Raw genomic sequence first — 72,089 nt, forward strand, 5'->3', positions numbered from 1 at the left:
CGCAAAGAGTCGGACATGACTGAGCAACTTCACTTCACTTCAGGGTTTTTTATTCATTGGACTTTTAAGTCACATGCATTTTCCCAGAAGGTATTCAAGAAAGAAACTGCCATACCCTAAATTCAGCAATTCTATTTGCAGAAAAGGAAAAATAAAAGGTAAATCTCTTATCTGCCCTTGGAGTTTTTACAGAATAAACTGTCACTTTTTTTTTTCTTTTCCTCAAGCGACAGATTATCAGGAGGCTGTTAAAAAAAACTCAGGACTTTTAAATAATATTTTCATGAAACTTCCAATAACAAAACTTGAAAATTAAAGAAAAACTGTAAGTACAAGGGATGCACATGGAATGGAATGGGTAGAGTGGGTGCTCTACAAAATGCTATCACAATAAAGGGGTTTATCATTTCTGAGATGTAGACTTCAGCTGGCTGACTTCACTTGGTATACAGTCCTGCACACAAGATTCCTCCAGTTCCAGTCAGCAGGAGCAACCCTTGCAAAGGGAAGCCTGAGCAACCTCATCTGACCAAGCAAACTGACAAAAAAGAGTTGGAAAAAAAATGTCCAATTTAAATATGTATATATTTCCCAAACCTTTTAGTTTTGAATTTTTTAAATATTTTACTGTTGTTTGAGCTACTTTCTAATACTCCCTACATATTATTAGTATCTTTTGCCAAAAAGAATTTTCTGCAAAGGTCTTTGGAAATTAATACTATTTTTGTAGATCAACGATTGGCAAACTCCAATCTAAGGCAAAATCCCTCCCCTGCCTGTTTTTTTACAGTTTGGGAGCTAATAATATTTTACATTTTTAAATGCTTACATTTTAAAAGATTATAGAAAAGCCTACATGGTATCTTCAAGTTTACTATCTGGCCCTTTACAGAAAAATGTTGTCAACCCTTGTTCTAGATCATTCTCTTTCCCATGTAAATGTTCTGAGACAATATACATAGATTCAGATAAACTCAAGGACATGGCAATGAAAAATTACGTTGCAATACACCTTTGTTTCCTTTGATTATTACTACGTCTGAAACTACTACCTGATTTGTGTAACACATAGAATGGAAAGGATATATAATTTAAAAAATAAATGATTTGGCAATGAATGAATTAATATGGAAGCCACAGATGCACAAAATGTTAGAGCTAGAAGTTGTTGAAAAAATTGTTAGTCTGCTTCAGGATCTGATATTACATAAAACCTTCCCCTCCTGTTATATCTTTTCCTTCACACAGCATGAAAAAGTATAAATTCTTGGCAAAAGAATGAGTCTTCCCTTTAATAAACCATGAAACTTATGAAAAGACATGCTAATATAGGTGCCTTATTATTAATTAATAGCTAATTAACAGGTTAATTACTTAATGAGGCTGTTAAATAGGTTAACAATGCCCATTAACAATAAATAACCAGTTAATATCAGAACCAGATTTTAGACTAGAATCCAAATCTGCCAACATTCAAGTCAGTCTTCAGGATGTTAGTAAGCTGTATACATCCTTTTCTGTAGTCACCTGTTCTGCATCTCATCTACGCATGCGTATGAGCAGGGAAAAGTACTCAGAAATGGCCACTAACACACTGATGGACAGGGACTCTGGTGCTGGAGTTTAGGATAATTATTCTTTACTCCCTTACACTTTGTAATTTTTTTTGTTTGCATTGTTTACAGTGAATATTTTTCAAAGAGTTTATACTGAAAAAAATGAGTTACGAAGGAGCACTTTTCAAACACATTCCTAATGGTTACCAAGGAATTAGGCACAGTGGGCTAGGAAGGATGCTAAAAAGAAAACACACAGTATTTGAGCAGAGAGCTCAGAGTATGCTTGGTCACTAACCTACCTAACAGACCATTATATGGTCAAATTAAGTCTTAATTGTCAAATACACTTCCATCCAAGTCTGGTTCTACGTTTTGTCTCTGTGAGTACATAGGAACTCATTTTCATTAATTAAGCATGGCTTTGGTATAAAAACACCAACCCAGTGATCAAGTTTTGTTTCTTTTTAGCTAAAAATGTCAGGGCTCCTGCATTAAGCAAAAGGATTAAATAATGATGACAATCATAGAGGCAAAACAGAGGATGAACTTGGAAATCAGACTGGTAGGGTCTAAATTTGGGCTGGGCTGCTCACTGACTCTGTGACAACAGGCTGGCTATTGAAATCTCTGAGCTTCAATTTCCTCATCTTTGAAATGACTATGACACTATACAATGCAAATACTCTCAAGAGAGTGAGCCGAAAAAGTGCTTATTTAGAAGGGCTACTGTGGGGATCCAGTGATAAGTCCACTGTGTGCTGTATGTGTGGTGAAGGTCGTTATTTCTCCCTTTTTCAGAAAAAGGTGTTGGGTGGGGGGGGCGGTGGTTTGCAATGCCAGCATTAGTGACACAAACAGAGCCAGTGAACAGACCCTGGTGTTCTCGTTCTAATGTTCTCCCGGAGGCAGCACAGACGAGTGCTTGAGAGCACAGCTCTTAAAGCTGCAGCCTAGTCAACTGGCAAATCTTTTAGCAACTTAGAGTTTCATCTACAAAATGAGGACAACTCTGTATACTTCATTTGCTCATGGTAAGAACTAAATAAAACATTATTTGAACTTCAGTTAAAATATATTAGGTATCTCTCTTCTGACACCGGCAAGTAAATAGTAAGTGCTTAACACCGAATGAGGTCTTATTACAGCTCCCGCCTTATTTTTCATACTATCTCCAAATCTTAGATGTAAGGCTGGTGATCAGGATGCATTATTTGATAAATAGTTATAAAGTGAAAAAAATGCATAAATGAATGAATGAATGATGAGAACAGGGTCCCTCTGTTATTTTCTTTGATATTAACACGACACTCTTGTCATATTCCTTTTTCTCTGCTGTCATGTTTTAAGTCATGATCACACTCATGTCTCCTTTCTTGCCTCCCCCTGACTTTGATCATAGTGAACAAGGTCTAGGTTAAACATGGTGGTTAAAAGCACAGTATCTGGAGTCTGGCCCCTCAGGGCCTATTCCCAGATCCACTGCTTAACAGCTATGCGATGTTCAATTATTCATTTTATCTCTCTAACCCTTAGTTTATCAAATATTATAGTAACTGCTTCAGGGGCTCATTGGGAGGATTAAACACAATGTTATTTTAAGGTATTTTGCATCTAACACATGTAGGTGATCAATAAATGTTAGCTATTTTTATTATCATACTTACTGTTACTTATGTCACACTAACTGTCCCAGAAGACCTGTGCCTTACATCTCATGTCCCACATCTGTGCAGAGGAAGATACAATTCTTAATAGCAAAAGGACTCTGTTGGACTTCAGTGCCATTACCAAGCACAGTTTAATGGGGGTTTCTGTCTTATTGATGGAAATGTCATCCTGCTCAGGTGTTACCTGAATTTGTGTGGTCTGGGGATCTGGCACCAGCTTGTGACTATAAGAGGGGATTGGAAGCACAAATAGGAAATGAAAACTGAGCGGTGTGTCACTTAACCCAAATAGACAGTTTCGCTGTCTTTAAAGGGAGAGAACAGCACTGGAGATATTTAAGAGTCATGTGTGTCTTGATGAGAGCAGTTAGGGAAGGGGGGAGCTAAGTCGTACTATTTATCTCATCATTTTTTCTGCCAAGTCCTCACACCATCCTTGCAAAACTGATACAAGTACTTTTATTTATAAAATTGAGACAATACCAAGTACAAGAGAGGTTAAATAACCTGCCATAGAGACCCAGCATTTAATGGCAGAGTTGGTACTCACACTCAGGTCTGGCTATTGCCAAAACTCATGTTACATAAATAATACTTTCTATTTAGAAAGTGACACATGCTCATTTTAGCAAATTGAAGAAATGCAGGTAAAAAGTAAAGCCAAAATTATTTTGAATCCACCAGAGACAGCCTTCTGTGTAAATGTCCTCCATCATCAATATACCATTCCCTCCTCCCTTAACAACTGAAACCCTCAAAATTAAAGCAAAAGCAACAGTGTTTCTTGGTCCCTTACAGCTTTAAAATCCTATGATTTTATACCTCAAGTGGTTTTTGCTTTCAATTTTTAGTTCTCTTAATGGAAAAAAAAGTGTCCACACAGATTTCCATGAACAGTTAAATTCCTCCTGCACAGGGATAACATTAAGCCAGGAAAAGTGTATTTTTGTAGGTTCCATGTCATCCCCTCCATTCCTCATTTTCCAGACAGACTTTATTTTTAGTGCCCACTGAACATGTGGCTATATCATCTGCCCCTGGCTACACTTAGTATGATTAGAGCAGGGAACAAGGGGAGAAAACACTGGCTTAGGAAGGTTGTAACATCTGTGGATGTTCAAGGGAGTATGTTGAATATAAAACTGTTGACCAGCCTAGAAACCTTAAGAAGTTATTGGTTAAATGCCACTAGCTAATAGATTGAGCAAAGCACTTTCAGTTCAGTTCAGTTGCTCAGTTGTGTCTGACTCTTTCAACCCCATGAACCACAGCATACCAGGCCTCCCTGTCCATCACCAACTCCCAAAGCAGAAGCAGTGGTTAATCAGTCACCTCCACTTTGGATGTTTGGTCCTTCTGGTTTGCAGTTGTTGTTTTTTTTTTTTCTCTGCCTCCTTACCATAGCACTAACAGAAAGATTAGAAAGCGACATAATTGCATTAGGATTACAAGGCAGTTCAGGGCGAAGCTGATATCCTGACCATATTTTTAGAATAATTTGGAGGAGCTGCCATTACCATCTTGTTGAGAGCTGTCTTCATTTGTCAGAAGGGACAGAGAGAAGTGAACCTATCATCTATTCTTTCAGATTACTGGGTACTTGAAAGATGGGTAGAAAGAAATAACAGGAAGATCAAGTGGTTTGGAAAATAAGGACATCACTAACAACTTCACAATACTTACAGATTTTTGTGCTTTATTTTTTCTTTTTGTCAAGCACAAGATTTGCATTATTTTGCACATAGCCTTCATTTCTTATGCTCCAAGTTTCCCTGTGTTTTCTTTTCTCATTTTTATTTCTTACCTTTTCATCACACATGCACAAACACACGTATCAAATGCATACACACACACACACACACACACAAAGGGACATAAAGACGCAATTGCACAGAAATGCACACACACACAAAGATAGAGAGACATAACCCAGACTACAGAAAGATGTATTTTACTTGAACAAACTCTGCACTTACCATGTATTTATGTATACACACCATCACCCCAGAATGCATCTTTCCAAACTATTGGTAATTTTCCATTTATTTCAGCCTCAATTTCACTCTGTGTAAAATTAGGATGAAATTCCATGCTATCAGGATTGTTATAAGATCCTGAAATAGTGAAAAACTTTTGAACTGGAAGTGACAGAAATCCATACTGTACTCTCTTAAACAAAAACAGGAATCTTTGGGGGTTGAAATGGATTTGTTCCATAGCATGAATAGACAGGAAGGGGTAGGTCTTAGGGATCTGTATAAAAAGAGTTGGGATACTGGCAAGATTCGTCTTTTTTCCCCTCACTCTCCACATACACTTCACATATATTATTTTCTCCTGTGGTGAAGGTTATTCCCAGAAAACAACATGCAGTCATTTTATCCAATAACAGTTCACTGTAGACTTCAATAAGTTTTTCTGAATATAAAAAGTAAACATGGACAAATTCCCATTTCTACCACCCCTTGCCCTTTCCAGGGTCTGCTCTCATCTCCAAGGTGATCTTCACTATGGACCATGGGCAACCACTGCCATTCATGATCTCTTCTTTCATGATTTCTATTGAAGTATAGACACAATTTAAAAAATAGGAAGAAATAAGATAATAGAACATTTTATTCATCGAGAATTATATGAAAATTCTCACAGAAAAAGCAATGAGAGAAAGAATAATGCAGTGTCCTACATCACCAACTCCTTCAGAAACAAGGAAAGATAGGGACCTGGAGTTTTAAGATGTTTGCTAACCCAAGAACAAATTGATATGACTGGTAAGTGGGAAACAACTCCTGGTCACCAAAACCAGAATGGAAGAAAAATATAAGAAACTGATGAGCACAGTACTATGAAAGGGTACATAAAGAATTGGAGAAAGAAAGAGAGGGGGCAGAGACTGACTGAGATGTATAGAAAATTATAGAAAAGGCATTTTTTTTTCCTGGGTGCTGAACATAAATTTTTCCCATCCCAGTGCATATACTCTCACTAATTTTCTAGAATGAAATCTTATAATAACTTTTTATATATTAAGTTTATTTAAAATATTTGCACTGACTTGTACGTTTTAGATCAAGTTTGCATGTGTGTATATATAGTCAACAAACCCTGGGTCATGAGGAACCATAGTTATATTGAGGTTGCACATACATGTATGTCTTACTTCCCCAAAGAGCACCTTCTTGAAAGCAGGGTCTTCTTATGATTTACTATTCCATATCTGTTCTACATGTCTAAACAAGGTCTCAAAATGATAAGGTCTCAAGGCTAATTTTATGAAATGAAATGTGAATAGAAGAGACAGGATGGAATGGCATGGAAAGGCAAGCAGAAGTAAGTGGAGGTGAGAAAACAGATGGGGAAAAACTCTATCCCGTTCTCTTCTTGGGGCAGAAAACAGGCAGAATCTATGTCCTTGCTGACAGCATTGGTATCGTACCCTTGCACCAGATGTAACATACTCATTTTCCAGCATTTACAAAAGAAAAATCAAAACTGTTACATGTTTCATTTCCCATTTCTTTTCAACTAGGTTAACTATCCCATTAATTCTATTTTTTACTTAAAAGTTTGGCTCCTTAATCACACAGCTGTTTCATACCAAACCCCTCAGTGATTTCACTCACACATATTCAATATCTCTCTTGCTGGGGTCACATTCCTGCTATGAGGCTCTTTTGGCAACCGGGGAGTAAAGCCAGTTTTCAAGCCAATTTTCAGACAAGTACATACATTTCTGGCTAAATACTATCTTTAAAAATACCCTTTTTTTTTTTTTTAACTTCCATGGCAGACATAGAAATAAGAGGAGATTCAAAGTTTTATGGAATAATGATTCAATTTTTTGGTTGACTTACAAGAATATACCAGGTTTGGTACTCATAGAGTCTAGTCTTAGCTAAGCATATAATTTCAGCATCCATTTTAATATATGGAGATCACTCCCTTGATCTTCCATCATCTTTCTAATTTCAGTGTCTAACACAGTACTTCATGGCAGAAAGTGAAGAAGAACTAAAGAGCCTCTTGTTGAAAGTGAAAGAGGAGAGTGAAAAAGTTGGCTTAAAACTCAACATTCAGAAAACTAATTTCATGGCATTCAGTCCCATAAATTCATGGCAAATAGATGGAGAAATAGTGGAAACAGTGGCTGACTTTATTTTTTGGGGTCTCCAAAATCACTGCAGATGGTGAATGCAGCCATAAAATAAAAGACGCTTACTCCTTGGAAGGAAAGCTATGACCAACCTAGACAGCATATTAAAAAGCAGAAACATTACTTTGTCAACAAAGATCCGTCTAGTAAAGGCTATGGTTTTTTGAGTAGTTATGTATGGATGTGAGAGTTGGACTATAAAGAAAGCTGAGCAAAGAATTGATGCTTTTAAACTGTGGTGTTGGAGAAGACTCTTGAGAGTCCTTGGACTGCAAGGAGATCCAACCAGTCCATCCTAAAGGAGATCAGTCCTGGGTGTCCTGATTTTCCTTCCAGGAGCAGAATTCTTTCTTATATGAATTAAAAAAAAAAAAAAAAAAAAAAAACCAGGATGGCAGAGGAATAGGACAGGGAGACCACTTTCTCCCCGACAAATGCATCAAAAGAACATTTAAACGCTGAGTAAATTCCACAAAACAACTTCTGAAAGCCGGCAGAGGACATCAGGCACCCAGAAAAGCAGCCCATTGTCTTTTAAAGGAGGTGGGGAAAACTATAAAAGACAAAAAAAGAGACAAAAGAGGTAGGGACGGAGCTCCGTCCCGGGAAGGGAGTTTTAAAAAGAGAGGTTTCCAAACACCAGGAAACACTCTCACTGCCGAGCCTGTGGTGAGCCTTGGCAGTACAGAGGGTGAAATAACAGGGAGTAAAAATAAATAAATAATTAAAATCCACAGATTACCAGCCCAACGGTAACTCCCAGTGGAGAAGCAGTGCAGATGCCTGCACCCGCCACTAGCAAGCGGGGGCTGGGCAGGGAGCCGCAGGCTACATTGTTTAGAGTAAGGACCGAGCCTGAATACCCTGAGGGCAATCTGAGCTAACTAACTTGGGCTAGCAAACAAAACTGTGGGATATCTACCACGTGAAAAGCCCTAAACTAAGACACCACCAGACCCGCTCACAGAACAGAGGACTGAACAGAGATAGCCAGCTGCAGACCATCCCCCTCCGGTGACAGGCAGCCAGAGCCGGAAGGGGGCAATCGCAGCCCCAGAGAGACATTATCTACCAAACTGCAAGCAGGCTTCTTTGCTAACTAAGACTTCTTGGGCTTCTGGACGGTCAACATCTGCCTGAGAAGATGTGCTGGTTGTACACCCAGAAAACTGAGCAGCAGGGACCAGGGAGGTGATAAGTCGCAGCGACTGCGCTCGCCAAACACCTCATCATCTGAGCTGCTCAGACCTGGGAAGGGCACAAAACACAGGCCCAACCGAGTTTGTGCCTCTGAGGACTACCTGAGTGCCTGAACCTGAGCAGCTGAGCCCTGGGAGGTGCAGGCAGCCCAGGGTGGGCCTTGGATGGTTTCCGGGAGAACAATCTAGAGCCTGAGCAGTGTGGGCAGGGAGGGCACACGCGCTGTGAGTGGGGGCAGGCCCAGTGTGGCTGAGACACTGTGAGCATATGCCAGTGTTATTTGTTTGCAGCATCCCTGCCTCCCCACAGCGTGACTGAACAAGTCAGCCTTAAAAAGTGTCCACCACCACTCCCCTTGTGTTAGGGCAGAAATCAGACACTGAAGAGACCAGCAAACAGAAGCCAAAACAGAGGGAACCGCCTTGGAAGTGACAGATGCAATAGGTTAAAACCCTGTAGTTAGTACCGACTACATAGGAAGGGGCCTGTAGATCTTGAGAAATATAAGCCGGACCAAGGAACTATACAAAAATGAAATGACCCCACACTGCCCACAACAACACCAGAGAAAGTCCTAGATATATTTTTACTATTTTTATGATCATTCTTTTTTTTTTAATTAAAAAAAAATTTAAGTCTTCTATTATTCCTTTAATTTTAATTTTTATAACCTACTATTACTTTGCAAAAAAAAAAGACCCTATTTTTTAAAGCAAACTTCATATTTTTTTTTGTTAAATAATTTTTGTGACTTTTTCTTTTTTTTTCTTCCTTTCTTTAAAATTGTATTTTTGAAAATGCAACCTCTACTCTAGATTTTTAAAAATTTTTATTTTATTTTTAAACTTTACATAATTGTATTAGTTTTGCCAAATATCAAAATGAATCTGCCACAGGTATACATGTGTTCCCCATGCTGAACCTTCCTCCCTCCTCCCTCCCCATACCATCCCTCTGGGTTGTCCCAGTGCACTAGCCCCAAGCATCCAGTATTGTGCATTGAACCTGGGCTGGCATCTCATTTCATACATGATATTTTACATGTTTCAATGCCATTCTCCCAAATCTTCCCACCCTCTCCCTCTCTCAGAGTCCTTAAGACTGTTCTATACATCAGTGTCTCTTTTGCTGTCTCGTACACAGGGTTATTGTTACCATCTTTCTAAATTCCATATATATGCATTAGTATACTGTATTGGTGTTTTTCATTCTGGCTTACTTCACTCTGTATAATAGGCTCCAGTTTCATCCACCTCATTAGAACTGATTCAAATGTATTCTTTTTAATGGCTGAATAATACTCCATTGTGTATATGTACCACCACTTTCTTATCCATTCATCTGCTGATGGACATCTAAGTTGCTTCCATGTCCTGGCTATTATAAACAGTGCTGCGATGAACACTGGGGTACATGTGTCTCTTTCCCTTCTGGTTTCCTCAGTGTGTATGCCCAGCAGTGGGATTGCTGGATCATAAGGCAGTTCTATTTCCAGTTTTTTAAGGAATCTCCACACTGTTCTCCATAGTGGCTGTACTAGTTTGCATTCCCACCAACAGTGTAAGAGGGTTCCTTTTTCTCCACACCCTCTCCAGCATTTATTATTTGTAGACTTTTGGATCACAGCCATTCTGACTGGTGTGAAATGGTACCTCATAGTGGTTTTGATTTGCATTTCTCTGATAATGAGTGATGTTGAGCATCTTTTCATGTGTTTGTTAGTCATCTGTATGTCTTCTTTGGAGAAATGTCTATTTAGTTCTTTGGACAATTTTTTGATTGGGTCGTTTATTTTTCTGTCATTGAGCTGCAAGAGTTGCTTGTATATTTTTGAGATTAGTTGTTTGTTAGTTGCTTCATTTGCTACTGTTTTCTCACATTCTGAAGGCTGTCTTTTCACCTTGCTAATAGTTTCCTTTGTTGTGCAGAAACTTTTAAGGTTAATTAGGTCCCATTTGTTTATTTTTGCTTTTATTTCCAATATTCTGGGGTGTGGGTCATAGAGGATCCTGCTGTGATGTATGTCAGAGAGTGTTTTGCCTATGTTCTCCTCTAGGAGTTTTATAGTTTCTGGTCTTACGTTTAGATCTTTAATCCATTTTGAGTTTATTTTTGTGTATGGTGTTAGAAAGTGTTCTAGTTTCATTCTTTTACAAGTGGTTGACCAGATTTCCCAGCACCACTTGTTAAAGAGATTGTCTTTAATCCATTGTATATTCTTGCCTCCTTTGTCAAAGATAAGGCGTCCATATGTGCGTGGATTTATCTCTGGGCTTTCTATTTTGTTCCATTGATCTATATTTCTGTCTTTGTGCCAGTACCATACTGTCTTGATAACTGTGGCTTTGTAGTAGAGCCTGAAGTCAGGTAGGTTGATTCCTCCAGTTCCATTCTTCTTTCTCAAGATCGCTTTGGCTATTCGAGATTTTTTGTATTTCCATACAAATTGTGAAATTATTTGTTCTAGCTCTGTGAAGAATACTGTTGGTAGCTTGATAGGGATTGCATTGAATCTATAAATTGCTTTGGGTAGTATACTCATTTTCACTATATTGATTCTTCTGATCCATGAACATGGTATATTTCTCCATCTATTAGTGTCCTCTTTGATTTCTTTCACCAGTGTTTTATAGTTTTCTATATATAGGTCTTTAGTTTCTTTAGGTAGATATATTCCTAAGTATTTTATTCTTTCCGTTGCAATGGTGAATGGAATTGTTTCCTTAATTTCTCTTTCAGTTTTCTCATTATTAGTGTATAGGAATGCAAGGGATTTCTGTGTGTTGATTTTATATCCTGCAACTTTACTATAGTCATTGATTAGTTCTAGTAATTTTCTAGTGGAGTCTTTAGGGTTTTCAATGTAGAGGATCATGTCATCTGCAAATAGTGAGAGTTTTACTTCTTCTTTTCCAATTTGGATTCCTTTTATTTCTTTTTCTGCTCTGATTGCTGTGGCCAAAACTTCCAAAACTATGTTCAATAGTAATGGTGAAAGTGCGCACCCTTGTCTTGTTCCTGACTTTAGAGGAAATGCTTTCAATTTTTCACCATTGAGGATAATATTTGCTGTGGGTTTGTCATATATAGCTTTTATTATGTTGAGGTATGTTCCTTCTATTCCTGCTTTCTGGAGAGTTTTTATCATAAATGGGTGTTGAATTTTGTCAAAGGCTTTCTCTGCATCTATTGAGATTTTCATATGGTTTTATTTTTCAATTTGTTAATGTGGTGTATTACATTGATTGATTTGCGGATATTGAAGAATCCTTGCATCCCTGGGATAAAGCCCACTTGGTCATGGTGTATGATATTTTCAATGTGTTGTTGGATTCTGATTGCTAGAATTTTGTTAAGGATTTTTGCATCTAGGTTCATCAGTGATATTGGCCTGCAGTTTTCTTTTTTTGTGGGATCTTTGTCAGGTTTTAGTTTTAGGGTGATGATGGCCTCATAGAATGAGTTTGGAAGTTTACCTTCCTCTGCAATTTTCTGGAAGAGTTTGAGCAGGATAGGTGTTAGCTCTTCTGTAAATTTTTGGTAGAATTCAGCTGTGAAGCCGTCTGGACCTGGGCTTTTGTTTGCTGGAAGATTTTTGGTTACAGTTTGAATTTCCGTGCTTGTGATGGGTCTGTTAAGATTTTCTATTTCTTCCTGGTCAAGTTTTGGAAAGTTGTACTTTTTAAAGAATTTGTCCATTTCTTCCACGTTGTCCATTTTATTGGCATATAATTGTTGATAGTAGTCTCTTATGATCCTTTGTATTTCTGTGTTGTCTGTTGTGATCTCTCCATTTTCATTTCTAATTTTATTGATTTGATTTTTCTCCCTTTGTTTCTTGATGAGTCTGGCTAATGGTTTGTCAATTTTATTTATTCTTTCAAAGAACCAGCTTTTGGTTTTGTTGATTTTTGCTATGGTCTCTTTTGTTTCTTTTGCATTTATTTCTGCTCTAATTTTTAAGATTTCTTTCCTTCTACTAACCCTGGGGTTCTTCATTTCTTCCTTTTCTATTTGCTTTAGGTGTAGAGTTAGGTTATTTATTTGACTTTTTTCTTGTTTCTTGAGGTGTGCCTGTATTGCTATGAACTTTCCCCTTAGGACTGCTTTTACTGTGTCCCACAGGTTTTGGTTGTTGTGTTTTCATTTTCATTCGTTTCTATGCAAATTTTGATTTATTTCTTGATTTCTTCTGTGATTTGTTGGTTATTCAGCAGCGTGTTGTTTTAATCTTTGCTTTTTGGTATTTGTTATCAATTTTGTACCTTTAAGAACCCAATCTTCAGTACCCATTTTTACCTGAGAGTGAGATTACTAGCTTGACTGCTCTCTCCCTCTTTGGACTCTCCTTTTTCTCCACCAGGTCTCCTCTGTCTCCTCCCTCCCTCTTCTCTTCTCTACCGAACTCTGTGAATCTCTGTATTCCAGATGGTGGAGAACACTTAGGGAACTGATTACTGGCTGGATCTGTCTCTCTCCTTTTGATTCCCCCCTTTTATCCTCCTGGCCACCTCTGTCTCCATCCTCCCTCTTCTCTTCTCTGCATAACTCCGTGAACATCTCTGAGCGGGCCAGACTGTGGAGCACACATAAGGAAATGATTACTGGCTAGCTTGCTCTCTCCTCTTTTGATTCCACCTAATCTCATTCAGGTCACCTCTAACTCCCTCCTCCCTCTTCTCTTCTCCATGTAACTCTGTGAACCTCTGGTTGTCCCTCACTGTGGAGAAACTTTACATCTTTAACCTAGATGTTTTATCAATGGTGCTGTATAGAAGGAGAAGTCTTGAGACTACTGTAAAAATAAGACTGAAAACCAGAAGCAGGAGGCTTAAGTCCATATCCCGAGAACATCAGAGAACTCCTGACTCCAGGGAACATTAATCAACAGGAGCTTATCAAACCCCTCCATACCTACACTGATACCAAGCAGCACCCAAGGGCCAACAAGTTCCAGAGCAAGACATGCCATGTAAGTTCTCAGGAACACAGCCCTGAGATTTAATATACAGGCTGCCCAAAGTCACTCCAAACTCAATGACATCTCATAACTGATTACTGGACACTTCATTGCACTCCAGAGAGAAGAAGTCCAACTCCATCCACCAGAAGACTGACACAAGCTTCGCTAATCAAGAAACCTTGACAACCCACCTGTACAACCCCACCCAAGTGAGGAAACTCCACAATAAAGAGAACTCCACAAACTGCCAGAATACAGAAAGGCCACCCCAAACACAGCAATATAAACAAGATGAAGAGACAGAGGAATACCCAACAGGAAAAGAAACATGATAAATGCCCACCAAACCAAACAAAAGAGGAAAAGATAGGGAATCTACCTGGTAAAGAATTCTGAATAATGATAGCAAAAATAATGATCCAAAATCTTGAAATCAAAATGGAATCACAGATAAATAGCCTGGAGACAAGGATTGAGAAGATGCAAGAAAGGTTTAACAAGGACCTAGAAGAAATAAAAAAAAAAAGTCAATATATAATGAATAATGCAATAAATGAGATCAAAAACACTCTGGAGGCAACAAATAGTAGATAATGGAGGCAGAAGATAGGATTAGTGAAATAGAAGATAGAATGGTAGAAATAAATGAATCAGAGAGGAAAAAAGAATTAAAAGAAATGAGGAGAATCTCAGACACCTCCAGGACAATATTAAACACCCCAACATTCGAATCATAGGAGTCCCAGAAGAAGAATACAAAAAGAAAGACCATGAACAAATACTTGAGGAGATAATAGTTAAAAACTTCCCTAAAATGGGGAAGGAAATAATCACCCAAGTCCAAGAAACCCAGAGAGCCACAAACAGGATAAACCCAAGGCGAAACACCCCAAGAAACATATTAATCAAATTAACAAAGATCAAACACAAAGAACAAATATCAAAAGCAGCAAGGGAAAAACACCAAATAACACACAAGGGGATTCACATAAGGATAACAGCTGATCTTTCAATAGAAACTCTTCAGGCCAGGAGGGAATGGTAGGACATACTTAAAGTGATGAAAGAAAATAACCTACAGTACAGATTATTGTACCCAGCAAGGATCTCATTCAAATATGCAGGAGAAATCAAAAGCTTTACAGACAAGCAAAAGCTGAGAGAATTCAGCACCACCAAACCAGCTCTCCAACAAATGCTAAAGGATATTTTCTAAACAGGAAACCCAAAAAGGGTGTATAAACCCAAACCCAAAACAATAAAGTAAATGGCAACAGGATCATTCTTATCAATAATTACCTTAAACGTAAATGGCTTGAATGCCCAAATGAAAAGACAAAGACAGGCTGAATGGATACAAAAACAAGACCCCTATATATGTTGTCTACAAGAGACTCACCTCAAAACAGGGGACACATACAGACTGAAAGTGAAGGGCTGGAAAAAGATATTCCACGCAAATAGAGACCAAAAGAAATCAGGAGTAGCAATACTCATATCAGATAAAATAGACTTTAAAACAAAGGCTGTGAAAAGAGAAAATGAAGGACACTACATAAGGATCAAAGGATCAATCCAAGAAGAAGATATAACAATTATAAATATATATACACCCAACATAGGAGCACCATAATATGTAAGACAAACGCTAACAAGTATGAAAGGGGAAGTTAACAAGAACACAATAATAGTGGGAGACTTTAATACCCAACTCACACCTATTGATAGATCAACTAAACAGAAAATTAACAAGGAAACAGAAACTATAAATGATACAATAGACCAATTAGACATAATTAATATCTATAGGACATTTCACCCCAAAACAATGAATTTCACCTTTTTCTCAAGTGCACACAGAACCTTCTCCAGGATAGAGCACATCCTGGGCCATAAATCTAGCCTTGGTAAATTCAGAAAAATTGAAATCATTTCAAGCATCTTTTCTAACCACAATGCAGTAAGATTAGATCTCAATTACAGGAGAAAAACTATTAAAAATTCCAACATATGGAGGCTGAACAACACGCTGCTGAATAACCAAAAAAATCACAGAAGAAATCAAAAAAAGAAATCAAAATATGTATAGAAATGAATGAAAATGAAAACACAACAACCCAAAACCTATGGGACACTGTAAAAACAGTGTTAAGGGGAAGGTTCATAGCAATACAGGCATACCTCAAGAAACAAGAAAAAAAGCCAAATAAATAAACTAACTCTACACCTAAAGCAACTAGAAAAGGAAGAAATGAAGAACCCCAGGGTTAGTAGAAGGAAAGAAATCTATATTAATTTATTAGCTCTAGTAATTTTCTGGTGGAATATAGTAAAGTTGCAGGATAGAAAATCAACACACAGAAATCCCTTGCATTCCTATACACTAATAATGAGAAAATAGAGAAATTAAGGAAATGATTCTATTCACCACTGCAATGAAAAGATTAAAATACTTAGGAATATATCTACCTAAAGAAACTAAAGACCTATATATAGAAAATTATAAAACACTGGTGAAAGAAATCAAAGAGGACACTAATAGATGGAGAAAAATACTGTGTTCATGGATCAGAAGAATCAATATAGTGAAAATGAGTATACTACCCAAAGCAATTTATAGATTCAATGCAATCCCTATCAAGCTACCAACAGTATTTTTCACAGAGCTAGAACAAATAATTTCACAATTTGTATGGAAATACAGAAAACCTCGAATAGCCAAAGCAATCTTGAGAAAGAAGAATGGAACTGGAGGAATCAACCTGCCTGAGTTCAGGCTCTACTACAAAGCCACAGTCATCAAGACAGTATGGTACTGGCACAAAGACAGAAATATAGATCAATAAAACTAAATAGAAAGCCCAGAGATAAATCCACACACCTATGGACATCTTATCTTTGACAAAGGAGGCAAGAATATACAATGGATTAAAGACAATCTCTTTAACAAGTGGTGCTGGGAAATCTGGTCAACCACTTGTAAAAGAATGAAACTAGAACACTTTCTAACACCATACACAAAAATAAACTCATAATGAATTAAAGATCTAAACGTAAGACCAGAAACTATAAAACTCCTAGAGGAGAACATAGGCAAAACACTCTCTGACATAAATCACAGCAGGATCCTCTATGACCCACGTCCCAGAATACTGGAAAAAAAAGCAAAAATAAACAAATGGGACCTAATTAAAATTAAAAGCTTCTGCACAACAAAGGAAACTATTAGCAAGGTGAAAGGATAGCCTTCAGAATGGGAGAAAATAATAGCAAATGAAGCAACTGACAAACAACTCATCTCAAAAATATACAAGCAACTCTTGCAGCTCAATGACAGAAAAATAAACGACCCAATCAAAAAATTGTCCAAAGAACTAAATAGACATTTCTCCAAAGAAGACATACAGATGACTAACAAACACATGAAAAGATGCTCAACATCACTCATTATCAGAGAAATGCAAATCAAAACCACAATGAGGTAGCATTTCATGCCAGTCAGAATGGCTGCAATCCAAAAGTCTACAAGCAATAAATGCTGGAGAGGGTGTGGAGAAAAGGGAACCCTCTTACACTGTTGGTGGGAATGCAAACTAGTACAGCCACTGTGGAGAACAGTGTGGAGATTCCTTAAAAAACTGGAAATAGAACTGCCTTATGATCCAGCAATCCCACTGTTGGGCATACATACCGAGGAAACCAGAATTGAAAGAGACACATGTACCCCAGTGTTCATCGCAGCACTGTTTATGATAGCCAGGACATGGAAGCAACCTAGATGCCTATCAGCAGACGAATGGATAAGAAAGCAGTGGTACATATACACAATGGAGTATTACTCAGCCATTAAAAAGAATACATTTGAATCAGTTCTAATGAGGTGGATGAAACTGGAGCCTATTATACAGAGTGAAGTAAGCCAGAAAGAAAAACACCAATACAGTACACTAATGCACATATATGGAATTTGGAGAAGGCAATGGCACCCCACTCCAGTACTCTTGCTTGGAAAATTCCATGGACAGAGGAGCCTGTTAGGCTGCAATCCATGGGGTCGCTAAGAGTCAGACATGACTGAGTGACTTCACTTTAACTTTTCACTTTCATGCATTGGAGAAGAAAATGGCAACCCACTCCAATGTTCTTGCCTGGAGAATCCCAGGGACGGGGGAGCCTGGTGGGCTGCTGTCTATGGGGTCGCACAGAGTTGGACACAACTGAAGTGACTTAGCATAGCATAGCATATATGGAATTTAGAAAGACGATAACGATAACCCTGTATGTGAGAGAGCAAAAGAGACACAGATGTATAGAACAGTCTTTTGGACTCTGTGGGAGAGGGAGAGGGTGGGATGATTTGGGAGAATGGCATTGAAACATGTATAATATCATATAAGAAACGAATTGCCAGTCCAGGTTTGATGCAGGATATAGGATGCTTGGGGCTGGTGCACTGGGATGATCCAGAGGGATGGTACAGGGAGGGAGGTGGGAGGGCGGTTCAGGATGGGGAACACGTGTACACCCGTGGTGGATTCATGTTGATGTATGGCAAAACCAATACAATAAAGTAATTAGCCTCCAAGAAAAAATAAATAAAATAAAATATTAAAAAATAAAAATAAAAAAACAGGCAAACAAACTTTAGCCTCAGGCTAGAATATCAAGTACTTCACTCCTTTTGGGGGTGGGGAAAGGCTTGCAGAGTCTGACCAAGTCACACACTCCCTCCGTCAGTGTACTCAGCAATGTCGGGGCCTTCCACAATGACAAGTCTGGTAACTTTGCCTTTAAATGAACTGTGATTAAATTTCACACTTCCCTGGAAGAAGTCTAGGCAGGAAATGTTTGTGGAGGGAATGAATAGGAAAGGAAATATAAGAACTGGAGTGTCTGCTCTGCTTCAGAAGCAGTGATAGATGATAAAAATAGGTGAGAAAGGAATTTACCTTTCATAGAACTGTCTCATGGGGCAGGCTGATGAGTAAACAGAAAGGTCAAGAGCAATACCGAGTGACGAGTGGTTTGGAAAAACCCCACAAATGATGCTCTAGAACAAAGAAAAAAAAGATTCACATGTTCCTACCGGTTGAAGGTTGGGGACAGAAGTAGGCAGTTAGGAAAGGCCTAATGCAAAACCATTTGCCCAGTGAATAAGATAACAGAGTCACCCACAGCAAGGCCCAGAGGCATGACAGAACACATTCATCTAGTTTCTAATAGCACCTTTTGTTACCATTTCTGGGCTTAGAGCTCCATTCTCTGGCTTCAGTTTCTTACGGAATTTATGAGAGCCTCTCACGGTAGAAGGGGCTGTGAGATTCTACATCTTCTTTAAAATTGAATATTTAATGTAAGAGAGAGGAAGGAAGAGATATATAAGACACATATTAAATAAGAAATGCATCCCCATTGTCTGATGTTCAGATGGACATTCTCTGATAGCACCCTGCTTGGGAGAAAAAAAAAAATGAATTATTCTCTGTCTTTCATCTCTTGGGGATTATACTCCATGATGTGATGCCAGCTCTTATAGAAATATGCAAAAGCTTCTCATAAGCCAGGATATAAAATGTAATGGGAATAGGGCTTTGGTGGACAGATTTCAACATGTGTATGGGGGTTTTATTTATTTCTGTTGGACTAGTGTGATATGTTTTGATGCCTATATTTGACTGTAATCCTCTTCACTTATCTTTTAATGCAAGTTGATTAGTGTGTTTACCACGTGCCAGGACTCCGTCCTAGGTATTGTTTAAGGAGGTTGGCAGCTCCAGATTATTCTTCAGGTGCTTGAGTTAGAGTTGGAGAATTACTACAAGCTACCCAAAAACTATTACATAAAAATCTAATAAGACAAAGCAGAGTGTTTACAAAGAAATTTATATGGAGCTCAGTGGGCAAATGAGGGATCGATTACACAGAGGTAATATTGTAAGCAAAAATTTGGTGATAAGAAATTACTTGCATATTTGGAGAAATGTGTAGGTGGGATATAGTGAAGAGTTAGGTAAGTTGGAGAAATATTTGGAAATATACTTTTATGTGTTAAGAATAGTAGTTCCACTTAAATTAATAATCAATGAGAAAAAAAATATATGACATTAATTTGCCACAAATTGTCAGGCTTAGTTTGTTTTATTTCATTCTTTTCTGGAGCTAGGCTATATATATTCAAATTTGTACTTTTTTCTACATTTTGGGGTTTTTTTGCCATGCTACATGGCACATGGGATCTTAGTTCCCTGACCAGGGACCAGACTCCAAATCCCTGCACTGGAAGCACAGAGTTAATCACTGGACTGCCAGGGAAGTCCCTCCATTATATATTTTTGATATTTCACAAATTTCCCTAAAATAACTTGCACTTTGTCTATAACATAAAAATACATCTTACATGAACGATAGATGGGGTATCACTGCCAGTATTTTTTTTAATTTTAATGAAGTAGTTGGTTTATAATGTTTTGCTAATTTTAGCAAAGTAACTCATCTATTTTTATATAGCTTTTACATATTCTTTTCCATTATGGTTTATCACAAGATATTGAATATAGTTCCACGATGAGGTACCACTGAAAGTATCTGAAGGCCATGTCAGAAGATAAGAGGGATGTTTGAGAACAGGAGACCATTAGGGAGAAACTAGTTAGCGATAATTTCATGAGTTTAAATAACTGTAATAAAAAAGTGGGTCTTTTCAAGTAAACAAATTATTACTGATACAAAATGAGGAATCTTTTTTTTTTTTGAAGAAATGCATACCTATGCTTGCTGAAAATACAACCCTCATCAAAACTAACCCCCCAGCTGACATGCTTATTTTTGGTACTCAAGTCAAAAGATAGAAGTAATTCAGCAAATCCACACAGGAGCCATATCTAAATGACAAGCATCTGATGCTAAAGCTTAAGTGCAGTTATTATGCAAAAATGACCTTTATGCTTGCAAATATGGTAATTCTATATAAATGACATTCTATCCAGATTTAGTTATAAGTAAATATTTTCTAATATAAATCCAAGCCCTAAATCAAGCCAAGATATCCTTTCTATATTGAATTGCTCTATTGTTCTTTTTTAAAGCAATTCTTATTCTTATACTGGTGTTATTCACAAGAATGACATGTTTCAAAGAATATTAATATTCTCTTTTCCCTTGACCTAGAACAGTAAGAATGCCTTATTTAAGGTTGATTCAATTCCTTCAACAAAACTCTCTAGGCAGTTTCTTTACTGCCTTCTGAATTTAAGTGTTTCAGAGGAGAAGTCTGAGGCCAGATGTAGTTTCCTTACTAATTTTGCCTGCTGCTGCCGCTGCTGCTAAATCGCTTCAGTCCTGTCCGACCCTGTGCGACCCCATAGACGGCAGCCCACCAGGCTCCCCCATCCCTGGGATTCTCAAGGCAAGAACACTGGAGTGGGTTGCCATTTCCTTCTCCAATGCATGAAAGTGAAAAGTGAATGTGAAGTCGCTCAGTCATGTCCGACTCTTAGCAACCCCGTGGACTGCAGCCTACCAGGCTCCTCTGTCCATGGGATTTAGTATTGGAGTGGGTTGCCATTGCCTTCTCCAACTAATTTTGCCTAAATATATGTAAAACATTGTCTCCCTTAAATATGGAAATATTTGTTCAGGTATGGATTAACTACTTTAAATTAATTGATCAATTTCTTTTGTTAAGCTTATCTAATTTCTATCTAGCTTCTGTAAATACACTTTGAATTATCTGTAACACATTTTTTCCCAAACACTTCAAGGGTTTTATTTCACCATGAAGTGTGTTAATTGTATGTTTTTCTTATCACCCTTTATCAAACTGAGAAATTTTCCTTCTGTACTGAGTTGCTAAGAATTATTATCATGAATGGATGTTGAATTTTGTTCAATTTTTGTTATGAACCTATTGAGATGATTATTTTTTCATTTTTATTGTGATTTTGTAACTTACAGTATTTGATTTTTCTGCTGTAGATCCAGTCTTGGATTCCAGGAATAAACCCATTTTTAATATAACCCTGTATTTATTTACCGATAATTGTTGAGAATTATTGCATCTATGTTTCTAAGGGATTTTAGCCTGTTATTTCTTTTTCTTATAATGTCCTTTTCAAATTTTAGTACCTGGATTGTTATGCAGTTCTTATTTTTAAATGAATAGTTAATAAGGGTCCCATCTCCTCTTTTTCTAAGGAGGAACTGGGCAGAATTGCTCTATTATTTCTTCCTTAAATATTTGATAGAATTCACCAATGAAGCCACTGAAGATTTCATTCTTTTTTCCTCGGAACTTTTTTGTTACAAATACAATTTATTTAATAGATGAATAGCTTTTCAGATTCCTTCATGTGTTAGTTTTGGTATTGCTGTGTGGGGGTGTGTTTAAGGAATTTGGGTTAGGAAAAGATATCCTCTATTTTCTAGCATCTTGTACTAAACTTAAGGAATACTGAAAATCCACACAAAAATAATTGTCCAGGAAAAAAAGGAGAATTATTTTTGTGGCAGAGAAATTTTATTTGGATAATTCAAAAATAAAGCATGAGTAACTTTAGGTCCTGCCACCACAAATTCAGTGTTTGGTACAAATGCAACAGTGGTCTTTTCTTTTACTTCCTTAAATCAGACTAAGAATTCTGTATTTGTTTCCTGATACCTCATATTTTAAAAATGTGTGCTAAACTCAAGACATACAAATTCAAATCTATTTATGAAAGCAAAGCAGAAAAAGTCAATGAGTAACATGGCCAGAACTTCAGATAAAATACAATTTTGGAGATTGTATGCCTACTCTATTTTAAAAGCAGTCTAGCTGATGGTTGCCAATTCATCAAGAGAAACAAGAAATTGGATGACAATGAAAAGTGTTGCCATTCAAGAGGAAGGGAGAAACTCTGTAGTATAGAACTTCTCCCTGACTGACCAATTTGTGATGTGAATAGTACACAGAAATAAATATTAGGAAAACTACAAATAAAATCTGTTTTAGAAGAAATGATCTAGAAGATACCCAGATTCAAATACTTGTATAACCATAAGTAGAAGGAGGGTCCAAAAATTTTCTGTTTTAGACATCAGCAAGTGAGTAGCATAATGATAATGATCACTTATACAGCTTTACTCTGTGCTGGATGATTCAGAGCATTCAATTCTCAGTGTTTAATATAGGTGCTCTTTTATATCACTTTATGTCTGAGAAAAGTGAAACACAAAAATCCTTAAATAAACTAACCCAGATAACATAGTTTCTAGATAGCAGCATTGCAATTTAACAAGTGTGTGCTTGAGACTCTCAATGGCTCCCCAAAACTGACTGTGTATACCTCTTTCCAATTCTGTGTGCAACAATGTCATGTTCATAACTTGAAGTTATCCACAAGGGAAGTATTTATGCCACAAAAGTTGACAGATGCTACAAATCAGCCTCTACCCAAGAGCTTTAAAATCGGTTACGATTGTTAATCATTTACCAGCCCACAGCTGATTTAACCTACATAAGCTACTCCAGAGAGTGTGCTCTAACCACCACCTTAACACAGAAACTATAGAGATCCCATTGTAAGAAAGACGTTTTTGTAAAAACAGTAAATGTATATACTCCCAAAGTAGAGGATGTCTTAGCCGCCCCTGACATTGAGGCTATTTAAACAGACAGTGGGCAACCCCCGTTGAGGGCTATAACAGAGAATCATCAAACACTGAGTTGAATTGTTAGGATTCTTAATTCTAGAGCCTTATATGGTTCTTTATACAATATTGTTCAGATATTGAGTCTACCACAATAGCATGAATATTAACATCAATTTAGATTAGAATATTCTCACTAAGATAAACAAAATTATAGGCTCCTTAAACTTGAACTAAGTTTAGCTTCACATACATCATCTCTGTATTGTTATATATAACATTTTTGAAAGTGGAGAAACAACACTAAAAACCTTGAAGTTTCACTTCAACTCAGAAAGCTGACTCATAAACCAAATTAAACATTTCCTAAAAATGCCATCCAAAGTCTGGAAGGGTCATTTTATTTTCAGGGTGCATATTTCAGAGCAGCATGACATTTTCTTAGAATGTTGTTTTATGTTGTAAATACTGCAGTAAAATTGAAGCGAAGGTTAACAGATTTTAGAGCTTATTATTTTAAGAAGGAATAGATGTCAATTTTGGCCTTTTATGCAAAATGAAAGCCCCCAGAGTCCAGATGTAATGTTGTTTAATAAAGGCTAATTTAAATTCACCCTGTACTCACTGCCTTTGCAAAAGGGGTTTTGGGAAAGACAGAAATTTAACAAAAAGTTTCTCTAATCATAATGTCATGAATAACCAATATGCTTCTGAAAATGAGGGAGCATTAGGGTGAAATACAAAATGTTCTTTGATTACTATTGTTTCATAATCGTAAAACTCTGGTTGTGGCCAGTGGGTGTGCTCAGGTCACATGCTGAGAATAGTCCCTTTTGATGGGCACCACTAAGGTGATAAGTGCACTTCAACTTTGCTCTTTCATACTTGAAGTCTCTCCAGGTTAGCACTTTGAACGTTATTTCACTGCTGACCTTAGCCATTATGATTTGCAGGCAACAGACTGCAGTCATTAGCAGCCTTCTCACAAATCTGCTTCCTGTGTTTTCTAAGTATAAGTGCATCTCTATGCCTTATGTCACTTACACTGAATATACTGTGAGGATCATATTTGACAGATCATAAACTTTGTCTCTTAAAAGCTGGCTTTCAATTATCTGAAAACTTCCTGAAAATTCTTTTTTGGATCTTCTTTTTAAATTATTTAAGGTTGTAATCATGACTATTATGATGAATTCAGTTTCCATCACATATTCATTTAACATAAACAAAGTTAGTGGAAACATTTACTTTCGACTTCTATAATTATTTCACTTCTTTGGGATGGTATTCAGTTCAGTTGCTCAGTCATGTCCAACTCTTTGCAACCCCTTGAACTGCAGCACGCCAGGCCTCCCTGTCCATCACCAACTTCCGGAGTTCACTCAAACTCACATCCACTGAGTCAGTGATGCCATCCAGCCATCTCATCCTCTGTCATCCCCTTTTCCTCCTGCCCCCAATCCTTCCCAACATCAGTCTTTTCCAATGAGTAATGCATGTTTATTGTTCAACTTTTCCAATTTCAGCTCTTAGGTAAAATTTTCATGATGGAATTTCAGCTGAGCTATTTTAAATCCTGAAAGATGATGCTGTGAAAGTCCAGCACTCAATATGCCAGCAAATTTGGAAAACTCAGCAGTGGCCACAGGACTAGAAAAGGTCAGTTTTCATTCCAATCCCAAAGAAAGGCAATGCCTTTGGCAATGCCAAAGAATGCTCAAACTACTGTACAATTGCACTCATCTCACACTCTAGTAAAGTAATGCTCAAAATTCTTCAAGCTAGGCTTCAATAATACATGAACCATAAACTTCCAGATGTTCAAGCTAGTTTTAGAAAAGGCAGAGGAACCAGAAATCAAATTGCCAACATCTGTTGGATCACCGAAAAAGCAAGAGAGGTCCAGAAAAACATCTATTTCTGCTTTATTGACTATGACAAAGCCTTTGACTGTGTAGATCACAATAAACTGTGGAAAATTCTTCAAGAGATGGGAATACCAGACCACCTGACCTGCCTCTTGAGAAACGTATATGCAGGTCAGGAAACAACAGTTAGAACTGGACATGGAACAACAGACTGGTTCCAAATAGGAAAAGGAGTATGTCAAGGGTGTATATTGTCACGCTGCTTATTTAACTTATATGCAGAGTACATCACAAGAAAAGCTGGGCTGGAAGAAGCTCAAGCTAGAATCAAGATTGCCGGGAGAAATATCAATAACCTCAGATATGCAGATGACACCACCCTTATGGCAGAAAGTGAAGAACTACAGAGCCTCTTGATGAAAGTGAAAGTGAGAGTGAAAAAGTTGGCTTAAAACTCAACATTCAGAAAACAAAGATCATGGCATCTGGTCCCATCACTTCATGGCAAATAGATGGAGAAACAGTGGCATACTTTATTTTGGGGGGCTCCAAAATCACTGCAGATGGTGATTGCAGCCATGAAATTAAAAGACGCTTGCTCCTTGGAAGAAAAGCTATGATAAACCTAGACAGTATATTCAAAAGCAGAGACATTATTTGACAACAAAGTTCCATCTAGTCAAGGCTATGGTTTTTCCAGTGGTCATGTATAGATGTGAGAGTTGGACTATAAAGAAAGCTGAGCACTGAAGAACTGATGCTTTTTAACTGTGGTGTTGGAGAAGACACTTGAAAGTCCCTTGGATTGCAAGGAGATCCAACCAGTCAATCCTAAAGGAAATAAATCCTGAATATTCATTGGAAGGACTGATATTGAAGCTGAAACTTCAATACTGTGGCCACCTGATGCGGAGAGCGGACTCATTTGAAAAGACCCTGATGCTGGGAAAGATTGAAGGCAAGAAGAGAAGGGGATGACAGAGGATGAGATTGTTGGATGGCATCACTGACACAATGGACACCAGTTTGAGTAAACTCCAGAAGTTGGTGATGGACAGGGAGGCCTGGTGTGCTGCAGTCGATGGGGTCACAAGGAGTTGGACACGACTGAGCAACTGAACTGAACTGAATTTTTTTAAATGTATTATCAACAAAGATTTTTTTTCACATTATTGTATGTGAGAAGCCAATACAATATTGTACAGAAATTATCCTCCAATTAAAAATATTTTTTTTTAAAAAAAAAGAGGTAAATTAACTCAATAAAGGCAATTTCAGAGGTAAAATTTTTTTTCAAATTTTATTTATCTTATTATATGGATACTTATGACACCACCCTTAAGGCAGAAAGTGAAGAGGAACTAAAAAGCCTCTTGGTAAAAGTGAAAGTGGAGAGTGAAAAAGTTGGCTTAAAGCTCAACATTCAGAAAACGAAGATCATGGCATCCGGTCCCATCATTTCATGGGAAATAGATGGGGAAACAGTGGAAACAGTGTCAGACTTTATTTTTCTGGGCTCCAAAATCACTACAGATGGTGACTGCAGCCATGAATTTAAAAGACGCTTACTCCTTGGAAGGAAAGTTATGACCAGCTTAGAAAGCATATTCAAAAGCAGAGACATTACTTTGCCAACAAAGGTCCGTCTAGCCAAGGCTATGGTTTTTCCAGTGGTCATGTATGGATGTGAGAGTTGGACTGTGAAGAAGGCTGAGCACCAAAGGATTGATGCTTTTGAACTGTGGTGTTGGAGAAGACTCTTGAGAGTCCCTTGGACTGCAAGGAGATCCAACCAGTGCATTCTGAAGGAGATCAGCCCTGGGATTTCTTTGGAAGGAATGATGCTAAAGCTGAAATTCCAGTACTTTGGCCACCTCATGTGAAGAGTTGACTCATTGGAAAAGACTCTGATGCTGGGAGGGATTGGGGGCAGGAGGAGAAGGGGACGACAGAGGATGAGATGGCTGGATGGCATCACTGACTCAATGGACGTGAGTCTGAGTGAACTCCGGGAGTTGGTGATGGACAGGGAGGCCTGGCCTGCTGCGATTCATGGGATCGAAAAGAGTCGGACATGACTGAGCTACTGATCTGACCTCATGGATACTTAAAACCTTATCTACCTATGTGAGCAATCTTTTTTCTAATGGTGAGGTTTACAAAGTTTCATCAACCTAACATGTAGAATACTGAAATCAAGATGACAAGACAATGATAATGAATAGCAATACATACTAAATAAATAAAAACTGTGTGAATTAATCCTCACCCTAGTACTATTAGGTAAGTAATGTTTATAGCTAGTTTTATAAATTGGGAAAGAGTTAACATTACATAGTACTGCTAGAAGTTAACATCACCTAACTGGTAATTGGCGAACTTTATACTTAAATCCTGGAATGTGAAGTCAAGTGGGTCTTAGAAAGCATCACTATGAACAATGCTAGTGGAGGTGATAGAATTCCAGTTGAGTTATTCCAAATCCTGAACGATGATGCTGTGAAAGTGCTGCACTCAATATGCCAGCACATTTGGAAAACTCAGCAGTGGCCACAGGACTGGAAAAGGTAAGTTTTCATTCCAGTCCCAAAGAAAGGCAATGCCAAAGAATGCTCAAACTACCGCACAATTGCACTCATCTCACACGGTAGTAAAGTAGTGCTCAAAATTCTCCAAGCCAGGCTTCAGCAATATGTGAACCGTGAACTTCCTGATGCTCAAGCTGGTTTTAGAAAAGGCAGAGGAACCAGAGATCAAATTGCCAACATCCGCTGGATCATGGAAAAAGCAAGAGAGTTCCAGAAAAAACATCTATTTCTGTTTTATTGACTATGCCAAAGCCTTTGACTGTGTGGGTCACAATAAACTGTGCAAAGTTCTGAAAGAGATGGGAATACCAGACCACCTGACCTGCCTCTTGAGAAACCTGTATGCAGGTCAGGAAGCAACAGTTAGAACTGGACATGGAACAACAGACTGGTTCCAAATAGGAAAAGGAGTATGTCAAGGCTGTATATTGTCATCCTGTTTATTTAACTTATATGCAGAGTACATCATGAGAAACGCTGGACTGGAAGAAACACAAAATATCAATTACCTCAGATACGCAGATGACACCACCATTAGGGCAGAAAGTGAAGAGGAACTAAAAAGCCTCTTGATGAAGGTGAAAGTGGAGAGTGAAAAAGTTGGCTTAAAGCTCAACATTCAGAAAACGAAGATCATGGCATCCGGTCCCATCACTTCATGGGAAATAGATGGGGAAACAGTGGAAACAGTGAAAAACTTCATTTTGGGGGGCTCTGGGAGATCCAACCAGTGCATTCTGAAGGAGATCAGCCCTGGGATTTCTTTGGAAGGAATGATGCTAAAGCTGAAACTCCAGTACTTTGGCCACCTCATGCGAAGAGTTGACTCATTGGAAAAGACTCTGATGCTGGGAGGGATTGGGGGCAAGAGGAGAAGGGGATGACAAATGATGAGATGGCTGGATGGCATCACTGACTCGATGGACGTGAGTCTGAGTGAACTCTGGGAGTTGGTGATGGACAGGGAGGCCTGGCGTGCTGTGATTCATGGGGTCGCAAAGAGTCGGACACGACTGAGCAACTGATCTGATCTGATACTTAAATCCATGACTACCTAAAATCAAAGTTTCAGGAACTTAGCTACTATGTCAAATTACTCATTATTTATGTTTGACACATTATTGTAGAAATGGGATGGAGTGTTTTCACATTATCACCACCATCACCATCATCAATACTGCCACTAGCACCTTTCACTCTGTTATCCTTAGCTCCAGGTATCCTAAAATATTTCATTCTCTCTTTTTAAAAAATGTCCTTTTTAAAATTAACATATATTTATGTATTAGTATGTATATATTAGTATGTATGTATTTAGTTAATATATACTATGCATGTATACTATTAATATATATAATTACATATGTATGTATAACACATCATATATATTATCTAAATTACAGAAATGTCAAAAGTGTACATACAGCTTGAGGAATTTTCACACAGTATTAATATCCATGTAGCCACATCCCATATTATAAAACAGAATTGAAAACTCCATCATGCCCTTCCCCCATAATTAGCCCTTCTCTTTCTTAAAGGAAACCACTAGTCACTCAATCATTATATGTTCTATGTCTTATTTATTTTTGAACTTTATATAAATAGAACCATGACTTACATAGTCTTCCTTTTTTATTCAAAATCTGATTGTTTTTGCTTAATATTATATTTGTGAATTTTTTTTAAGTTCTGGCATATAACAGTAGTTCATTCATTTTCACTGATGCATAGTCTCACACTGTACAAATTAAATACTTTTTTTCTTATTGAGTTTAGATCAACATGTAGGTTGTTTCATATTTTGGGCTCTTAAAATCAATGCTACCATAGCATTTTCTGCAGATATCTTTTGGTACATTGGTATTGGTTTTCCTGAGTTTATACTTAGAAATTTTGGTCAGAGTGTATCCAGCTTTGCTAAATATCACTCAACAGTTGTCAAAACATGGTTATACCAATCTACTACCCACCTCCACTTGCACGGTATTAAAATTTTCATTGGTTCGCATCCTTACCAGCTCTTGTTATTGTCAGTCATTTTAATCTTAATCTTTCTTATGGAGGTATATCTTTTCTCATTTTCTATTCAATTATCTTTTAAATATTTCCTCTGCATTTGTTATACCCATTTAAATGGATAGAGAATGAGTTACTGGAACTGACAAAAAAAAAAAAAAAAACACACAACAGAGCAAGGTTTTATTAAAAGGGTTAGGCAGATGTTGGATGAAGGTTTTAGTAATCTAGCAACCAAATCCAAGTAGAGTAATCTAAATTTGTGGACATTGCTGTGCCTTTATAATCATCCTGAACTGTATAAGCATAGAGGATATCTGAAGATAAATGTCCCAGAAAACATCTAGAGAATGAGAAGCAAAGCATGAATAGCTTGTATCACCTAAAGCAATATATGACCTTGTAGCCTAAACAGTATTTTTCCCCAAAAGGCTACATCTCTTTATATGGGTAACAGAGAATTGTGGAATTTTTTTTTAATTTATTTTAATTGGAGGCCAATTACTTTACAATATTGTAGTGGGTTTTGCCATACATTGACATGAATCAGTCATGGGTGTACATGTGTTCCCTATCCTGAACCCCCCTTCCACCTCCCTCCCTAATGGCGAGCTCTTGCCTTAGCTCTCACAACACATGAAAGAATTTTAAACCAAAGGTCATCTTTGTAATACAAATCCTAACTACAGTATCCATCAAACCCAACTACCTAAAATTTCAAGAATCTTCACTAGTTTGTAGCACCCTTTGTCATATCAGTGTATTTGTATTTTATTCTATGAACAATGGGTTTTTGTTTCAAGACTTTAAAGATCATATTTTCCATCCTAGGTTTCATGAAGGCAGAACAATTTAGTTAAAAGCATTAGTGCTAGACATCCAAACGAATATATAAATAAGATCTACTTGTGTACCTTCCCTCAAAACCTGTCCTCTTATGGATTTTACCAGTCTTCACTCACTGTAGTTTCAACCATATTTGACGATTTAGTCTCTTTCATGAACTTCTGTGGTTGTTTTTCATTTTTATTTATCACCAACATGTAAAATTCCACTATTGAATTTCTACTTTTTTCTTGCACCACAGATTTTATGGCTTTTTTTTATGGTACCGAACACCTTAGCCTTTAATTTCCTTTGCTGGCATTGTGCCATTTTATAGACTTCTACCCCTGGGTGAATATAGGATTCAAGAAGCCTTTTATCTCTTATTCACATCCCACCATACTCTCTAACATTTATTCTCAAATTGGTTTTCCATGTCAGTAAACAAAACATAGAGATGACAATTTGAGTGAAAGATTAAAAAGATGAACAGCATTCCATTTTTAGTTTTCTGGAGATATTTTGTGCTGCAGTCATGGGCTTTCATTATTCAAGAAAAATTAAGATTTATAAAACCACACTCCATCTAATCGAATGGGCATAGTGTCGGCAAATGTAGATTTATGAAATAAAAGATAAAGATACATTTTTCTTTGGCTCATAGAATGGCTGTTCAAATGATAATAAGCTAGAATTATCATTTTAAAAGATCTCTTATTATTTTACTGTAAAATTACAGCAGCTACTTAAAATTTTTTTTTCTCTCAGAGAAAAAGGAACCGTCATTATACTTACTGAGAATTTTTTTACTTAAAATAACGAAGGTAACCCTTCTTTCATGTTATAAAATAAGGAACAGATTTATAAACACCTATATACAAGCATTTGATACATCAAGGTATATTACACAGATTCATAACTTCAAAATTATAAAGCCTATTTCTTTAAAAAAAAATAAGCACAGACAAAAAGTTTAACAGGATTTCTCTAAAGTTTAATTTCAACTTCAGTACTTGGTTTGACTTCCCTGGTTGTTCAGATGGTAAAGCATCTGTCTAGAATGTGGGAGATCCAGGTTCGAACCCTGGGTTGGGAAGATCCCCTGGATAAGGAAATGGCAATCCACTCCTGTACTATTGCCAGGAAAATCCCAAGGACGGAGGGGCCTGGTAGGCTACATTTCATGGGGTCACAAAGAGTTGGACACGACTGAGCGATTTCACTTCACTTCACTTGGTTTGAAAATTAAACCTCAACAATGAGCAACTTCTGTTTTTTATTGGTTTCTCTTTCAGCTTTAGATCTATACCACATGATCAAATAGTCTCACCTCATGCAAAAATATGAAATTATTTTTACATGTAAAAGGGTAATTGTAAAACTTTGCTCATGGCTTCTTTTTCATGATTTTCTACCTTTAAGCTAATGTGTAAATAATATTCATGCATAACTGTCTTGCTTCCTATATAAAACCCTATTATTACTCTTATCTAGAAGCCTACTTTCTACTAAAAGTGGCATTAGGGCAATTTTAAAATTTCTGAAATAGTCATTTAATCGTCATAATCTGATGTTTCTGAGATTTTATTCCTGGTTTAAGATCTTGGCATTAGGTATAATTCTGTTGCATCCTTAATTATCAGAAAAGTTACATGACTAGAGTCCATAAAACCCTCGTCTATTGTTCTTCCCATTTCTAAATCTTCAATGCCTTCTTTCTCCACCAGAAGTTGAAATATGTCTCTTTCATCCAGAATTGTTCTTCCTTTCTCATCCATTACCTTAGCACTAGAGTTATCTTAGGGATTCCCTGGTAGCTCAGCTGGTAAATAATTCGCCTGCAATGCAGCAGACCCCGGTTGGATTCCTGGGTTGGGAAGTTCCCCTGGAGAAGGAATAGGCTACCCATTCCAGTATTCCTGGACTTCCCTGGTGGCTGACATGGTAAAGAATCCACCCGCAATGTGGCAGACCTGGGTTCAATCCCTGGGTTGTATAGGGGAGATCCCTTGGAGAAGGGAAAGGCTACTCACTCCAGTATTCTTGCCTGGAGAATCCCATGGACAGAGGAGCCTGGCAGGCTACAGTCTGCAGAGTTGCAAAGAGTGGGACATGATTGAGTGATTAAGCACAGCACAGAGTTATCTTTTCAGACAGTATTAGCAGCATGGGCTTCAGAATTACTCAGTTGTAGATATGACTAGTTCTGCCACTTTCTTGCCGTGAGCCTGAAATGTTTGCATCTTATATAATCTCTCTGAGCCTTGGTTTGCAGTTTTGGGAAATGGGCCTGATAATGACACTTAACTCAAATTGTTGAGAGGATTAACCAAGCTCAGAGAATTTAACTGTTTACCACACAAGTTGTGTGTGTGTGTGTGTGTGTGTGTGTGTGTGTGTGTGCATGCACATGGTCACTCAGTTGTGTCGGACTCTTTGCAATCCCATGAACTGTAGCCTGCCAGGCTCTTTTTCCATGGAATTTTTCAGGCCAGAATACTGGAGTGGGCTGCTATTTCCTACTCCAGGAAATGGAGTAGGAATCTTCCCAACCTAAGAATCAAACCTGAGTCTCTTGAATCTCCTGCATTGGCAGGTGGATTCTTCACCACTGTTCCACCTACTATCTGCTACATCAGATCAGATCAGTCGCTCAGTCATGTCCAACTCTTTGCCACCCCATGAATCGCAGCAGGCCAGGCCTCCCTGTCCATCACCAACTCCCGGAGTTCACTCAGACTCACGTCCATCGAGTCAGTGATGCCATCCAGCCATCTCATCCTCTGTCGTCCCCTTCTCCTCTTGCCCCCAATCCCTCCCAGCATCAGAGTCTTTTCCAATGAGTCAACTCTTCGCATGAGGTGGCCAAAGTACTGGAATTTCAGCTTTAGCATCATTCCTTCCAAAGAAATACCAGGGCTGATCTCCTTCAGAATGGACTGGTTGGATCTCCTTGCAGTCCAAGGGACTCTCAAGAGTCTTCTCCAACATTACAGTTCAAAAGCATCAATTCTTCGGTGCTCAGCCTTCTTCACAGTCCAACTCTCACATCCATACATGACCACTGGAAAAACCATAGCCTTGACTAGATGGACCTTTGTTGGCAAAGTAATGTCTCTGCTTTTGAATATGCTATCTAGGTTGGTCATAACTTTCCTTCCAAGGAGTAAGCATCTTTTAATTTCATGGCTGCAGTCACCATCTGCAGTGATTTTGGAGCCCAGAAAAATAGTCTGACACTGTTTCCACTGTTTCCCCATCTATTTCCCATGAAGTGATGGGATCACATGCCATGATCTTTGTTTTCTGAATGTTGAGCTTTAAGCCAACTTTTTCACTCTCCACTTTCACTTTCATCAAGAGGCTTTTTAGTTCCTCTTCACTTTCTGCCATAAGGGTGTTTCATCTGCATATCTGAGGTTATTGATATTTCTCCCGGCAATCCTGATTCCAGCTTGTGTTTCTTCCAGTCCAGCGTTTCTCATGATGTACTGTGCATATAAGTTAAATAAACAGGATGACAATATACAGCCTTGACGTACTCCTTTTCCTATTGGAACCAGTCTGTTGTTCCATGTCCAGTTCTAACTGTTGCTTCCTGACCTGCATACAGGTTTCTCAAGAGGCAGATCAGGTGGTCTGGTATTCCCATCTCTTTCAGAATTTTCCACAGTTTATTGTGATCCACACAGTCAAAGGCTTTGGCATAGTCAATAAAGCAGAAATAGATGCTTTTCTGGAACTCTCTTGCTTTTTCCATGATCCAGCGGATGTTGGCAATTTGAGCTCTGCTTCCTCTGCCTTTTCTAAAACCAGCTTGAACATCTGCTACTTATGCTTAAAAGCAGAAGCACTTGTTTATAGTTTTGTTCAACTGTCTCTGCCAAGAAACCATAGGTTTCTTGCCTTTCTTAACTTTAATAAGTATGATTGAGCTGGTATAGATGAAGAGCTCAAAAGATGATTTTATCACAATTGTGTGCAATTCAACTAAATAATAAGGTTCACTTCACTGTTCTGTATTTCTATTCTTAACCCTACTGAAACTACATCTTCATGGCAGTTGTTACTGCCTTCTTCTTTGAATTCTCTCTAACTGGTGAACCCTGTTCTTGTTAATGATATTGTTTCTGAGATCATTTATGTTATGGCCTGTATAGAATGGGCAATGATATTGTTTGGATTCAACTGATATTTCCTAATATGTACTCACCAAGCATTAGCCATGTAAGTGGAACTAAACCTATCACTGAATTTAGCCCAACTTTTCAGTTGTAACAACTCACAATTTATAAGTCTGAGTTCTACACTGCCCTTGCATTTTATCAATCTTTTCTTCCATGTAATTTACTTTAGCATTCTAATGAATGGCCAGAGTTAGATCAATTCTTTATATAATATATGAATTATTCCTCCAAAATGGCTACACTTCTTATAAAGCCAAGTGATAGGAAATTCACTACCTCCTAAGACTTGCTTTTTTTAATTTGTCCATAAAGCTTTACTTTATTGAGCTTTCTGCATCAAAAATATTCTTATAATTCTAATCCTATCTTTTCAGTCCAAGACAGGCAAGCATAATTCATCCCTAAATAAATATTTTCAACTATTTAAGTGTAGCTTTTGCATACTCCCTAAAACTATCTCACAGAAAGATTTTTTCTTTTCTTTTCTACTATGTTTTGTGAACTTTAATCTTGGATTCTCTAAATGATAATCTTTGGACAAGTTGAATCTTTCTGTGTCTTTATTAAAAATCCATAACCAAACCTAACAGCAATATGGCCTGTCCAACATTGTGACAAATATTCTCTAGGCACCAAAGTTCTAGATCAACTTAAGGCCTATTCAGTAGTCTGTGAGAGTTGGATTTTGATAAAATTGCCATAACTAGAACCTTCCTGGGTAGAGCAGTGGTAAAGAATCTGCCTGCCAATGCAGGAGACATGGGTTTAATCCCTGGGCTGGTAAGATCTCCTGGAGAATGAAATGGCAACCCACTCCAATATTCTTGCCTTGGAAATCCCATGGACAAGGGGTCTGGTGGATTACAGTTCACGGGGTCACAAAAAATCAGATATAACTGAGCACGCACATGCAGAAACTTAACACTTTTTGTTATTTGCTTCTGCTATTCATTCATCTCTCCCACCTTGAAGCTACCAGACTGTTTTAGCAGATTTTTCCCCCCCTATTAAATTTCACTGCTAATTTCTGACTCATGTTTCCAGCCAAGGTATTTTTCGATTCTGACTTGGTCAGAATATGAAATAAAATCATTTTCCTTCACACTGTATCAAACATTTAGTATCTACCTTTGGAATTATTTCTCATTCCAAATTCGTAGCCAAATTTGTCATTGTTTATGACATTTGCAAAACCACAGTGCCTTTTCTGAAACATCTCTCCCTTTTCATCCAAAAATGCACTCCAAGATTTCCAAATGTCAAGATAATAAGGTAAATGTCTGATTTTAAAATATTTTTTGTGGTGTTTAATCACCAAATTGTGTCCAACTCTTTAGATCTACATATATGTGTTTATAATCTGAAAAATTTAATGCTGTTTTCCATCCCATTTACACCATAACTCCTTTCATGTTCCATGAAAGTATATACATTAACAAGTTGTTGTTGTTGTTGTTTATGCCCATGTATATGTTAGGAAGATGTATATTTTATAGGGAAAAAATGGTTATTTATCTTTTTAAAATTGTTTTAATTATTCTATTAAAAGAATTTTTAAAACTCGACTGACTGCATTATTGACTAATTGCATTTTGTATAACTGCTATATTGTCCATAATTTATAAACGCTTAAATTTCAATCAGTAACAAATTCCTGAGTTAGTGGGTTTTTAAGTAGAAATCCAGGGACATGGGGTATTGTTATCTTAGCAAACATTTAGCTTTTTACTATCTCCATAGTTATTTCTTTTCCAGATTGTCATCTAACAGGAATCTACACAGCATACAGTCTTTTCAGATTGTCTTCTTTCACTTAGCAATATGTATTAAGATTCCTTCATGTCTTTTCATGGCTTGAGAGCTCATTGCTTTTTATTACTGAAAAATATTTCATTGCATGAATGTACCTGGTTGATGCATTCAATACTGAAGAACATCTTCAGTGCTTCCAAATTTCAAAAGTTACAAATAAAGCTGCTATAAAATTTATCCACAGGTTTTTATGTAGACATACATTTTCAACTTATTTAGGTAAATATCAAGTTGCTGGATCCTGTGGTAAGATAATGTTGCCAAATTGTCTTCTAAAGTAGTTTACCATTTTTATTCCCACTAGCAATCAACAGTAATTCTGATTCTCCACATCCTCACCAGCATTTGGTATTGTCAGAATTTTAGATTTTAGCCATTCTAATAAGTATATAGTAGTATCTCATGGTTGTTTTAATGTGCACTTCCCTAATGACATATGATGCTATGTTGAGCATCTTTTTATATACTTATTTGCCACCTGTATATCAACTTCACTTTCACATTTCACTTTCATGCATTGGAGAAGGAAATGGCAACCCACTCCAGTGTTCTTGCCTGGAGAATCCCAGGGACCGGGGGCCTGGTGGGCTGCCATCTATGGGGTCAACAGAGTCGGACATGACTGAAGCGATTTAGCAGCAGCACCATATCTTCTCTAATCAAGTGCCTCTTTAGATTTATGCCCCTTTATAAATTGGGTAATTTGTGTTCTCATCATGTGCTGTGCTTAATAGCTCAGTCCTATCGAACTCTTTGCAACCATATAGACTACTGTAGCCTACCAGGCTCCTCTGTGCAATGGAGTTCTCCAGGAAAAGAATACTGGAATGGGTTACCATGCCCTCCTGCCCTCCTCCAAGGGATCTTCGCAATCCAGGGGTCAAACCCAGGTCTCCCACATTGAAGGAGGATTGTTTACCATCTGAGCCACCAGGGAAATCCATTCTTATCATAGGTTTATAATTTTTTTAAGATAAAAACTGAAGGCAAAATCCTTTCTAAATCATGCTATCAGTAGTATTGGTCTGTCCTTCCTCGAAATGCTTTTAAAATTCTACACATACTTCTACCCCAGCCATATGTGTTTCCAGGCACAGAAGTATCCCATACACAATTTTGAGTGGATGATCTCACTGAATTCAGCTGAAGCAATCTCTATGGCTAGTTGTCTAAGATATTGTCTCAAACATGTGGTAAAATTTCCTGTTTTAGAAACTGAAGAGCAACAATTGACAGTTTTTCAGAAAGAATAAAACGTGTTTTATCAGATATTTTAAAAATAATTGGTTCTTTGTGTTTGATTCTTTGTCTGATTTCTTAACAGTTGGAATACCTGAGAGTTATATGCTAGCTACATCATTCATGAAAAATCTATTCCCTTTGACCTGAGGCTTTACCAAGTATCAGGATAAAGCAAGGTTTACGCACCTATTGATCAGGTCCAGCTACTCAGTAGTAAATTGTAATGAGGGGATGTGAAGACAGTAGTAGAATCATATTGATGTTTTCAGTAAACAAACATCCAATTCAGTAAACAAAGTACTATTATTAGTTTAATTCACATGTATAAACATATTTACACACATGTATATATATGTACAAATTCAGTTCAGTTCAGTTGCTCAGTCATGTCCAACTCTTTGTGACCACATGAACTGCAGCACGCCAGGCTTCCCTGTCCATCATCAACTCCCAGAGCTTACTCAAACTCGTGTTCATTGAGTTCGTGATGCCACCCAACCATCTCATCCTCTGTTGTCCCCTTGTCTTCCTGCCTTCAATCTTTCCCAGCATCAGGGTCTTTTCTAGTGAGTCAGTTCTTTGCATCAGGTGGCCAAAGTATTGGAGTTTCAGCTTTAGCATCAGTCCTTCCAATGAACACCCAGGACTGGTCTCCTTTAGGAAGGACTGGTTGGATCTCCTCGCTGTCCAAGGGACTCAAGAGTCTTCTCCAACATCACAGTTCAAAAGCATCAATTCTTCGGGACTCAGCTTTCTTTATAGTCCAACTCTCACATCCATACATGACCACTGGAAAAACCATAGCCTTGACTAGACAGACCTTTGTTGGCAAAGTAATGTCTCTGCTTTTGAATATGCTATCTAGGTTGGTCATAGCTTTCCTTCTAAGGAGTAAGCATCTTTTAATTTCATGGCTACAATCACCATCTGCAGTGATTTTGGAGCCCAAAAAATAAAGCCTCTCACTGATTCTATTGTTTCCCCATCTATTTGCCATGAAGTGATGGGACCAGATTCCATGATCTTCGTTTTCTGAATGTTGAGTTTTAAGCCTACTTTTCCACTCTCCTCTTTCACTTTCATCAAGAGGCTCTTTAGTTCTTCTTCGCTTTCTGCCATAAAAGTGGTTTCATCTGAATATCTAAGGTTATTGATATTTCTCCCAGCAATCTTGATTCCAGCTTGTGCTTCATCCAGTCCAGCATTTCTCATGATGTACACTGCATATAAGTTAATTAAGCAGGGTGACAATATACAGCCTTGACATACTCCTTTCCTGATTTGAAACCAGTCTGTTGTTCTATGTCCATTTCTAACTGTTGCTTCTTGATCTGCATACAGACTTCTCAGGAGGCAGGTAAGGTGGTCTGGTATTCCCATCTCTTTAAGAATTTAAAGGAATTTAAGAATGTACAAATTGGGGAATGGGAAAATAAAGATGAACTTAGCAAACTTTCCATATGCTTTTATCTGACCCAGAATTTACTTCTCTATATTCACTCTTTGGAAATTATCATACATACTCACAATTAACCACATATATATATATATATATATTTTTTTTAATTACAAAATAAATGGAAATAAGTAACCAGCAATACAGTCATATGAAATGTCATCCACTAGATAGATAGATACAGGCATTACACATCAACATAAAGAGATCTCAAAAATACTGTTAGATGAAAATTCAAATTGTAACATGATATGTACACCATTATATGATTTTTTTACAAAGTGACAATCAATATATTTACCTATATATATGAATATCTGCTGCAAAATGTGTATTAAAAATGGACTGGCAAAATGTAGATCATATTCTAACTAGCATTTGCCTAAGTGGAACTATGATTGAAAAATATTTAAAAGAAAACTTTATGCTTAAATTTTGTGTGTCAATTTTTAAACTTTCTAAATTTAACATTACCAGATATTAGGATTTTGATAAGCATGAGTGAAGTGAGTGAAGTCGCTCAGTCATGTCCAACTCTTTGTGACCCCATGGACTGTAGGAGCCTACCATGCTCCTCTGTCCATGGGATTTTCCAGGCAAGAGTACTGGAGTGGGTTGCCATTTCCTTCTCCAGAGGATCTTCCCAATGCAGGGATCGAACCTGGGTCTCCCACATTGTAGGCAGATGCTTTACTGTCTGAGCCACCTGATACAGATATCTGCTATATTGTTTCTCAATTAATTATAAATTTTAACTACCAATGTAAATATTTTTAGGGAGACTTCTAATTTCACTCAGTTTCATAGGCAATAAAACTTGTTTAGAAAACAGACTATTACATTAGCTGGAAGCACCTCAGTGGAAAGAGAATAAACATAAAAATATTCGTATCAGCTCAAGGGAATGTAGCCACAGATCCAAAGACTAGGAGTCAAGCAGAGGGCACCATGGAACCCAGAAATAATAAGATATGCTGGAATGTGCTTTATTATATATGGGACTCTGGACAGGGACTTCTACCTACTTGGATTTTTCTCTCCTCCTTTCTTTCTCTTTTTCTTTCTGAATGGTGAGCAATATATTAGAAACTAAAAATGAGACACATTTTATTTCAGATTTCCTTAAGTTGAAGTGGCCATCTGACCCAATATTGGTCAATGAGATGTGAGAGAAAATCCAGACCAGGATAGCTGCCCCTATTTGTATATGTTCAAGATGGCCTACATCTCCAACAGACAGTGGGAGATGTCTATATCCACATAAATTGACCAACACAAATTGGGGGAGAATAAATTTTCTGGAATGAAAATCAAGGTACATCTTTGGAAAAGGTTTCTGAGAAGGCAACTTACAAGGCTCATTATAACAGAGAAGCAAGGATTGGTTATGTGACATCAAAGTTCATATTCTTTAAAATTAGTCTATTTGGCTTCAGGCTTTCTTATGGAGGGTGGAGGTCATTTCTCTTTAGGTTACCTAAACCACTGTGCAGGAATTTTCAGAGCCTTTAGCAGTGCATATTTGTACAAATACTGTTTCCATATTTCTCTCTTTTCCAAAACCCTGTCCTTTCTCCCTAGGACATATTGCCTTTCAGTCAGACCATCCTTCAGCAGTCTGGGTCACGTGAGTACAGTTCATATGTAATGCCAAACAAGTCAACAGACTAGCTGTCAGACCTTCACGGGAAACAATATTAGCCTTGTCTGTTCATACTGAGAGCAGAATGGAAGTGACACAAATAAAATGTAATGGGATAAAGGATATTGCTCAATGCACAGTAACAAGAAATAGTTGGTTGACAATTTTTTTTCTCTCCTCACTACTTTTCAATACACTAGTTTATAATTTCTACATAGTGTTCATTAATTAAGTACTTACACAATGTTGAACACACAGTAGGAGCGCTAGAAGCACATTTGTAATGAATGAATAAGTGAATGGATTAACTAAATCCAATTCAGTAAGTCAAAGAACTTATACTTAGAAATGCAGAATCTCAAGGTTGGAAAATAACCTTAAGTTAAAAGTTATCTGATCCACCTATTTTTCATAAATATGAATCCACTCCATGGAGTTCCTTATGTGTAGTTATTATTAGTGTGATGATAGGTGAATATGTCTGGACAGGAAGTTCATGACCATTAATTCCAAAGACATACACATATTTGAGTTTCTGATATTAAAGGATAAGAACAAAAATAAATAAATAAATAAATAAAAAGAATAATAACAGTCCTGTTGCATCCACCTACTGAACTCCTGTAAGACAAATTATAGGAATTAGAGGAAGTATTAAGAAGATTAATAAGTAAATGCTATTGCTTCTGGATCTATAACATGTCATATGCCTAGATAACTATTAATATGTGACACAATTTTAAGTAACATTATTTAAAGATTTAACATTCTTATTGTCCTTAATATGGTTCTTCTCTCTCAACAAATTGTATTTTCAACATTTAAAGAATAGTTAAAAGGAAACTGATACACATTTGGGTGTATGGACAAAATCCCTTCTCATTTTAATACTTCAATGTTATACCATCAAGTAGGTATCACTATATTCAACCCTCAGGAGAAACATATGGAAGACTTTAAGTAACATGCTCAGGTCCCACAGCAGCCAAGTTGTGGAAATGGCACTTGAACTTGTATCTATAAGGCTAGAAAGTCCATGTTTTATGCTGACATCCACTGCCTTCCAGCTATGTTTATCATTTCATGTCTAAACTGCATCTGGAAAAAAATAAATCTAGAGATATTCTTGGCAAAGGATTCATTTGATAAAACACACATGCCATTGGTTCTTCTCTAACATTTAACATTTGTGATACTGTTTGCTGAAAGAAGAGAAATGCTAAGACTCGAGACCAAATGTTTACTGAGAAGATTATTCTTGATGGCCTTCTGCTTAAAAGTTTAAAATTAAAAATAGAACACTATTCACTGTTTGTCCCCTGCCAAACTGTGTGGGAGCAGCAACACAGATTGCAGGGCAAAGCTTCCCAAGTGCCACACTCAGCAATACATCTTCCTTTGCCCCCAGTGTTAACATTCTCTTTCCCTTTCTTTCAGAACAGAAAATAGTAACTAATAGCTTTAACAGCTGCTACTTCCATCACTTTAACTGCGAATAAACTCAGTTTTTCTTTCATCCTTCAAAATCTACACACCATGGATGGTCACCTACGGTTGTACGGAGTCCTGGAACAGTTGCTTTGAGGGTACTAGTGCTTCCCAAAATAGGTCTCATCACAAAAATGATAAATAGCAGTAGAGGAGCAAGGCTAGGATCTTAGGAGACTGTAAATAGGTTCCTTGGCTTTCTGAATGTAGTTTGGACCTCTCACCTTGAGGGAAAATGATTGCAGTTGTATTAAGCTCTAGGAGTAAATGAAAGTACTCTTTTCTCCTCTGACAGACCATGGAAAGCAGGAGGAAGCTTTTGCCTGGGGAGGAGGTGAAATGAAATAAAATATTTGCTTTTCTCTTGATCTATTTAGATAGGAAGAAATGCATGTGTTTGTGGAGGGCATCCTCATTGATTCTGGAATCAGATGTGTTGGTTTGTTATGTAGGCAGGAGGGTATATTGGAATGAGCTCTGAAAATGGGCACAGACAGGCCTGGGTTCATCTCCACCTCTGTCACTCTGCTGTCTGCGTGATCTAAGACATGTGGCAAAAGTACTCTAAAACTTAGTTTTCCCAGTTGTAACATGAGGTAGAATTAGCCCACCTTGCAGAATTCCCATGAGAATAGAGTTGCCAGATTTAGTAAATAATAATATAAAGCTCATAATTAAATCTGAATTTCAGATAAACTGCAATACTTTTTTTAATATATGTATATTCAAAATATTGCATGGACCATACTAATAGTAACAATTATTGTTTATCTGAAATTCAAATTTAACTGGGTGCCCTGTATTTTATCTGGCAACCTCACTGGAAAAGTAAGAAAAGCACCTACTAGTACAACACTTGACCTGGATATGTTGCCCAGTAGAATCTACTTTCCTCTCTACCTCCTTTATTTTAGTTTCATGTTTCACACAAGGACTCAGTTTTAGCTGTCAAAATGAGTTATTCAGTTCAGTTCAGTCACTCAGTCATGCCTGACTCTTTGCAACCCCATGAATCGCAGCACGCCAGGCCTCCCTGTCCATCACCTACTCCCGGAGTTCACTCAAACTCATGTCCATGCAGTCAGTGATGCCATCCAGCCATCTCATCCTCTGTCGTCCCCTTCTCCTCCTGCCCCCAATCCCTCCCAGCATCAGAGTCTTTTCCAATGAGTCAACTCTTTGCATGAGGTGGCCAAAGTACTGGAGTTTCAGCTTTAGCATCATTCCTTCCAAAGAAATACCAGGGCTGATCTTCAGAATGGACTGGCTGGATCTCCTTGCAGTCCAAGGGACTCTCAAGAGTCTTCTCCAACACCACAGTTCAAAAGCATCAATTCTTCAGCACTCAGCTTTCTTCACAGTCCAACTCTCACATCCATATATAACCACTGGAAAAACCATAACCTTGACTAGACGGACCTTTGTTGGCAAAGTAATGTCTCTGCTTTTCAATATGCTATCTAGGTTGGTCATAACTTTCCTTCCAAGGAGTAAGCGTCTTTTAATTTCATGGCTGCAGTCACCATCCGCAGTAATTTTGGAGCCCCCAAAAATAAATTCTGACACTATTTCCACTGTTTCCCCATCTATTTGCCATGAAGTGATGGGACCAGATGCCATGATCTTCGTTTTCTTAATGTTGAGCTTTAAGCCAACTTTTTCACTCTCCATAGCTCCGGCGGCTGCGACGGCGCACATAGCACGGGGCCGAGAGGAGCTACCCCATGTCTGAGGTCAGGGGCAGAAGCTGGGAGGACCCCATGCCCAAGGAGCAGCGGCCAAGAGGAGTTACCCCACATCCGAGGTCAGGGGCAGCGGCCAAGAGTACCAGGCTGCAGCGGTGCAGGAATGGCCGAGAGGAGCTACCCCATGTCCGAGGTCAGGGGCAGCGGCTGGGAGGAGCAACCCCAGTCCAAGGAGCGGTGGCTGCGCTGGTGCAAGAGGGCCTAGAGGAGCTATTCCACATTCAAAGTCAGGAGGGGTGGCGGTGAGGAGATACCCCTCATCCAAGGTAAGGAGCAGCGGCTGCATTTTGCTGGTGCAGCCATGAAGAAATACCCCACGCCCAAGGTAAGAGAAATGAGTTATTAGACTGGTGCAAATGTAATTGCGGTTTTGGACCATGAATTTTAAATCCTTACAAATAGGCTCAAACAGACCTTTATTAATCAAAATAGGAATGATTATAATCACCACATTTTTGCCAATGAGATATGTTTGTTTATTCCTGTAGCATAAAAATCTGTGCTTCAGATTTGACGAACTCTTGGAAAGCATTTTCTGCTTCCTGCTGGTTGTGGAAAGGTTTTCCCTGCAAAAAGTTGTCAAGATGCTTGAAGAAATGGTAGTCAGTTGGCAAGAGGTTAGGTGAGTATGGTGGATAAGGCAAAACTTTGTAGCCCAATTTGTTCAACTTTTGAAGCATTCTATAACGTGTTATCGGGCATTGTTATGGAGAATTGAGCCCTTTCTGTTGACCAATGCTGGCTGCAAGTGTTGCGGTTTTCAATGCATCTCATCCATTTGCTGAGCATACTTCTCAGATGCAATGGTTTCCCTGGGATTCCAAACACTGTAGTGTATCAGACTGACAACAAACCATCAAACAGTGACCATAAACATTTTTGGTAGAAGTCTGCCTTGCTTTGGAGCCTCTTCCAGTCCAATCACTGAACCAGTTGTATACAATCCACTTTTCATCACACATCACAATCATATTGAGAAATTGTCTGTTGTTCAAAATGACAATTCTTTTGATTTGCAGTCAGCTCATAAAGCACTCCCTTACCAAATTTTTTCACTTCTCCAATTTGCTTCAAATGCCAAACAGTCATAGAATGGTTGACATTGAGTTCTTCAGCCACCTCTTGTGTAGTTGTAAGAGGATCAGTTTCAGTGACTGCTCTCAATTAGTCGTTGTCAGCTTCCGATGGCCAGCTGCTGTGCTCCTCATCTTCAAGGCTCTCTCACCTCCTTTGCAAAACTTCTTGAACCACCACTGCACTGTACGTTCATTAGCAGTTCCTGGACCAAATGAGTTGTTGATGTTGCGAGTTGTCTGCACTGCTCTACAATCCATTTGAACTTGAATAAGAAAATGACTCAAATTGCAAATTTTTGTCTAACATCATATCCATAGTATAAAATATATATAAAATACACAGCAAGTAGTAAGTCATTAGGAAAAAAAAAAAAAACATAAAGCGAGAAATACCCATTAAAGTGATGTATAACATAACCACACTTAAGAATTTATTCCAATATAAAAAAGCAAAGGTCAACAATGCAAAACCACAGTTACTTTTGCACCAACCTAATAAAATTCAATTTTGTTTCCTTTGAAGCCATACATTTGCAAAGCATCAAATGTTCTCCTGGATGAGGGCAAACAGGAATTTCTGCCTCCAACTGTCAAAGGTCCTGGAAAAGTTCAGGGTATCAAGGTTGAATCTTTCAATAACTGATTTAGGAAGTAAAATTAGCTTGTCAACTAGAAAATATAAATTAGTATTACTTGAATTTCTGTGGCACTATTTTCTGTAGAGACACAGATATTTACATTCATATCTCATTTGTACAACAAGGAAGGAGTAGAAAAGGGTACCTCTTCATTGCAAAGTTGAATAAGTTGAGGCACTGATTGATTTAGTGAATGACTGACTCCCCAAAGTCAGTCAGTCAGAAGTTAGTAAGAAAAAAATATTAAAGGTAAATTCCCTGGATTCTAACCAAATTTTATTTTTCTGTTTGACTTTACAAGATGAAGAACAGAATAAATAAGACAGAATATGGGGAAGTAACTGGAAACCATTAGGAAAAAAAGGCAGTAAATTAAAAATATTACTATATAGAAGCTAAGTATATTTGTCACAACTAAAGTCTATTTTCCATTATTTGAATATTAAAATCAAAAGCAAGTGAGCTGCATTTAAACAGCATTTAAATTATATTAATCTGCACAAAGTATGGTAGTATGAAATGTAGCCCTAATTTTCATTTTATAGATGAAGTCTAGCCTTCTATAAATGTATTACTAAATTCAATTAAAAAACATTCCATCTGCTACTAAAAATAACTTTGTTCTTATAAAGGATATTTATTAGAAAAGTATACTTTTATTTTAAAGGTTTACCTATTAAATGTAACAAACACTACAATATGTGTACATTTGATTTATCTACTACTTATAGGCAAGTTAATATAAGATTTTTGTTTTAACATCTTGATGTTGTAAAAAAGAATATCTAGAATCCTTAGTGGTCCTTAGATATCAGGATATATATATTTAGAATTTTAAATGGAGCTTGGTACATGTCCCAGTTTGTTTTCACTTCATTTTCATTTTTCCAGGTCCAAATGGCAGGTATCATTTATAATCTTTTTTTAAAAAGTACATGCAGGCTATAAATTATAGCCTTTTTAATGGTTTGGAGTTAGTCTCTATGCTTTTAAAAAGTGAATAAAACTAAATATATGAAATACATATAATTGCATATTGAATGTTACTAAGAAATCTTAAAAGTCCTCATCACACATATAAAATTTTAACTATGTATTGGAATTGATGTTAAATAGACTTATTTTGGTGATTATTTTGGAATATATATAAGCATCAAATAATTATACTGTACACCTGAAACTAATAATAATATGGCATTGAATGTCCATTATACATCAATTTGAAAAAAACATTTTGAAAGAATTCATCGTACATGGGAATTGGCATGATAAATTGAGATTTTAAAATGTCAGTCATGCTCTTCCAGGTATCTGCAATTATGCTGTGCTGCATTTTGAGAATTCACCATCATCTAGGTTTTTTAAGGAAATGAGGTAGTCAACAGTATTTCATTAATGCCAAACAATTGCTTTCAGTTTCTCTCTTTTTAAATCTAAATATTTCACCTTTCTATTTTTCTAAAGGCAGTGTGAGGCCCACAGGAGGAAGTCTATAGCTTTCATCTTGATTTATAGATACAATGATAAAAGTTTAGTCTCACAGCTTGTTGCCCCACTCCTCTGATAGAATGTAGCCTATGGCAATGTCCAAACACAGGTTATCCATAGCTGAATGTAATTTGATTCTAGTAAAAATAGCCTATAGTATGAACACTAAATTTAGGTTTAAGTTTCACAGAAAAATAAGAGTATTCCAATATGCAATATGTTTTCCAATTAATTCTATGACTAAAACCTTTGTTTTGCTCTGTTTTTCTCTTCAATCTTTATGAAGTTAAATTCATAGTACACAATGGTCAATATACAGTATAAGCATATTGATAGATGATCTAGTCTAGATCCAAAGATTATGACATTATTTCATCCAGAATACAGTTTTCTTGAATGGTCCACATCTGGTGTAGTCTGTTGTAGGGACAAGGTCTACAACTGTCTCACTCCATATTAAGTTTATAATTTAGTGTGGAAAATAGAAATAAAACATGCAAATTACAAATATTGAGCTAGGTTATAATGAGTAAGTGCAACATACTATGAAATAATTTAACTTAGTATCAGGAAAGACCTCTCTGAGGAACTAATATTTAATCTGAGTCTTTGAAAAAGGAGGAGTCACCCAGTCAAAGGGCAGAAGGAAGACTGCTCTTGAAAGAAGACTCTGAGGACTCCAAGATCCTCTGCAAAAGGATGTGGTGCTAAGCAAGATGAGGGTGGATTCTGCTGAAACTTGAAGGCTATTAAGTTGAACTTTAGTGAAGTCAAAGCAGGACAATGACAGATTGTCCTACAGAATTTCCCTTCTTTCCACTGTGGATAGAGAATACACTGAAGTTGGCAAGGATTGAAACAGGAGAACCAGTTTAGAAGCTTATTGGCACTGTACAATGGCAGTGGAAATAGAGACGGATGGATTGTTTAGAACATGTGTTGCGTTTCTTTCTCTAAATGAAAAAGTGAGTAGTAGAAACCTCCTTTGATCACCCTCAGAGAGGCCTGAAAAAAATATACTGGCAAACAAAACATAAAACACTCCAAAACAAATGATAATAAGTAAGAGATACAACTAATGTTTTAGCCTCTACAAAGACATCATAATTTCATATAGACAGACTGAGGTCCCTGTTCTCCTTAGCACATACTTCTGAACAACACTCTATAACCTCCATGTAATGATGTGTTTTCATGTTTGCCAACCCCACAAGGGCCTCTTAACTCATGCCTACCGTCCTCCTCTCCTGCTACCCAGATCTTTATATAGTACATTTCATGCACCAGATTTTCAACATGTGTGAATAGGTGGCATAAACGAGGGCCAGTCTCTATATCAAACAATTACAAAGAATGTGATTTAATGTGTGTGTGCTCAGTCGCACATCCATGTCCAACTCTTTACAATCCCAAGTGCAGCCCACCAGGCTCCTCTCCATGGAATTCTCCAGGCAAGAACACTGGAGTTGATTGTCATTTCCTACTCCAGGAAATCTTCCCAGCCCAGGGACTGAACCATCAGTGTGTCTCCTGCGTTGGCAAGTGCATTCTTTAGCACTGCACCGCCTGGGAAGCCCTGTGATTTAATGTGTGTGTGTGCTTAGTCGTTTCAGTCATGTCCGACTCTGCAACCTCAAACAAGTCCTATAAGGTGCAAACTCACTCATCTATGCAATCATCCTAAATTAGGATAAATATGTTATTCCACAAAAGGAACAAAGCACAGATATGGTATGGTAGCCTCGTGGGAACTTAACAAAAGATGATTACAAGATGTTTTGCAATGCTCAAAAATTGACCATTGTTTAAAAGATCAGCAAAGTGACTGTTTAAATTTTTTAAGGGTAAAGCGATGATCCAGATGATGGAAAAGTTATACAGTTAAATTTGATATGTTGTAGAAATACAATGTTTTCTTTAACCATTTAACCATGTGCGCTGCCATTTGCTTGGATTTTTATTAACTCTAAGTCATAAAAATTATTGACTCAGAAAATATTCAAACTATAAAGAGATACTATCAATGAACTTCAGATGAAACTTTGTTACTGAAACTTATTTCTAAAGAAGCAATCTATACAATTCCCCATTTCATAACAGAAAGCCATCCTACATCCATGGTAAAAATCTTATGTTTTAAAAGCAATTCCATTCCCAGATAACTAAACATATTTTAATTTCTCAATTAAAATTCATATTTTAACTATCATCTCTAAAAATATTTTTAAAGTATATAAATCTTATTTAATGTTTTAGTTCGGCTTTACAGAATAAATACAAAGTCAAATGAATATAAATATATTTTTAGATTATATATTTAAAATAAAGTCAATCTGAAGAGATCTTTGTTTCAGCACATACAATTGTTTGTCTATTATAAAAAGGAGCAACAATTACTTGCACTTTAACCCTTTAACCTTAATATTTCTCCTTCATATTATGAAGTAAAAAAGCAATATATATATGCATATATATGGCAAAATTTGTACATCACCATATATATTTAGTTTACTAAGTACTTATTTTCAGATAAAAAAAAATGTCAACATTAAAAAATTTAAACTAAATCAGCTGATGTGCAAATATCCATAGTTCACTTAGGGATGGTTGTTTAGCAGCATCAATGGGAAAGAACAGGTAGCTTGAAATAAAAATTCACCTGAAAGCTGAGGATATTTGAACTTTGCAGGGGCTCTGTGTGGTATATTACCTTCTAGCGCAACTCTTGAAATGATCCCTTTATTCTCTGTTTGAATCACCTATTCTTATCTCTTTAGAGAACCACTGATGATCCGACTAAACCCTCCAATTTTACCAATGGTAGGAGTGGCAGAATATCTCTGACAAGTTAAGTGATATGAATTACAAACACAGGTAAACTGAGGTTTTAAAAAAATACATATGTGTAGTAATGTTTCACACAATAGGTCATGTATCCTAATTACAAGACAAATTCCCTTTGTAGCACACCATGCAGCTGGTATCAGTATATCTGCTCTTGAAAAAACAGAATAAGAATGGGCAGGCAAGGTCAGCAAGAGGTCATTTATCACCTTTTCTGGAAAATATTGGGAAATTTTATCTTGTGCTAAGAACTAATGATCTTCTTGGGTGATATAAGAATCATATGGTGATATTGAGCAATAAAACTTAGGCCAGGGCATTAATGGGCATGAAAAAGGAGATGGCAAAATAAAGAGCTGGATGTGATTTGTGAATGTCATTCTCACCAACAGAATGTTTCAGGAATGCACTGCCCATCACAAAAGGGAATTCAACTCAAAGATGCCAGATTGTGTTTATTCACTACTATCCTCCACATCTAACGAACAGTTTGGAAGCTCCTATCTAACTTTCTCCCCAACCACTGAACCCAGTCCTAAAATATGATTTAGGTTTCCTTCCTGGTCTCTTAGTTTCCCAAGAGAGATATTTAGATTTTTGTGACAGGAAAGAATTTAGGCAACCTTACTTATCTACTTGGGATAACACAGCTGAAGGGAAAATCTGCCTTTACTGAAAATAAATAAGTAAATAAAAGCTTTTCCAAATGCTTTCCTAAAGCAAGATTAAAGAAACTTTATGTAATCTTTAATAATTGCACATAGAAACTCATCAGAACAAGGCTGAAGATCAAAACCTGCTTCCACCATTTGTTTTGCTGAGGTCCTGGCCACCAGTGGACCTTAAGCAAATAGAGATGTAAATCTATGACACAGCTTCTCACTCTGCTAACAGCTAGGGAACAAAGGAAGGCGATTCAAGCATGGTGCCTTCTTCCAGGGTACTTCCAGTCCCTGCCCTTCATTTACTACATAAGAAAGGCAGGTCTTTTACACATATTATCATTTGTTATTTTTCTATAACAAACATTTTCTTCTTTTTATCTATTTTACAAAATTATCACCCAAAGAACTTTCCCTAGCTCCTTGATCAGCATTACTAATATACATTAGAATATAAATTAAGATCCATTCTCAAAGAAAAAGCCAATATCACAAACTCATTTAGAATCAATAGTATCAGGCTACCCAAGCAGGTATTAAATAGTGAAAAAGTCTGCCAAGAGGGAATTAAAAAAAGAAATAAAAAGTGTGAAGGATCTGTTGAAAACACGGGCGTAAGCAACATGCAGTAACTGTGAATGGCTGAGAAATCACAGTAGTTTAATAGACCTGCCAGGCATATCCAAAAAGAAGAATCTTTTTTTTTTTTTTTTTTAACAAAGTTCTTGCCTAGTTTGCAAGCACCACTGGGTCTGGGGGCTGGAACTGAAAAAAAAAAAATTAAAGTCTGTTCAAAACGAGAAAATAAAATGATCATTTATTGTTATTTTCGGGCACAAGGAGTAATTAGAGTAATAACAACTACTAAGAAAAAGAAAAAAAAAAGTTGCCATTAGTCACCGTTTTTAAGAAAGCTCTTCAATTCTTTTAACCAAAAGCACTGCAAATGATTTCCAGCAGCCCTGACTCGTCTTTCTTGGGTCACTTGCCTACCTGATACTGAGCCAATGGTCTGGTGTCAACCCTATTTGACTCATGTGGAATGAGGAGGAAAGAGAGTTCAACATGAAAACTGGGATGATGCTATGAGAGTTTCAGTGAATGAATCTGGGTACAGCTATCTTCTACACTCTCCACTGGAAAGAAACAGAGAAAGAGGAATTTGGGACTATGATTTGAAGGATGCTAAATCTAGACCAAGAGTCAAGGTTTATGAAATAATGACAAGCAAGAGACAGTGTACAACAGTCTCTTATAAAGTAGAGAGTTAAAACAAAAATGAAGAGGACTAAAAGAATTAAAGAAAATATTTCCTGTGAAGTTCTGCTTGCTTTCATGAGTTCAAGAACTGAACTATACCTATATACAACTCATTGTGCTGGAGAGGGAAGGGTTCATGGAAAGGTAATAAATGGGTATCACACATCTTACTCTCAGTCCTCACAGCAAACTAGCCAGGTCTTTTTACCATTATTTTAGGGGTAAGAAAATGGAACAGAGAAATAATGTAAAGTACCCAAATAACCCATCTCCTACATAGGGAGCTAGATTTTGAACCTAGAATTGAATGCCTCTAATGAAATTTCTAAAGGAAAACCCACTAATATTCATGTCTTATAAAGAAGAGAAATAATATTTAGCTAAGGAGTTCATGTTAAAATGTCTTTCAAATATAAGATCTTTTAAACCATGAAAAAATTATCAGGTGGAAAAAATGTGTAGGATCCTGGTTTTGAAGAGATTCATAACTAAGGCATAAAAGTTAAAATCTATATCCTAAGGTGAAAATGTTTTACTGCTTAGCAGTTTTGTGACATGGTTATGTTTGTACAAATTGACATATTGATTTTAAGATGTAAAAAAAAAAATTCAGTATTTTTCAAACCAAATTTCTGTTTAAGAAAGACAGAATCACAATTTGCCTTAAAATGCAGTAAACTGAGACTGAGAATTTGAATGTTTAAAAGCTGAACTTTCTGAGAAATGCCAGAAATACAATTATTTAGAATTTGACTGTTGCTGCCTCACATTGAGCAGTATTTAGTCCCTTCTCCCTTCTCTGTGTGTGTGTGTGTGTGTGTGTGTGTGTGTGTGTGTGTGTGTGTGTCTGATGTGAGAGAATATTTGAAATGTGAAAAATAACCTTTTTCTTTCCCCTATCCCTGATGGTGTTACCATATGGCTTTAGCAGTTGGTCTCATCCTTTTCACCCTCCTACTATTTATTTATTTTAATCACTACTTGTGATTAGTAAAATGAAGGGCTCTATGTGTCTATTCCTGGCTGTATTCTTGCTCCGTAGTTTGGCCCCTGATCATTCAATTTCCCTTAGCTGCAGAGACTGCCATCTTTAAATGAGCATAATGTTACTCACCAGTTGAATGAAATCCTTAAAAATGATATTTCCTTATATTTTAAAAGCGTTTCTATTATCTGTGGGGTTTTTTCCTCCTAAATTTCAAAACCATCTGTGCCTTCTCATTTATGACCAAGACTTTTTTGAGTTTCAAATTTGCTTAGAGCTGACAAAACACAACATCTGGATTTCAATTCAAGGAGGAAGGCTCATTTGAAAGCTTTTAAATGCCCCTGGACCACAATGAGATCAAATTGAAGAAATTTTTTTATGAGTTGAGTGCAAATGAATTAGAAACATGTGGATTAAATTTCTCTTAAACCTCAAAGGGAATTTAAATATTAAGGGAACGTGCTTTTCTAACTGCTTCTTGACTTCTGCCAAAGTCAGAACACTTGAAAAAAGAGTTGGTGATATCTACTGAATTCAAATGTACCCAGATTTTCTTCTCTAATGTATAAAGAACATTTGGATCTTTGAATAAAGGGGAATATAACCAAAGATTTACAAGTTTCATATCCAATAATGCTTAATCTTCAGTCTAAAACAAGCATATTCCTAGAATTCGTAGTCTTTCCTTGTTTTTTCTTTTTTTATTGGCATTTGTTTCATTTAACAATAGCCCAGTCTATTGATGAATATGATGAATGACATCACCGTACTGATGTAACAGAAAATCTCTCAGTCTTTTCATGTACTTTATTTCAAGGATTGGAAAAATTGATTAAAAATTTATTTGTTTCACAGACATAGAGAACAGACCTTATGGGCATGCGGGAGAGGGGTGGAGGGAGAGGGTGAGACATATGGAGAGAGTAACATGGAACTTACCATAATATATGTAAAATAGATAGCCAATGGGAATTTTCTGTATGACTCAGGGAACTCAAACAGGGGCTCTGTGCCAGTCTAGAAGGGTGGGATGAGGAAGGAAATGGGAGGGAAGTTTGGGAGGGAGGGGGCATGGGTGTACCTATGGCTGATTCTTGTTGATGTTTGATAGAAAACCACAAAATTCTGTAAAGCAATTATCCTTCAATTAAAAAATAAAGTGGCAAAAAAAGAAAATTTATTTGTTTCAAATTTATGAGTTTATAAGTTTTTTTCTACTTAACTTTATTTCATTGGGTTAAAAATCTTTCCTGATAAATAGAAAAGAACTAACCCTTGCTCCTTTGGATACATATTAGTCTCCTAAGCACTCACTTTATAAACAATACTGTCACAATTACCTGTGTGGTTTTGGTTGTGTGTGTATGTGGGTATGTCTGCACAGGGATATGTAAAAGCAGTTATTAATATTTTAACACACAACATCTGACCCTGAGGCCCCTGTACACACAGATGAAGTAATTGTTCAATTATTTGCAAGGAAAACAGCCATGACCATGGACCTGAGTGAAGCCTCTGCAAAGGACAGCTCTGAAGAGGGCAGGCTGAGGGGAGCAATCATCAGTGTAGGAGCTGCAATTTTTCCAATTTCCTGAGTTGGAAGCAGCTTAAAATGATCCTTTGCTGGTAGTCGCAAAAGTGTGGCAGTGACGAGTAGTAATTCTCCCCTACTGCCCTTTCCTCAGAAAGCCTTGATCTACTCTTATCCTGAGGGTAACCAATGTCATGACATGTCTACAGCCTTCCTTATCACCACTGCTAATAACAGATTCCTGCCTGGAGACAGCACCATGAGCACAATTTTAAATAGTCTCTTCTGGCACAAAATGATTTTGTAAAGCAGACTCTGAAGTTGAGGCAAATATTCACAAGTGTGCCAGCAATAACTCCAGAAGTCACTTGACAATATTAAGATAAAACCTTATTACTAACAACTCTTTTTTTCTCCATTGCATCCTACATTTTCCTATAACTTAAGACTTTCAGAGACATCCTTGTATCACCACTTCTCTACTCAGGAATAATGCTAAAGGATGCAGTTGATCATCTGAGTGAGAAAAGAAGTCTCAAGGACACATCTATTTTCTGAAAGAAAGATGACAGTTGGCTAGCTGGGGTTGGAAGGGTTTTAGTCAAAAGAAATGCTCTTAAATTAAGGAAAAAATAAGAGACTGTCTCAGATTATAAAGATCTGTTCTGTGACAAATAAAGCTGATATTTAATATGCTGCAGTAAAATATACAAACAGGTTGCTCATCCTTTGCCTCATCTAAGGAAAATCTGCAGAGACAAAATCTACTTTTCACAGCCTCTCACTTATCCATGGAAGGAAGTACTGAACAACAGCCCCATTCAAGTGATAAACCTAAAAAGGAGAATTCCACTTCAGTGCCGGTTGACGAGTAAACATGAAGCAAGAGAACAGGTGAGTTTAGGGAAAAATGCCACCACCTATCCTTGTGAATGTTTTGGTAAAACATTCACACACATTTGCTGGGAATATGTGTTGAATTATCACAAGAACAACTCAAGTACTATGAAATATTCCTGACAGTTACAGTGATTGATTTAATTACTACTTTTAAGACATTTCCTTTCTTACGCTGCCCAGTATATTCATTAAGGGAAACACCATGAAACTTATTTACACTTTATAAAACTCCTCTGGAGCTCAGATCTTCATAATATTTGCTTAGCCACAGTTAATAAAGAAAATGTCTTATATACAATCTGAATACCAGATTGTAGTAGTTTCTAATTCTTAACTCCATCCTGAGATTACATTGTCCCTTATGACAAAATACAACAGAGAAAGTCTATGTCCATGCTGTCAGGGTCACTGTAGGGTGGTTTTCAATGAATGGTCCTGTGAAAAAGTGGTTTTCCATGATTTTCTTATTCTCCCATCTTTAACATTTACAATGATAAACTATAAGGTTTTTTCCTATACACACACACACACACATATAGGAATTGCAAACATTTTTCTGCAATTGGTCACTACTGACAAAATGAATTAACAAGCAATGAATGAATATCAATGAGAATATTGAAATAACTATTAAAAATAACCCATGTATCATCCTTCGTTCCCAATATTGAGCATTATAAACATTTAATAATATAATTTTACAATTAAAAACATCATTTATTCAAATTATGAATAAAATATGTTTTAATATTGCAATGCTGAAACTAAAGAAGAATGACTACTGGAATGATTCCAAAAGCTATATAAATATATGACTCTCATTTACTTATTCCTTCACTGAGAGACCATTCATTAAAAGACAAATATTTGGAAGAACACAATGCATGAAGAGGACACAATATAAACTGTCAGAATAACAGAAGAGTCAACATCTAACTTTTACTGGCCACTAATTGAACAGCCACTGAATAAACAATTCATATGTTGCCTGATTTATTTGAACAATATTAGAAACAAGGAGAGATACTATTAATAGTATCAGAGATACAATTAGAACAAGTGAAATACTATTATAAACTTACAGATGAGAACATTGAGGTGCATACAGGTTAAATAGCTTATCCATGGTCACACAAGCAAGGGTGGTCAGAGTTTTGAATAAAAACTAAATATCTTCAGAACTCTTAATCAGCATGCCCTAGTTTATTAGTGACAGAGATCTAAATGATGTCACTCCTTTCTAATGCATTGAGCCAAACTACAGAAAATTGAGATGGCCAGTCATCTTACTACAGCTTCTTCCTCTTTGCAGCTTCAGAGCCTCTTTCAGGCACCTAATTTAAAATGTTTGATTTCTTGTGCAACATATCCCATTAGTGGCATGGTGTGCGTAACTACATAAGGGACTTTGGCAGGGCAAGACTTGGACAGTGTAGACTGTCCAAGACTGAGACATAATTATAGTAATGTGAGGCTCAAGTTGTTCTTCAGTATGTCTCATGCTCTCCTCCAGATATGCTGCAATCCACTTACCATTTGTGGCAATTATTTGACATATGTTTGTTAATAACTAAAGGAATTGTATTTTTGTGATACTTCTGTTATCTGCATTATTTTTTTAAAAAAAACCTGTAAGATGGCAACTGCCTTATTTTGAGACCCCAAGCATAATCACATACTTGTGATTTCTTCCTAGTACCCATTTTAACCTTTTTAAAAGTTATTCTTGGATCAAAAGCATAACGATTTCTTCCTAGTACCCATTTTAACCCTTTTAAAAGATATTCTTGGATCAAAGGAACATTTAAATGCTGAGTAATTTCCACAAAACAACTTCTGAATGTCGGCAGAGGACATCAGGCACCCAGAAAAGCAGCCCAATGTCTTCAAAAGAAGGTAGGAAAAAATATAAAAGACAAAAAGAGAGACAAAAGAGGTAGGGACAGAGCTCCACCCCCAGGAAGGGAGTCTTAAAAAGAGAGAAGTTTCCAAACACCAGGAAACACTCTCACTGCCAAGTCTGTGGTGAGCCTAGGAACCACAGAGGGCAACATAACAAGGAGGAAAAATAAATAAATAATTAAACCCCACAGATTACATGCCCAACGGTAACTCCACCAGCGGAGAAGCAGTGCAGACTCCTGCACCTGCCACTAGCAAGCGGGGGCTGGGCAGAGAGGCACGGGCTGCATTGCTTAGAGTAAGGACCAGGCCTGAATGCCCCGAGGGCAATCTGAAGGAACTAACTTGGGCTAGCAAACGAGTCTGTGGGATAGCTACCACGCAAAAAGCCCTAACCTAAGACACCCTCGGGCCTGCTCACAGAATAAAGGACTGAACAGAGCTAGCCGGCTGCAGACCATCCCCCTCCGGTGACAGGCAGCCAGAGCCAGAAGGGGGCAGTCGCAGCCCCAGAGAGGCATTATCTACCAAACTGCAAGCAGGCTTCTTTGCTAACTAAGACTTCTTGGGCTTCTGGATGGTCAACATCTGCCTGAGAAGGTGTGCCAGTTGTACACCCAGAAAACCGAGCAGCAGGGATGGGGGAGGTGATAAGTCGCAGTGACTGCGCCCGCCAAACACCTCATCACCTGAGCTGCTCAGATCTGGGAAGGGCACAAAACACAGGCCCAATGGAGTCTGCACTTCTGAGGACTAACTGAATGCCTGAACCTGAGTGGCTTAGACCTGGGAGGTGCATGCAGGCCAGGGCTGGCCTTGGACAGAGCCTGGGCAGGGAGGGCACATGCATGTGAGCGGGGGCAGGCCCAGTGTGGCTGAGACACTGTGAGCACATGCCAGTGTTATTTGTTTGCAGCGTCCCTCCCTCCCCATAGTGCAACTGAACAAGTGAGCCTAATAAAAGTGCCCGTGACCGCCTCCTCCTCTCAGGGTGGAAATCAGACACTGAAGAGAATAGCAAACAGAAGCAGCTAAAACAGAGGGAACCACTTGGAAGTGACAGGTACAATAGATTAAAACCCTGTAGTTAGTACTGACTACATAGGAAGGGGCCTATGCTGCTGCTGCTGCTGCTAAGTCGCTTCAGTCGTGTCCAACTCTGTGTGATCCCAGGCTCCCCCGTCCCTGGGATTCTCCAGGCAAGAACACTGGTGTGGGTTGCCATTTCCTTCTCCAATGCATGAAAGTGAAAAGTGAAAGTGAAGTCGCTCAGTCGTATTCGACTCCTAGCGACCCCATGGACTACAGCCTATCAGGCTCCTCCGTCCATTGGATTTTCCAGGCATAGATCTTGAAAAATATAAGCCCTATGAAGGAACTATCCAAAAATGAACTGACCCACACTGCCCACAACAACACCAGAGAAAGTCCTAGATATATTTTTACTATAATTTTTTAATTTAAAAAAATTTTAAGTCCTCTATTACTCCCTTAATTTTCATTTTTATAACCTACTACTACTTTGCAAAAAAAAAAAAAAAAAGGCCATTTTTTTAAAGCAAACTTCATGTATACATAAATTTTTTATAATTTTTGTGACTTTTTTTTTTTTTAATATTGTATTTTTGAAAATCCAACCTCTACTCTAGATTTTTAACCTTGCTTTTTGGTATTTGTTATCAATTTTGTACCTTTAAGAACCCAATCTTCGTACCCATTTTTACTTGGGAGCGAGATTACTGGCTTGACTGCTCTCTCAATCTTTGGACTCTCCTTTTCTCCACCAGGTCGCTCTATCTCCTCCCTCCCCTTTCTCTTCTCTACCCAACTCTGTGAATCTCTTTGTGTGTTCCAGACGGTGGAGAACACTTAAGGAACTTATTACTGGCTGGATCTCTTTCTCTCCTTTTGATTCCCCTCTTTATCCTCCTGGCCACCTCTGTCTCCTTCCTCCCCCTACTCTTTTCTGTGTAACTCCGTGAACATCTCTGACTGGTCCAGACTGTGGAGCACACATAAGGAAGTGGTTACTGGCTAGCTTGCTCTCTCCTCTTTTGATTCCACCTAATCTCATTCAGGTCACCTCTAACTCCCTCCTCCCTCTTCTCTTCTCCATGTAACTCTCTGAACCTCTCTGGGTGTCCCTCACTGTGGAGAAACTTTTTATCTTTAACCTAGATGTTTTATGAATGGTCCTGTATAGATGGAGAAGTCTTGAGACTACTGTAAAAATAACACTGAAAACCAGAAGCAGGAGGCTTAAGTCCTAATCCTGAGAATACCAGAGAACTCTTGACTCCAGGGAACATCAATCGACAGGAGCTCATCAAACACCTCCATACCTACACTGAAACCAAGCACCACCCAAGTGCCAACAAGCTCCAGAGGAAGACATACCATGCAAATTCTCCAGCAACACAGGAACACAGCCCTGAGCTTCAATATACAGCCTGCCCAAAGTCACTACAACCCACTGACATCTCATAACTCATTGCTGGACACTTCATTGCACTCCAGAGGGACGAAATCCAGCTCCACCCACCAGAACACTGACACAAGCTTCCCTAACAAGGAAACCTTGACAAGCCACCCGTACTACCCCACCCACAGTGAGGAAACTCCACAATAAAGAGAACTCCACAAACTGCTAGAATACCAAAAGGCAACCCCAAACACAGCAATATAAACAGGATGAAGAGACAGAGGAATACCAAGCAGGTAAAGGAACAGGATAATGTCCACCAAACCAAACAAAAGAGGAAGAGATAGCGAATCTACCTGATAAAGAATTCCAAATAATGATAGTGAAAATGACCCAAAATCTTGAAATCAAAATGGATTCACAGATAAATAGCCTGGAGGCAAGGATTGAGAGGATGCAAGAAAGGTTTAACAAGGACCTAGAAGAAATAAAAAAGAATCAGTATATAATGAATAATGCAATAAATGAGATCAAAAACACTCTGGGGGCAACAAATAGTAGAATAACAGAGGCAGAAGATAGGATTAGTGAAGTACAAGACAGAATGGTACAAATAAATGAATCAGAGAGGGAAAAAAATGAATTAAAAGAAATGAGGAGAATCTCAGACACCTCCAGGACAATGTTAAACACCCCAACATTCGAATCATAGGAGTCCCAGAAGAAGACAAAAAGAAAGACCATGAACAAATACTTGAGGAGATAATAGTTGAAAACTTCCCTAAAATGAGGAAGGAAATAATCTCCCAAGTCCAAGAAACCCAGAGAGCCCCAAACAGGATAAACTCAAGGCGAAACACCCCAAGAAACATATTAATCAAATTAACAAAGATCAAACACAAAGAACAAATATTAAAAGCAGCAAGGGAAAAACACCAAATAACACACAAGGGGATTCCCATAAGGATAACAGCTAATCTTTCAATAGAAACTCTTCAGGCCAGGAGGGAATGGCAGGACATACTTAAAGTGATGAAAGAAAATAACCTACAGTCCAGATTACTATACCTAGTAAGGATCTCATTCAAATATGAAGAAAAAAATCAAAAGTTTTACAGACAAGCAAAAGCTGAGAGAATACAGCACCAAACCAGCTCTCCAGCAAATGCTAAAGGATATTCTCTAGACAGGAAACACAAAAAGGCTGTATAAATTCGAACCCAAAATAATAAAGTAAATGGCAACGGGATCATACTTATCAATAATTACCTTAAACATAAATGGGTTGAATGCCCAAACCAAAAGACAAAGACAGGCTGAATGGATACAAAAACAAGACCTCTATATATGTTGTCTCAAGAGACCCACCTCAAAACAGGGGATACATACTGACTGAAAGTAAAGGGCTGGAAAAAGATATTCCATGCAAATAGAGACCAAAAGAAAGCAGGAGTAGCAATACTCATATCAGATAAAATAGACTTTAAAACAGAGGCTGTGAAAAGAGAGAAAGAAGGGCACTACATAAGGATCAAAGGATCAACACAAGAAGAAGATATAATAATTATAAATATATATGCACCCAACATAGGAGCACTGCAATATGTAAGACAAATGCTAACAAGTATGAAAGGGGAAATTAACAATAACACAATAATAGTGGGAAACTTTAATACCCTACTCACAGCTATGGATAGATCAACTAAACAGAAAATTAACAAGGAAACATAAACTTTAAATGATACAATAGACCAGTTAGACCTAATTGATATCTATAGGACATTTCACCCCAAAACAATGAATTTCACCTTTTTCTCAAGCATACACAGAACTTTCTCCAGGATAGATCACATCCTGGGCCATAAATCTAGCCTTGGCAAATTCAAAAAAATTGAAATCATTCCAAGCATCTTTTCTGACCACAATGCACTAAGATTAGATCTCAGTTACAGGAGAAAAACTATTAAAATTAAAACATATGGAGGATGAACAACACACTGCTGAATAATGAAGAAATGAAAATATGCATAGAAACGAAGGAAAATAAAAACACAACAACCCAAAACCTGTGGGACACTGTAAAAGCAGTGCTAAGGGGAAGGTTCATAGCAATACAGGCATACCTCAAGAAACAAGAAAAAAAGTCAAATCAATAACCTAACTCTACACCTAAAGCAACTAGAAAAGGAAGAAATGAAGAATCCCAGGGTTAGTATAAGGAAAGAAATCTTAAAAATTAGAGCAGAAATAAATGCAAAAGAAACAAAAGAGACCATAGCAAAAATCAACAAAACCAAAAGCTGGTTCTTTGAAAGGATAAATAAAATTGACAAACCATTAGCCAGACTCATCAAGAAACAAAGGGAGAAAAATCAAATCAATAAAATTAGAAATGAAAATGGAGAGATCACAACAGACAACACAGAAATACAAAGGATCATAAGAGACTACTATCAGCAATTATATGCCAATAAAATGGACAACGTGGAAGAAATGGACAAATTCTTAGAAAAGTACAACTTTCCAAAACTTGACCAGGAAGAAGTAGAAAATCTTAACAGACCCATCACAAACATGGAAATTGAAACTGTAATCAGAAATCTTCCAGCAAACAAAAGCCCAGGTCCAGATGGCTTCACAGCTGAATTCTACCAAAAACTTAGAGAAGACCTAACGCCTATTCTACTCAAACTCTTCCAGAAAATTGCAGAGGAAGGTAAACTTCCAAACTCATTCTGAGGCCACCATCACCCTAATACCAAAACCTGACAAAGATGCCACACAAAAAAAAAAAAACTACAGGCCAATATCATTGATGAGCATAGATGCAAAACTCCTTAACAAAATTCTAGCAATCAGAATCCAACAACACATTAAAAAGATCATACACCAAGACCAAGTGGGCTTTATTCCACGGATGCAAGGATTCTTCAATATCTTCAAATCAGTGTAATATACCACATTAACAAATTGAAAAATAAAAGCCATATGATTATCTCAATAGATGCAGAGAAAGCCTTTGACAAAATTCAACATCCATTTATAATAAAAACTCTCCAGAAAGCAGGAATAGAAGGACCATACCTCAACATAATAAAAGCTATATATGACAAACCACAGCAAACATTATTCTCAATGGTGAAAACTTGAAAGCATTTCCCCTAAAGTCAGGAACAAGACAGCGGTACCCACTTTCACCACTACTATTCAAGATAGTTTTGGAAGTTTTGGCCATAGCAATCAGAGCAGAAAAAAGAAATAAAAGGAATCCAAATTGGAAAAGAAGAAGTAAAACTCTCACTGTTTGCAGATGACATGATCCTCTACATTGAAAACCCTAAAGATTCCACCAGAAAATTACTAGAGCTAATAAATTAATATAGTAAAGTTGCAGGATAGAAAATCAACACACAGAAATCCCTTGCATTCCTATACACTAATAATGAGAAAACAGAAAGAGAAATTAAGGAAATGATTCCATTCACCACTGCAACGAAAACAATAAAATACTTAGGAATATATCTACCTAAAGAAACTAAAGATATATACATAGAAAACTATAAAACACTGGTGAAAGAAATCAAAGAGGACACTAATAGATGGAGAAATATACCATGTTCATGGATCGGAAGAATCAATATAGTGAAAATGAGTATACTACCCAAAGCAATTTATAGATTCAATGCAATCCCTATGAAGCTACCAACGGTATTTTTCACAGAGCTAGAAGAAATAATTTCACAATTTGTATGGAAAGAAAAAAACCTCGAATAGCCAAAGCAATCTTGAGAAAGAAGAATGGAACTGGAGGAATCAACCTGCCTGACTTCAGGCTCTACTACAAAGCCACAGTCATCAAGACAGTATGGTACTGGCACAAAGACAGAAATATAGATCAGTGGAACAAAATAGAAAGCCCAGAGATAAATCCATGCACCTATGGACACCTTATCTTTGACAAAGGAGGCAAGAATATATAATGGAGAAAAGACAATCTCTTTAACCAGTGGTGCTTGGAAAACTGGTCAACCACTTGTAAAAGAATGAAACTAGGACACATTCTAACACCATACACAAAAATAAACTCAAAATGGATTATAGATCTACATGTAAGACCAGAAACTAAAAAACTCCTAGGGGAGAACATAAGCAAAACACTCTCTGACATAAATCACAGCAGGATCCTCTATGACCCACCTCCCAGAATATTGGAAATAAAAGCAAAAATAAACAAATGGGACCTAATTAAAATTAAAAGCTTCTGCACAACAAAGGAAACTATAGGTGAAAAGACAGCCTTCAGAATGGGATAAATAATAGCAAATGAAGCAACTGAGAAAGAATTAATCTCAAAAATATACAAACAACTCCTGTAGCTCAATGACAGAAAAATAAACGACCAAATCAAAAAATGGTCCAAAGAGCTAAATAGACATTTCTCCAAAGAGGACATACAGATGGCTAACAAACACATGAAAAGATGCTCAACATTACTCATTATCAGAGAAATGCAAATCAAAACCACAATGAGGTAGCATTTCACGCCAGGCAGAATGGATGTGATCCAAAAGTCTACAAGCAGTAAATGCTGGAGAGGGTGTGGAGAAAAGGGAACCCTCTTACACTGTTGGTGGGAATGCAAACTAGTACAGCCACCATGGAGAACAGTGTGGAGATTTCTTAAAAAAACTGGAACTAGAACTGCCATATGACCCAGCAATCCCACTACTGGGCATACACACTGAGGAAACCAGAAGGGAAAGAGACACGTGTACCCCAATGTTCATCGCAGCACTGTGTATAATATCCAGGACATGAAAGCAACCTAGATGTCCATCAGGAGATGAATGGATAATAAAGCTGTGGTACATATACACATGGAGTATTACTCAGCCATTAAAAAGAATACATTTGAATCAGTTCTAATGAGGTGGATGAAACTGGAGCCGATTATACAGAGTGAAGTAAGCCAGAAAGAAAAACACCAATACAGTATAATAATGCATATATATGGAATGTAGAAAGGTGATAATGATAACCCTGTATGAGAGACAGCAAAAGAGACACAGATGTATAGGACAGTCTTTTAGACTCTGTGGGAGAGGGAGAGGTTGGGAAGATTTGGGAGAATGGCATTGAAACATGTATAATATCATATATGAAATGAATCACCAGTCCAGGTTCAATGAATGATACAGGATGCTTGGGGCTGGTGCACTGGGATAACCCAGAGGGATTGTACGGGGAGGAAGGTGGGAGGGGGGCTCAGGATGGGGAACACATGTACACCCTTGATGGATTCATGTTGATGTATGGCAAAACCAATACAATATTGTAAAGTAATTAGCACCATAAAGTGCTATCCTGGTGGCTCAGACCATAAAGAATCTGCCTGCAGTGAGGGAGACCCAGGTTCGATCCCTGGGTTGGAAAGATCCCCTGGAGAAGGGAATGGCAACCCACTCCACTATTCTTGCCTGGAGAATTCCATGGACATAGGAGCTTGGTGGGCTACAATCCATGAGGTAGTGAAGAGTTAGACACAACTGACTGACTAATACTTCGGGTGAATAAGAGAGGCCCGCCCCATGGATTCACTCTGCATTGATCTGAAGGGAATCCACTGAGTAAGATGCTAAGAATTTGAAATATTCCAAAAGGAAGTGAAATTCATTTACGGGTGTATTTTTAAGTGTTGCTTAACTTACTTAAGCTACTGCATTTGCAAGTATTGCAAGTATTTTACTACCAGAACTACCATACTTACAATTACTCATTTAAGCATTAATTTTGTTTTACCCCATGGAATATTATTTAGTTACTGCTTAAATGCTGATGCTTCAACCTTCTCACCTATGTAATAATGAGAATAGTGAGAAATTACTGTGTGCCTATTCTATTCCTGGGACTTAAGACTCATACCATATATGAATAGGGGGCTTCCCTGGTAGCTCAGCTGGTAAAGAATCTGCCTGAAATACAAGAGACCCCATGAAAGCTGAAAAGTAAAGTTGATCTTGTATTCAAATCAAGCTTCTACTACAAAAATATCTTTTTATTTATTTTTATTTTTTAATATAAATTTATTTATTTTAATTGGAGGCTAATTACTTTACAAGAGACCCCAGTTCGAATCCTAGGTCAGGAAGATCCTCTGGAGAAGGGATAGGCTACCCACTCTAGTATTCCTAAGCTTCCCTTGTGGTTCACCTGGTAAAGTATCCATCTGTAATGTGGGAGACCTGGGTTCAATATACAAGTAGAACAAAAACTATGTTACCAGGGGCACATTAGTTAATGTGCTGAGGCTCAGTATTCCTATTGGGATAATTTCACCTATCTTTATTTTTTAGTGAGGATTAAACATGGAACAACAGATTCGTTCCAAATAGGAAAAGGAGTACGTCAAAGCTGTATATTGTCACCCTGCTTATTTAACTTATATGCAGAGTACATCATGAGAAACGCTGGGCTGGAAGAAGCACAAGCTGGAATCAAAATTGCCTGGAGAAATATCAATAACCTCAGATATGCAGATGACACCACCCTTATGGCAGAAAGTGAAAAGGAACTAAAAAGCCTCTTGATGAAAGTGAAAGAGGAGAGTGAAAAAGTTGGCTTAAAGCTCAACATTTAGAAAACGAAGATCATGGCATCTAGTCCCATCACTTCATGGGAAATAGATGGGGAAACAGTGGAAACAGTGTCAGACTTTATTTTGGGGGGCTCCAAAATCACTGCAGATGGTGACTGCAGCCATGAAATTAAAAGACACTTACTCCTTGGAAGGAAAGTTATGACCAACCTAGATAGCATATTAAAAAGCAGAGATATTACTTTGCCAATAAAGGCCTGTTCAGTCAAGGCTATGGTTTTCCCAGTGGTCATGTACAGATGTGAGAGTTGGACTGTGAAGAAAGCTGAGCGCCGAAGAATTGATGCTTTTGAACTGTGGTGTTGGAGAAGACTCTTGAGAGTCCCTTGGACTGCAAGGAGATCCAACCAGTCCATTCTAAAGGAGATCAGCCCTGGGTGTTCATTGGAAGGACTGATGCTGAAACTCCAATACTTTGGCCACCTGAAGCAAAGAGCTGACTCATTAGAAAAGACTCTGATGCTGGGAGGGATTGGGGGCAGGAGGAGAAGGGGACGACAGAGGATGAGATGGCTGGATGGCATCACTGACTCAATGCACATGAGTTTAGGTGAACTCTGGGAGTTGGTGATGGACAGGGAGGCCTGGCATGCTGCAATTCACGGGGTCGCAAAGAGTCAGACACGACTGAGCAACTGAACTGACTGAACTGAACTGAACTGAAACTAGGTGATAGATATGAAGCATTTAATGCATTGTACGTCCTATATCACTTAAATTATAAACTAAAATTATGAACAACGGTATTGCAATGTGACCCTCACCAAAATCTTATGTTATTATCTTATTTGTAGTTGAATACCCCGAGGATCACAAATTGAAAACAGCATGTCCAAGGTCAAAGCTGTAAAAATGATACCTGATAATATGGGACCATTTATACCTAGATCTGCCACATATCTTCCACTGCCCTTAAAACAATACTAAATGTTTCTATAGGACAATATAAAAGCTATTTCAATGTAATGCTGAAAAAAATGATCTGTAAATTCTATGTGTCTACCAATGAGTAAAAGAAATATGGAAAAATAATCTATATTCTGGTGACTCCAAATTTACATTTTTAGCCTGGCTTTCTACCTTGAACTCCAGATTTTTATGCAAGTGTTTCCATGTCACCTCAGCTTGAATGTTTAATAATCATCTCAAAATTAAAATTCCTAAAATGGGACTCTGGATTTTAACCATCTTCCAGCCTCTACCATCTGCTCTGACAGTCTTTTCTATCTCTCTACTTGAAAATTTCATCCTACCAGTTGCTCAAGCCAATACCTGTGAGTTATCTTTGATTTCCCTCTTTACCCTATATCCCAATCAAGAAATCTGGTCAATGTTATGATCAAAATATATCAAGAATTCAATCACTCCCCACTTCCTAACTTATCCCCCTAATTCTCTTTAAGTTCTCAACACAGAAGTCAGAATGCTTCTCCTATCTCTTTGAAAGAAAAAGCCAAAGCCCCCAGAATAATCTATGAGGCCCTCCATCGTCGGACCACTCTCCCATCACTAATTAGCCTCAAATCATACGACTGACCCCTTGCTCATGCCACTCTAACTACACTGGTCTCTTCAATTTTCCATCAACAAACAAATCACGCTTCTACTCAGGATCAGGCATCCCTCTGCCTTAAATACCCTTTTCTCAGTTATCCAATAGAATCAAAATTATACCTTCTTCAAGTCCTTGTTCATACTCTCTCTGGCCACCTTATTTAAAATTGCAATCCCTTTTACCATACACACATCATTATTCCTCTTCTCTCTTATTTTTCTCCATAGTAGTGTGTGTGTATGTATGTGTGTATAAAAATATATGTGTATGTAAAGATATATATGTGTGTAGATATATATGTATATATATATGTATGTGTGCATATATATGTGTATATATGTCTGTGTGTCTATATATATACCATTCTCTGGGAATAAGTCTGGATAGGCTGGAACACAATACAATATTTATTCACTGTCTCTCCTTACTAAAATTTCATCTTCATGAGGGTTGAAATGTGTGTCTCTTTTCTTAACTTCTTTATCTACAATGCCTAGAATAATGGCTCGAACATTACATGTGTTTAACAAACATTTGCTGAGTGAACAAATACACAAGGGAAAGAGAGGTTACAATGGTAAAATGATAATCCATTCTCCTTATTTTTCTACCCTTTTATATGAGCAATAATTGTATTTTAAATGCCATGTTTTCTTACCTGATAGAATTTACTTTTGAGTTTCCATCACCATGCCTGTAATATTTCATTTCTCTGTTTCCTTGTTTTCATTTTAGGAGCTCTGCTTTTGGCAAGCATTGGAAGAATCTAAAAATGTCCATTGTTTGAAAACAAACATTTAATGATAAATGCAGCAACAGCTAATGTTTTACTAGTAGTGGTAGCAAACAATCATTCATTGGAGGCCTTTTAGGAATAATGGATCATGACTGATTCTGCATTTTTGCTGTTTTTCCTAACCCTCAGAAAAACACCATGAAATGACCATAATTAACAGAGATGGAAATTGGGATACAGAGATATTAAATAATGGCCTCAAGATTACAGAACTAGTAACTGAGAAGTTGGAATGTTAATGTTAACAAGCCCTTATCCATAGAGCTTCCAACATCTTTATCTCCAAATTAAAATACAATACATTGAAAATTATTTAATTTGCTCAATACATACTTGTTAACACAACTATCATATGGGTTGAACACAGAAGAACTGAACTTTTCTAGATACTACTACAGCAGTTTTAAAAATAATTCACAGTTCTCAAGCGAACTCCCCTTTTTTGCACTAACAATACCTTATTCTTTTTCTGCCTTTTTTTTTTTTTTGCTGCTGCTAAAGGTCTTATAAGATAAGCAAGTGACTCTTTACACAGCCTGACTCTCTTTCTGAAGAATATCTCATTGCCTTGAAAAGGACTTATAATCACTTAGATATGTTTGCTGGACTCCTTGGGGAGGCTTTGAAATTCTAACACTTCGTGTAAGTGCAGAGTGTATGCCAAAAATATTCTTTGTTGGGGAGGCTGAGGACTTTTTTTTATTTACCAATGGACACAGCATGGTTTATAGCCTCTCAGAATGAATAAATAGAAACAGAAAATGGCAAAAACAAAATTGAACAAGATAGTTGGCAAAACACCTTTTGTTCATACAAAAGGAGATGGGGAAACTTTGAGAAAGGAAACTCCTTAAGAATTAATCAAAGTGGCTTAAGGAGAAATGATATTTATTGAGCACCTATTGTATGACAAACCTTCTATAAAGTGCCTATGGATGTTTTATATCATGTCTTTGCAGCAAATCATTGATGTGCATACCATCTCCACTTTATTCCTTTTAGATATCAGCAATGATATTAAGAGTTTAAAATGTTATTCAAATTCAACTGCCTAAATAGCTCTTCATTTTGAAAAACAGAAGCTTCCAGATTCAAATATATTAATAAAATGCAGGAGAATGCTAAAGCTAAGAATATTGGTTACTTACATGATTTATTCTTTCCTTTTTTTAAAATACTAGGAAGGCATTTTTCCCCTTTACACCCTTCCTCCCCTGAGTTATACTATAGTCATACTATTCATAGGATTCTAGAGGAATAGAAGAAGGCAATAATACCCCAGTCCAGTACTCTTGCCTGGAAAATCCCATGGATGGAGGAGACTGGTGGGCTACAGTCCATGGGGTTGCACAGAGTCAGACACAACTGAAGCAACTTAGCAGAGCAATAGGAAGTTGTTTAAAAGCAATTCTGGTGAAATTCCCCTCTTGTTGATAAATATCATTTGCTTAACAATGATAAATTTTTCATTAACCTCAATTTATCATGTACATCCTGTCAAAGTTCTCTAAGTAAGCTAAGGCCAAGAGGAAGTAGCATGTGCCACATTTATCATTTCACTAAGAACAACAACACAAACAGATATCTATGAAATATTGTTCTGCAACCTTGAACACTAGGTAACCCAGGACAGTGATATCCAAGAGAGGTAAACTCTAACTGCGCCCTGCTTATTGCCTTGTGAGGGTTTCCAGACTGCAGCTCCAAGAGAGAAGACCCAGTCAGACCCCTCCCAGGGCTCCTTCTCACTGAACTTAAAGGATGGAGATGTGGATTTGGGGGATGTGGTGCAAAGCCTAAAATTAAGATCCAATATTATGTACCACCTACAAAGCCTGGTGAATCCAAAAGGGCCTCAAATGGTATAAACATAAGTTCCCCTTCCAACTCTGCTCTGGCAGATGAAGTCCCCCAGCCAAACAACCTTCCTTATGAGAAAGCCCAGGCACAGTGCTTGCTTATCTTTGAGTAGTGGTTTTCAGTTTTCTGACAGCCCAAGGAATTATTAAGCAAGCCAATCATAACCTTGTGCAATAACTGAGGTAGCCACATCCCTTAGTACTTCAAAGCCTGTCTCGCAAGTCTCTAGTTGTTCACGCCGTCCCTGAGTGGTGATAACCTTGATATGGTCCATGTCGTGTGCTGTGTTGTCCTCCACTAGGCTCTAAGTGTATGTGACTAATAATATTAGTATACATGACTACAGTCAATCTCATTTATCCAGTATTGGGTTTCATGTGTTTGGCTACTTCTATAATTCTAGGGTGGAAATCCCTTCCTCATCAATGGGGTAAACAGAAGGTGATTAAAAGAAGGAGGTCAAAATGGGAAAGGTTTGCAGATCAAAATATTAGAGAGACAGGATCTGTAGAGAAATAAAACAAGAGAGCTCAGCAGAGCATTTCCTCAAGTCTTCAACTTATGACTGATAAACGTGTGGAAAAGAGATGACTTGAGGGCAGGGAAAGTATCATGCAATCAAAAAGGGGGGGTAAACATAATTCACGTTAAAAAAAATAGAGTACTTAGAAAACTTGGCAGTGTCTCAGTAGTGGGACAAAGTTAGATGTAGGTTAGTCTAATCTAATGCTACTAAACATAGCTTAGAAGTAATCTCAAGAGGATTTCTCTCTGAGTAACATAATTGTGTTCTAAAGTAATGCTCAAAATTCTCCAAGCCAGGCTTCAGCAATACGTGAACCGTGAACTTTCCAGATGTTCAAGCTGGTTTTAGAAAAGGCAGAGGAACCAGAGATCAAATTGCCAACATCTGCTGAATCATGGCAAAAGCAAGAGAGTTCCAGAAAAACATAGATTTCTGCTTATTGACTATGCCAAAGCCTTTGACTGTGTGGATCACAATAAACTGTGGAAAATTCTGAAGGAGATGGAAATACCAGAACACCTGACCTGCCTCTTGAGAAATCTATATGCAGGTCAGGAAGCAACAGTTAGACCTGGACATGGAACAACAGACTGGTTCCAAATAGAAAAAGGAGTACATCAAGGCTGTATATTGTCACCCTACTTATTTAACTTATATGCAGATTACATCATGAGAAACGCTGGGCTGGAGGCAGCACAAGCTGGAATCAAGATTGCCAGGAGAAATATCAATAACCTCAGGTATGCAGATGACACCACCTTTATGGCAGAAAGTGAAGAGGAACTAAAAAGCCTCTTGATGAAAGTGAAAGAGGAGAGTGAAAAGGTTGGCTTAAAGCTCAACATTCAGAAGACGAAGATCATGGCATCTGGTCCCATCACTTCATGGGAAATAGATGGGGAAACAGTGTCAGACTTTATTTTTTGGGGCTCCAAAATCACTGCA

The sequence above is a fragment of the Bos indicus x Bos taurus genome, chromosome 18 (genome assembly GCF_003369695.1).
Source record: "Bos indicus x Bos taurus breed Angus x Brahman F1 hybrid chromosome 18, Bos_hybrid_MaternalHap_v2.0, whole genome shotgun sequence".
Classification (NCBI taxonomy): domain Eukaryota; kingdom Metazoa; phylum Chordata; class Mammalia; order Artiodactyla; family Bovidae; genus Bos; species Bos indicus x Bos taurus.